Here is a 56,999-nt window from a genome sequence, read left to right as displayed (position 1 = left end):
GTGGATGGGAGTAAAGGGTATCTGGGAGAACCAGACCAGGAGGTGCTTCTTCAAGCTCCAGCCCCTGAGAGGGAGGGGGAGGTCAGGGCTGCTGAGGAGAAGGAGAGACCCAAGCCCAGCTTCCTCTGTAGTGCCTACCAGGTGGATCCTCTACCTGAGTACCCCCGGAAGAGTGAGTCTTACATTCCTACCAGGGGGACCAACAGTACTACGGTCACAGAATATCTACAGTCACATCACACAGTACAGGACCTACTGTATTAGTCACATCACACAACCTACTGTATTAGTCACATCACACAGGACAGGACCTACTGTATTAGTCACATCACACAACGTACTGTATTAGTCACATCACACAGCACAGGACCTACTGTATTAGTCACATCACACAGCATCCCACAGGACCTACTGTATTAGTCACATCACACAGCACAGGACGTACTGCATTAGTCACATCACACAGGACAGGACCTACTGTATTAGTCACATCACACAGCCTACTGTATTAGTCACATCACACATCCTACTGTATTAGTCACATCACACAGCCTACTGTATTAGTCACATCACACAGCCTACTGTATTAGTCACATCACACAACCTACTGCGTTAGTCACATCACACAACCTACTGCATTCGTCACATCACACAACCTACTGTATTAGTCACATCACACAGCACAGGACCTACTGCATTAGTCACATCACACAGCACAGGACCTACTGCATTAGTCACATCACACAGCACAGGACCTACTGTATTAGTCACATTACACAGCACAGGACCTACTGCATTAGTCACATCACACAGCACAGGACCTACTGTATAAGTCACATCACACAGTACAGGACCTACTGCATTAGTCACATCACACAACCTACTGTATTAGTCACATCACACAACCTACTGCATTAGTCACATCACACAACCTACTGTATTAGTCACATCACACAGTCTACTGTATTAGTCACATCACACAACCTACTGCATTAGTCACATCACACAACCTAGTGTATTAGTCACATCACACAGCACAGGACCTACTGCATTAGTCACATCACACAGCATCCCACAGGACATACTGTATTAGTCACATCACTTAGCATAGGACCTACTGCATTAGTCACATCACACAACCTACTGTATTAGTCACATGACACAGCATCCCACAGGACCTACTGCATTAGTCACATCATACAACCTACTGTATTAGTCACATCACACAGCACAGGACCTACTGCATTAGTCATATCACACAACCTACTGTATTAGTCAAATCACACAGCACAGGACCTACTGCATTAGTCATATCACACAACCTACTGTATTAGTCACATCACACAGCACAGGACCTACTGCATTAGTCACATCACACAGCACAGGACCTACTGTATTAGTCACATTACACAGCACAGGACCTACTGCATTAGTCACATCACACAGCACAGGACCTACTGCATTAGTCACATCACACAGCACAGGACCTACTGTATTAGTCACATTACACAGCACAGGACCTACTGCATTAGTCACATCACACAGCACAGGACCTACTGTATAAGTCACATCACACAGTACAGGACCTACTGCATTAGTCACATCACACAACCTACTGTATTAGTCACATCACACAGTCTACTGTATTAGTCACATCACACAACCTACTGCATTAGTCACATCACACAACCTAGTGTATTAGTCACATCACACAGCACAGGACCTACTGCATTAGTCACATCACACAGCATCCCACAGGACATACTGTATTAGTCACATCACTTAGCATAGGACCTACTGCATTAGTCACATCACACAACCTACTGTATTAGTCACATCACACAGCATCCCACAGGACCTACTGCATTAGTCACATCATACAACCTACTGTATTAGTCACATCACACAGCACAGGACCTACTGCATTAGTCATATCACACAACCTACTGTATTAGTCAAATCACACAGCACAGGACCTACTGCATTAGTCATATCACACAACCTACTGTATTAGTCACATCACACAGCACAGGACCTACTGCATTAGTCACATCACACAGCACAGGACCTACTGTATTAGTCACATTACACAGCACAGGACCTACTGCATTAGTCACATCACACAGCACAGGACCTACTGCAGTCACCACCCTTTCTTCTCTGCTCTCCATTTCCAATGAATACAAGTGTGATATTTGTTTAATTCAAGCATGCTAACTTATTATATTAAAGTTTATGAGGTTATTGGCATCTTTTCTATTCCAGGGAGCTTCAACTCGAGCATCAATCTGCTGTTGTTCACTGAGCACAACCTGGGTGAGTGAGGTGTGTGTGTTTGTCTTCCCGGGCATTGGGTTGCTGTGGCTCTGTACCCTTCATCACTCTACTCATGTCATCTTCATCTTCACTCTCTCTCTGAAAGGCCTGCTCGCCCCACAGACTCAACCTACCTTACTCTCTGAAAGGCCTGCTCTGCCCACAGATTCAACCTACCTTTCTCTCTGAAAGGCCTGCTCTGCCCACAGATTCAACCTACCTTTCTCTCTGAAAGGCCTGCTCTGCCCACAGATTCAACCTACCTTACTCTCACTTCAGTCTTCAAACTAGGGGAAGACAATGCAGGGTTAAATACACAGGCGGGATCAGCCTCATTGTTAGCTGGTTACTTTTTCCACTTCATTCGTTAACTTCTCTAGGGTAGGGGGTAGCATTGGAAATTTTGGATGAAAAGCGTGCCCAAATTAAACGGCCTGCTACCCAGCCATAAAAGCTAGAATATGCATATAATTAGTGGATTTGGATAGAAAACACTCTGAAGTTACTAAAACAGTTTGAATGATGTCTGTGAGTATAACAGAACTCATATGGCAGGCAAAAACCTGAGGAAAAATCCAACCAGGAAGTGGTAAATCTGAGGTTTGTAGTTTTTCAAGTCATTGCCCATCGAATATACAGTGTCTATGGGGTCAAATTGCATTTCCCAAGGCTTCCACTAGATGTCAACAGTCTTTAGAATCTTATTTGAGGATTCTACTGTGAAGTGGGGTCGAATGAGAGGGGATTGAGTCCCAGGTCTGCCAGAGTGGCATGAGCTGGCCACGTGCGTTCACGTGCATTTGCATTTCTACAGACATAGGAATTCTCCGGTTGGAACATTATTGAAGATTTATGATAAAAACATCCTAAAGATTGATTCTATACCTCGTTTGACATGTTTCTATGAACTCTAATATGACTTTTCATCTGAACTTTCGCCTGGACCTACCTGCGCGTCGTGAGATTGGATTGTGTACTAAACGCGCAAACAGAAAGGACGTATTTGGACATAAATGATGGACTTTATCGAACAAATCAAACATTTATTGTGGAACTGGGATTCCTGGGAGTGCATTCTGATGAAGATCATCAAAGGTAAGTGAATATTTATAATAGTATTTCTGACTTCCACAACATGGCGGATATCTGTATGGCTTGTTTTTGTTGTCTGAGCGCCGTACTCAGATTATTGCAAGGTGTTTTTTTCCCATAAAGTTTTTAAAAAATCTGACACAGCGGTTGCATTAAGGAGAAGTGGATCTAAACTTCCATGCATAACAGTTGTATCTTATAGCAATGCTTATTATGAGTATTTCTGCAAATGGTTGTTTTAGAACTACTGAACATAACGCAACAATGTTTACTCTTTTGGATATAAATATGAACTATATCGAACAAAACATACATGTATAATATATGTGTAACATGACGTTCTATGAGTGTCATCTGATGAAGATCATCAAAGGTTAGTGATGAATTTTATCTCTATTTCTGCTTTTTTGTGACTCCTCTCTTTGGCTGGAAAAATGGCTGTGTTTTTCTATGACTTGGCTCTGATCTAACATAATCGTTTGGTTTGCTTTCGTCGTAAAGCCTTTTGGAAATCAGACACTGTGGCTGGATTTACAACAAGTGTATCTTTAAAATGGTGTAAAATACTTGTATGTTTGAGGAATTTTAATTATGGGATTTCTGTTGTTTTGAATTTGACGCCCCGGAAATTCCTCGTCAACTGGCTGGCGTCCCACATACCCTAGTGAAGTTAACTAGGCATATTTTCAGTCAGTAAAGTCTGTATAGCCTTCTCCCACTAGAAGAACTAAATGTATTTTCTGGTGATCTACTGATAGGACAGACGCCAGTCAGTCACAAAGTGGTGATGACAGGGACACCGCTGGTTGGTCAGTCTGCTGTCTGTCCCGCCTCTCAGTAGCTGAGTTTGTGTTTGTTCTTGTTGGCTGCAGTCTAATTTATTTTCACGGAGGAGGGAGAGCATGATGAGGGAATTTCTACTAGCCATGTAACATAAGTGGTAATGATGAGTTGAGTCCTCAATCACACCTGCAGGTCTATTCATAGGCACTTGCCTTTGTTTAAGATTGGGGGATGCACAATCTGATGGGGGCTCTGAAAGTGTTTTTTCTGCAATTCTACATTGTTTCTCAACATGTAATCTATATTTACTTGACAAAACACAACATTTTCTCTTAGGTCTTTGCCAAAATAAATGATATTGAAAGAGTAGACTTTTCTGACTGGATTACTAATCTATTCCCTCAAAGTCCCACCCACAGTGATTGATTGACAGGCCAAAGTGTTAAAGGAATAGTTCACCCAAATTACAAAATGAAACCCTGGTTTCCTTACAGAAAGTGTCCAGAGCAGCAGAACCAATAAAATACATAATTTGAAGAACAAACATCATTGTGGCCATTTTTGTCTTGCAGTAAAACTGTTAATATGATTTTAATCTCAAGAGAAGGCTTAATGTTAACAAAGGTCATCTTACTTAGGAAAAAGTCCTGATCATATTGTAGTTGATTTGGATATCATCTAACAACACAATGAATTCAGTCATTCAGTCATTTGAAATGTATTTTTATTCAAGTGGACACCTCCAGCCCGAAAACTCCTTGTCTGGCTGCTTCCTCTATTTTTCTGGCTCCATGAACTTACTGAAAACAATGTAATGACACTGAGAATAAGATTAAAAGGTAACAACAAGTTACCATGTTTATGTTGGTACCAAGTATTCGGACAAAAAACAAGCAGCTCTAAGGAGATAATTCATGACACAGGATTTGATGAGATTTAATTACGTGCTGAACATTGTTGTTATGGGATGGATCAGATATGAAATAATCTCATTTTCTTTTATTGGCCTTCTTTTCTATATATACACACACAAAACCAGGGGCCAAGAAAAGAAAAGTTACTAGTATGTATATATATATATATATATATATATATATATATATATATATATATATATATATATACATACTGCTAACTTTTCTTTTCTTATATACAGTGCCTTGCGAAAGTATTCGGCCCCCTTGAACTTTGCGAACTTTTGCCACATTTCAGGCTTCAAACATAAAGCCACTCAGATAAAGCCATTCAGAGATCCTCACTGAACTTCTGGAGAGAGTTTGCTGCACTGAAAGTAAAGGGGCTGAATAATTTTGCACGCCCAATTTTTCCGTTTTTGATTTGTTAAAAAAGTTTGAAATATCCAATAAATGTCGTTCCACTTCATGATTGTGTCCCACTTGTTGTTGATTCTTCACAAAAAATACAGTTTTATATCTTTATATTTGAAGCCTGAAATGTGGCAAAAGGTCGCAAAGTTCAAGGGGGCCGAATACTTTCGCAAGGCACTGTATATAGCACCAGTCAAAAGTTTGGACACAGTTTATATATGAACCCCTGTTCTTTTATTGGCCTTCTTTTCTCTATATATATATAGTTAACAGTTTGGACACAGTTTGGACACATCTACTCACTCAAGGGGCGACAGGTATCCTAGTGGTCAGAACATTGGACTAGTGACCAAAAGGTTGCAAGATCGAATCTACAAGCTGACAAGGTACAAAAAGGTGCTGCCCCTGAACAAGACAGTTAACCCACTGTTCCCAGGCCGTCATTGAAAATAAGAATTTGTTCTTAACGGACTTGCCTAGTAAAATAAAAAAAAGGGAGTTTCTTTATTTGGACTATTTTCTACTTTGTAGAATAATAGTGAACACATCAAAACTGTAAAATGGTCTCGGGGTCAGCCGGAGTCGCAGTGAGGCTATGCAGACGTGAGAGTGCAACAGGCTTCACATTCTTGGACCCCAGGTTGTAGGAGAGAGTGACATTGAAACGGCTGAATAACAGGGCCCAACGAGCCTGCCTAAGTGCTTGGCGGTGTGGAGATATTCCAGGTTGTTATGGTCAGTCCATACTAAGAATGGGTGTTCCGCCCCCTCCAGCCAGTGCTTCCACTCCTCCAACGCCATCTTGACAGCGAGGAGTTCTCGATTTCCCACATCATAGTTCCTCTCAGCAGGGGTAAGACGATGGGAGAGAAGCGCAGGAGCTTTTGGTCCTGGGCAGAAAGCTGGGACAGGACGACCCCACTCCAACATCTGAGGCATCGACCTCCACCTCAAACTGACGGGTCGGTTCCGGATGGATTAAGATGGGATCTGTAATGAATCGATGTTTGAGTTCCGAGGACACCCGGTCAGATGCTGGAGACCACGTGAATGGAAACTTGGAAGAGGTGAGTGCTGAGTGGGGGGAAGCCAGGGGGCTGTAACCCTGGATGAAGCGGCAGTAGAAGTGAACAAATCTCAGGAAACGTTGCAGCTGCACTCTGTATGTGGGTTGATGTCAATCCACCACCACTTTCACCTTGTCTGGATCCATCTGTATATGTCCTGCAGTGATGACGTATCTGAGGAAGGAGAGGGTGGAGCGATGACGTATCTGAGGAAGGAGAGGGTGGAGCGATGACGTATCTGAGGAAGGAGAGGGTGGAGCGATGACATATCTGAGGAAGGAGAGGGTGGAGCGATGACGTATCTGAGGAAGGAGAGGGTGGAGCGATGACGTATCTGAGGAAGGAGAGGGTGGAGCGATGACGTATCTGAGGAAGGAGAGGGTGGAGCGATGACGTATCTGAGGAAGGAGAGGGTGGAGCGATGACGTATCTGAGGAAGGAGAGGGTGGAGCGATGACGTATCTGAGGAAGGAGAGGGTGGAGCGATGGAATTTACACTTCTCTGCTTTGGTGGAAAGCTGGTTCTCCAGGAGACACTAAAGGAGGACGTGCAGGACGTGGAGGACGTGGAAGACGTGGAAGACATGGAAGACGTGCTCTTGAGCTGAATGGGAAAAGAAAAGGATGTCATTGACAAACACAAACAGGTTCATCGTGTCCCAGAGCACATCGTTGACCAGGACCTGGAACAGGAGCTTTGGTCAGTACGAAAGGCATAGCCAAGTACTCATAGTGCCCACTAGCTGTGTTAAAGGCTGTCTTCCACTTGTCTCCTTCCCGTATCCGAACCAGTTGGTAGGCGTTCCGAAGGAAGAGGTTGATAGCCAAGTAGATGAGCGGTAGACGGTTTTTTAATCCCTGTACGACCCACCAGAGTACTCGTACCTACTGGTGACCCTGGTCTCTTAAATGGACAAGTGGAAATATAATGTCCTGTTGTCCCATAATAGAGACAGCTCCTGGTGTTCAGTCTTCGTAAACATTCTTCCAGACACAATCTAGCCCTTCACAGTAGCTTAGGCTCTGGAGGAGGCGACTCGCCCGCTCTCTGTGATTCCCATGGGCACTCGGGTGACATCTGATTCTCTCGGTAAGGTGGACGTCGGGAACTACCTGTGTTCCTCTGTGTCGAGGTGCGAGCAGTGGGCGAGCGAGTGTGATGGGGGAACACCTCTTCTCCCTCCTACATTGCCGTAGCCGCCCATCAATTGTAAGGTCAAGGGGATGAGGGTGTTGAGGAGAGCTCGTCTTTAACTTCCTCCGATAATCTATTAAGGAACGTGTCGAAAAGAGATTCTGGGTTCAAGGCACTCTCATCGGTCAACGTGTGAAAATCTATCGCATAGTCTGCCACACTACAGGAGTTTTGACGCAGTTGGAGTAGCTTCTGAGCAGCCTCTCTCCCGGATAATGGAGAATTGAACACCTTCCTATCTCTTCCAGAATGAGGCAAACGGTGGATTGTTGCTTCCACACTGCTGTCGCCCTGGCAAGAGCCCTCCATAACATCAGCATTATAAGATATGCTACCTTCGAGTGAAACAAAGATGGCTTCAGCTCGAAGATGAGGTAGAACTGGGAGAGAATTACTCAACAGGTTCCTGGATCTCCAGCATAGCACTCCGGAGGAGGTAAGTGGGGTTCTCGGGAAGCTGGGATAGGCTGGGGAGAAGCACCGCCGGTAGCGGGGTTACTGAGGGTCTGGGAGGTTACCGTAGAGGCTTGCTGCCTAGTAGATAGTACGAACTGGCCCTGACTGTTTATCACGACTCAGGATATGACCCAGATGCAGACAAAGGAGACGGAAGGTTCAATAGTAGTCGTTTATTATACCACAGGAGACAGGCAAAGGACAGGTCGAGGACAGGCAGAGGACAGGTTGAGGACAGGTAAAGGACAGGTCGAGGACAGGCAAAGGACAGGTTGAGGACAGGTAGAGGACAGGTTGAGGACAGGCAGAGGACAGGTTGAGGACAGGCAAAGGACAGGCAAAGGACAGGCAAAGGACAGGTCGGGGACAGGCAAAGGACAGGTCGAGGACAGGCAAAGGACAGGTTGAGGACAGGCAGAGGACAGGTCGAGGACAGGCAGAGGACAGGTCGAGGACAGGCAAAGGACAGGTCGAGGACAGGCAAAGGACAGGCCGAGGACAGGCAAAGGACAGGTCGAGGACAGGCAAAGGACAGGTCGAGGACAGGCAAAGGACAGGTCGAGGACAGGCAAAGGACAGGTCGAGGACAGGCAAAGGACAGGTCGAGGACAGGCAAAGGACAGGTTGAGGACAGGCAGAGGACAGGTCGAGGACAGGCAGAGGTTCATAACCAGGTTAGAGTCAGATAGGTAGAGGACGGCAGGCAGTCTCTTGGCAGAAAAGTTCGGAACCGGGATGACTAGAAAACAGGGACAAGAGAAACAGGAGTCCAAAAAAACACACTGGTAGGCTTTGACGAGACGAACTGGCAACAGACAAACAGAAAACGCAGGTCTAAATACACAGAGGATAATGGGGGAAGATGGGTGACACCTGGTGGGGGGTGGAGACAAGCACAAAGACAGGTGAAACAGATCAAGGCGTGACACTACCTCAATTACCTTGTACCCCTACCCATCGACTTTGAACAGGTATATAGCAAAGTTATGGTTAATCAATGCATATTTATTATTATGATATTTGTTATTATTATGATATTTATTATTATGATATTTGTTATTATTATGATATTTATTATTATGATATTTGTTATTATGATATTTGTTATTATTACGTGTACTTTCTGTTATTTCTCTATTTGCTCTCTGCTTTGTTGAAAAGGAACCGGTCACTAAGCATGTCACTGTTAGTCTACACCTGTGGTTTAAAAAGCATGTGACAAATGAAATGTCATTTGAGTTTGAACCTACCCATTAAACTGGTGGTGTTGATTGGAAGGGCCCGTGACGGGGCGACAGCCAACTGGAAAGGACAAAGCTTTTTTCCTAATGCACTTTACAAACACAATGACTCTACTTGTTGCTTGGCTGGGGAATTAGCCTACTAGTTTATCAAGTATTATTCAATACATCTTTTCACATAACACCCTGTCGTTGTTGATGAAGCCATCTGTGTTATCAGTATAGTGACTCAGGTCACTATCAGAGGCCTCGTGTCGGTGTGTCCTTTTCATAGGAGTCAAGGGAGACTAACACACTTTCGTTCTGAGCTATTGCCTGACATGCTTATGAAAATAGCAAGTGAACAGTGAATTAAATTATATTTTTGGAGGACCATTGCGATCACATTTCTGAACATGTTGTGATACCTAACTCTGCTTCTTCTGGTAGGTCCCAGTGCCCATGACCAGGGGGATCAGTCTGGCACACAACTGTACACTTTGTCTAACAGAAAAACAGGGTCAACGATTGTCATCATCCCTCAGTTATAAACATAGCCTGAGAAATAACGTAATCTGGTTTGGAAGCTAATTCTATGCTTTCCAGATGTAGACTGATTGGCTCCAGATTGGATTAGAGTCAGGCCGGTGATGCCGTTACCCTATTGTTGCTGCTAGTTAGTACACTGTTGTAGTCAGACATGACATAGCTAGTACCACAGCTGCATCAGATATTTATTTGTGCCCTGGACATGCATTGACCCTCGGAGGCAAACGTGACTGTTTCGTCTAGATGACACTAATTTAGAGTGGCAAATACGATGACATCGCTAAAGTTGGCAAATCATTAGTAGGAAACAGCTTTGCCATATAATGATGTCGGTAAATTTAATTTGAGAGAGATGGCAATGTTGCCATTACTGTTAATAGCAAAGTTAGTAAAAAAATATCTAGCAATGCGAATGTTCCTCAGCTAAAATACGGTGGTCGGTGGTCCACTCAATCTTAGTTAAGTTATATTGTATCTAAAGTCGTCTAGCGACATCACAATCAATTAATTGCCTTAAAAAATTGGGATATTGTTTACAAGGCCGTCATTGTAAATAAGAATTTGTTCTTAAACTGACTTGCATATCTACATAATATATATATATGCCAAATCTGAGTTTTACTGAGGTAGACTAACGTTAGCCAGCTAGCTAGTTTGTAGCTAGCTATCTAATGTGTCGTCAGCTGTGCAAGCGATGCTAGTGATAATGAAGATTAAAATATAACCAGCAGCCTATAGTCTAGCTACCGGAATACTCACCACCAATAAACTTCAGCCACCTATTCCACATGATACGGCCCTTCCAAACCAGTTGGCTGTGCATCCTGCTGGAAGCATACATAGCATGGCCAATCCGTATTGGGATTTCAGTGTAAAATGGATGTGATCCTTTGAATGGGTTGGGGGCGATCATAGAGATAGATGCCTTCTGTGCCATTATAGGGGCTTTGACAGCACGGTCAGCACTATTGAGAAAATCTCAATTATGATGTCGTCAATTTTGACTCCATGACTCAAACAGGGTCACAATGAAGTTGGGTGTCCCACCCAGTTGACTACATTGAAATGGTGGAAGTCCTCAGTGACGCTGCCCCATGCTCAAACGGCTTTTTGGCCACTGTCCTTCACTATGGTGGCGATGGCACAACAGAGCCCCATTCAATGAAGAGAAGCAAAGTCCACGTCGGGGAGATTTGCACTTGGAGTTTGGCAAAATTGGGGCATGATTTGTAATCCAAACCCAACTTTCAGTTACTCGTTGTGACGCACTGAGGTGCCAAACTCAGTTTTAGACAAGACTGACTTCATGACCAAAATGATCCTATTTCCAGTTTGTACTCAATTTTGCCACTAGAATAAATGTTTCTGACTCATATCGATGCCTCAAAGGGAGTAGTTTGTTTTATTTAGGGGCAGTTGCTCTTTAATTCAACCCATCAGATGTCTTTCCAAGTATATTAAAATTGTGCTGTTTCCTTTTGCATCTGTCTTACGAGGGACATGAACTTCTCTATTTGGACCCTTTATACAAATAAAACCTAAGAGTAGAATCACATTTCCCAAGGACTGACCGTGGTTTTTCAGACCTTCTAACAGGACTGTTTGTAGGTTCATCTGAACGCAGACATTATGACTCAACAATCACCCTTGGACTCCAAAAGCAAGCCACCTAAAGACAGTATGAAAAGACTAAATCTTATGATTTATATTAGTCATTTTAATCCAGGCTTTTGATTGGCGGCAGACCAACTAATTCATTCCTTTCTCTTTTGAGTAAATCTTCTGTTATTTATATTCTCTACATTGGAGTTTAGCCATATTATTTTCTGTAATATATGCTCTGACTCTTCTGGAGGACGAAGTTGGAAATGTAACCAACTCTGCACGGCTTCATTAAGAAAGGAGGCTACTTTAAACAGGGTTCCATTGTCAATCCCCTGCCGGAAATGATTTCAGTAGGTGTTGAAACATGTTCCCGGTTCTTGTTCCCTTTCTCTTTCCTTACGTACATCCTGTATGTGTGTGTATCTGCCCCTTGAAAGGAACACAGTAAAAACTCATTTCACCCCTGTGTGTCCTGACTGAGTATTATTCTCCTTCTTGAGGATGATGTTTATCTCTCCATTACTAGTGGTTATCCCACTGGCTGGTGGAAAACGGATCCGTCCAGCTTGAGGCTCGATGCCACCATCTCCCTCACCCCTCCCTCAGCATGCCTCAGCATGCCTCAGCCCAGACATTCCTTTCTGGCTGTCTTCCTCTGTGTCTAAGGGCTGGCACAGGGCTAAGGCAGGGCTGGCACAGGGCTGAGCCAGGGCTGTCACAGGGCTTAGGCAGGTCTGGCATAGGGCTGAGGCAGGACTGGCACAGGGCTGAGGCAGGGCTGGCATAGGGCTGAGGCAGGGCTGGCACAGGGCTGAGGCAGGAATGGCATAGGGCTGAGGCAAGGTCAGGGCTGAGGCAGGGTCAGGGCTGAGGCAAGGTCAGGGCTGAGACAGGGCTGAGGCAGAGTCAGGGCTGAGGCAGGGTCAGGGTTAAGACAGGGCTGAGGCAGGGTCAGGTCTGAGGCAGGGTCAGGGCCAGGGCTGAGACAGGGCTGAGGCAGGGTCAGGGCTGAGGCAGGGCAGAGGCAGGGTCAGGGCTGAGGCAGGGTCAGGGCTGAGACAGGGCTGAGGCAGGGTCAGGGCTGAGACAGGGCTGAGGCAAGGTCAGGGCTGAGGCAGGGCTGAGGCAAGGTCAGGGCTGAGGCAGGGTCAGGGCTGAGGCAGGGCTGAGGCAGGGTCAGGGCTGAGACAGGGTCAGAGCTGAGGCAGGGTCAGGGCTGAGGCAGGGCTGAGGCAAGGTCAGGGTTGAGTCAGAGGCAGGGCTGAGGCAGGGCTGAGGCAGGGTCAGGGCTGAGGCAGGGTCAGGGCTAAGACAAGGTCAGGGCTGAGGCAAGGTCAGGGCTGAGGCAGAGTCAGGGCTGAGGCAGGGTCAGGGCTGAGACTGATTATTAGAAAGCAAATTACGGACTCCTCTTTAAATCTGCGTATTCCTTCAAAGCTCAGTTGTCCTGAGTCTGCACAACTCTGCCAGGACCTAGGATCAAGAGAGACGCTCAATTGTTTTAGCACTTTTTCTCTTGACACAATGATGAAAATAATCATGGCCTCTAAACCTTCAACCTGCATACTGGACCCTATTCCAACTAAACTACTGAAAGAGCTGTTTCCTGTGCTTGGCCCTCCTATGTTGAACATAATAAACGGCTCTCTATCCACCGGATGTGTACCAAACTCACTAAAAGTGGCAGTAATAAAGCCTCTCTTGAAAAAGCCAAACCTTGACCCAGAAAATATAAAAAACTATCGGCCTATATCGAATCTTCCATTCCTCTCAACATTTTTAGAAAAGGCTGTTGCGCAGCAACTCACTGCATTCCTGAAGACAAACAATGTATATGAAATGCTTCAGTCTGGTTTTAGACCCCATCATAGCACTGAGACTGCACTTGTGAAGGTGGTAAATGACCTTTTAATGGCATCAGACTGAGGCTCTGCATCTGTCCTCGTGCTCCTAGACCTTAGTGCTGCTTTTGATAACATCGATCACCACATTCTTTTGGAAACCCAAATTGGTCTACACGGACAAGTTCTGACCTGGTTTAGATCTTATCTGTCGGAAAGATATCAGTTTGTCTCTGTGAATGGTTTGTCCTCTGACAAATCAACTGTACATTTCGGTGTTCCTCAAGGTTCCGTTTTAGGACCACTATTGTTTTCACTATATATTTTACCTCTTGGGGATGTCATTCGAAAACATAATGTTAACTTTCACTGCTATGCGGATGACACACAGCTGTACATTTCAATGAAACATGGTGAAGCCCCAAAATTGCCCTCGCTAGAAGCATGTGTTTCAGACATAAGAAAGTGGATGGCTGCAAAATTTCTACTTTTAAACTCGGACAAAACAGAGATGCTTGTTCTAGGTCCCAAGAAACAAAGAGATCTTCTGTTGAATCTGACAATTAATCTTAATGGTTGTACAGTCGTCTCAAATAAAACTGTGAAGGACCTCGGCGTTACTCTGGACCCTGATCTCTCTTTTGAAGAACATATCAAGACCATTTCAAGGACAGCTTTTTTCCAACTAAGTAACATTGCAAAAATCAGAAACTTTCTGTCCAAAAATGATGCAGAAAAATTAATCCATGCTTTTGTCACTTCTAGGTTAGACTACTGCAATGCTCTACTTTCCGGCTACCCGGATAAAGCACTAAATAAACTTCAGTTAGTGCTAAATACGGCTGCTAGAATCCTGACTAGAACCCAAAAATTTTATCATATTACTCCAGTGCTAGCCTCCCTACACTGGCTTCCTGTCAAGGCAAGGGCTGATTTCAAGGTTTTACTGCTAACCTACAAAGCATTACATGGGCTTGCTCCTACCTATCTCTCTGATTTGGTCATGCCGTACATACCTACACGTACGGTCACAAGACGCAGGCCTCCTAATTGTCCCTAGAATTTCTAAACAAACAGCTCAGCCCTGACCCTGCCTCAGCCCTGCCTTAGCCCTGCCTCAGCCCTGACCCTGTCTCAGCTCTGTCTCTGCCTCAGCCATGACCGGGCCTCAGCCCTGCCTCAGCCCTGACCTTGCCTCAGCCCTGTCTCAGCCCTGACCCTGCCTCAGCCCTGCCTCAGCCCTGACCTTGCCTCAGCCCTGCCCCTGCCTCAGCACTGACCCTGCCTCAACCCTGACCCTTCCTCAGCCCTGACCCTGCCTCAGCCCTGTCTCAAATCAAATCAAATCAAATGTATTTATATAGCCCTTCATACATCAGCTGATATCTCAAAGTGCTGTACAGAAACCCAGCCTAAAACCCCAAACAGCAAGCAATGCAGGTGTAGAAGCACGGTGGCTAGGAAAAACTCCCTAGAAAGGCCAAAACCTAGGAAGAAACCTAGAGAGGAACCAGGCTATGTGGGGTGGCCAGTCCTCTTCTGGCTGTGCCGGGTGGAGATTATAACAGAACATGGCCAAGATGTTCAAATGTTCATAAATGACCAGCATGGTCCAATAATAATAAGGCAGAACAGTTGAAACTGGAGCAGCAGCACGGCCAGGTGGACTGGGGACAGCAAGGAGTCATCATGTCAGGTAGTCCTGAGGCATGGTCCTAGGGCTCAAGTCCTCCGAGAGAGAGAAAGAAAGAGAGAAGGAGAGAATTAGAGAACGCACACTTAGATTCACACAGGACACCGAATAGGACAGGAGAAGTACTCCAGATCTAACAAACTGACCCTAGCCCCCCGACACATAAACTACTGCAGCATAAATACTGGAGGCTGAGACAGGAGGGGTCAGGAGACACTGGCCCCATCCGAGGACACCCCCAGACAGGGGCCAAACAGGAAGGATATGGTGTTGGTTAAAGCCATTGTCTGATGATTTAAACATGTTTTGTAATTCTATGAATCTTACCCAGTTGATTAAATCACCTACTCTCCCAAATCTTAAATGCCCAGATAAATCTAACCTGATTGATTTGATATTGGCAAATGTTCCACATAAATATTCTGCGGTTGGTGTTTTTTGCAATGATTTAACTGACCATTGTGCTGTTGTTGCTGTTAGAAATACTAAGGTTCCTAAAACAAACCCACGTTTTATTCGTAAGAGAAATTTGAAGTGTTTTAATGAGCAGGCTTTCTTTCATGATTTGTTTTATTTTGACTGGAGCAGATTGAGTTTATCCCTGATGTGGAAACTGGAGCAGATTGAGTTTATCCCTGATGTGGAAACTGGAGCAGATTGAGTTTATCCCTGATGTGTAAACTGGAGCAGATTGAGTTTATCCCTGATGTGGAAACTGGAGCAGATTGAGTTTATCCCTGATGTGGAAACTGGAGCAGATTGAGTTTATCCCTGATGTGGAAACTGGAGCAGATTGAGTTTATCCCTGATGTGGAAACTGGAGCAGATTGAGTTTATCCCTGATGTGGAAACTGGAGCAGATTGAGTTTATCCCTGATGTGGAAACTGGAGCAGATTGAGTTTATCCCTGATGTGGAAACTGGAGCAGATTGAGTTTATCCGTGATGTGGAAACTGGAGCAGATTGAGTTTATCCCTGATGTGGAAACTGCCTGGAAATTCTTTCATGATGGTTTTTCCCAAATAGTAAACAAACATGCCCCATTCCACAGGTTCAGAGTTAAAGGGCGGGTTAATCCATGGTTTTCCTCTGAGCTGTCTTGTATTATTCACGACGGTATTCTAGCCTGGGCTAAAGCAAGGAAATCATGTTCTGATGCTGATTGGCTTATTTTTAGGCAGTTACGAAACAAGTGTTCTTTTCTTCTCAGGAAGGCCAAGTCCGAATATTTTATGTCTGTTACCACTGATAACCTGAATGACCCTAGAAAGTTTTGGAAAACTATTAAGTCTGTCTGGTAACAGCAAAGTTAATGAATTACCGGCATGTGTATTGAAGTGTTGCTGTATATGACAAAACTGAAATGCTGAATTGTATCGTCTGGTAGGCTGTTTGATTCAGTGTCCTTTGTCTCTGTACAACTCTGTGTGGATGAACCAGTGAGAGCTGGTCAAACTTTGAGCTTTTTGCCATTCTCAGTGCAGGTGGTACATAAAGCCCTGATATCCTTAGATCAGAGAAAGCCTGCAGGTCCTGATCTTTTGGATCCCTGCTTTTTAAATCTGACAGCTGATTTCATAGCTGAACCACTTACATATCTGTTCAATCTATCCTTGGAATGTAGGACGCTCTTGAAAAAGAGATGTTAAATCTCAATGAGCCCTTCCTGGTTAAATAAAGGTTAAATAAAATAAATGTTTAAAAAAACTGGATCAAAAAACGCTCAAAACTGTAAGCGCAAACCACCACATTTAACCACGGCCTCCAGACAATCACTGATTTTAAAGGGAAAGCCAGCTAATTCACGGAAATCCGACGCATCACTGTTGGACAATTTAAAAACCATCTTGGCCTGCTTTGAGGAAAACAACACCAAGCCATCGACGTGGGCCCCCGCCGCTCATGAGGACTGTGTGCTCTCTATCTCCATGGCTGTTGTAAGACATGTAAGCGAGTTAGCCCTCGTAAATCTGCCAGCCCAGACGGCCTCCCAAGCCGCGTCCTCTGAGCATGTACATACCAGCTGGCTCAAGTGTTTACAGACATATTCAATGTCTCTCTATCCCAGTCTGTCCCCACTTGCTTCAAGATGTCCACCATTATTCCTGTACCCAAGAAAGCGAAGGTAACTCAACTAAATGACTATCTCCCGATTACCTGACACCCTAGACCCACTATAATTTGCATACCGCCCCAACAGATCGACAATCGCCATTACACTGCACACTGCCCTATCCCATCTAGGGCTGTTAACTCGCACTAGACTAAATTCTTCCTAGTTATTTATCATCCCATCGGATAGTACCTGTCTTCATCAAACTGAGAGAAGCTAGCTAACGAGGCTAATTAAGGCTAGACATTAATGTTACTGCACTTCTCACCATCTTACAGTTAGCTACACATGACAACAACTGCATTTAGTAGAAATCCTAAATAAGAGCCTACCTGTTGGCTTTTTGTCAAAGCAGCCTTTCTTTCTCATTTCACTATTAATTATGTCATTTTAAATCCATCTTCCACTGATTAGATATCTCCTAACTTGCCACACAAGTGGAGCAGCAATGCAGTTGTGTCTCTTGTGCAAGGATCAGAGCACATGCCTTTCTTTGTGACTTTTTCAAATTCATCAATATACGACCCCCCCGGTCTGAACCCCTCCCTGTGCATCTGGGTCCTTGACTTCCTGAAAGGCAGATCCAAGGGGGTGAAGGTAGGCCACAACACCTGTGTCCCGCTGATACTTAACATGGGGGCCCCACAGGGGCGCGTGCTCAGCTCTCTCCTGTGGGCCCTGTTCACCCATGACTGCGTGGCTACGCATGTCTCCAACTCTATCGTCAAGTTTGCAGTGGGGGTTGGCCCGTTAGAGTTTACCAACAACGACGAGACAGGGAAGAGATGTGAGCCCTGGTGGAGTGGTGCCAGGAAAATATTCTCTCCCTCAATTGTTAAGGCCACAGTCTTGTTTCCCAGTCTTGTTTCCCAGACTTATTGTACAGTGTTGTTTCCCAGACTTATTTTACAGCTTTGTTTCCCAGCCTTGTTTCCCAGACTCGTTTCCCAGCCTTGTTTCCCAGACTCGTTTCCCAGACTTATTTTACAGCTTTGTTTCCCAGACTCGTTTTACAGCTTTGTTTCCCAGACTCGTTTTACAGCTTTGTTTCCCAGCCTGGTTTCCCAGTCTTATTTCCCAGCCTTGCTCCCAGCCTGGTTTCCCAGCCATGTTTCCCAGCCTTGTTTCCCAGCATTAATCATTCCAGCTTGTTGTAAAAAGGGAAAGGCATTTTGCAGCGATCTGTTATGGGAATGTTAGAATGTCAGCTTTCTGTGGGAAAGAACCCAATTTGTGTCACAGAACAATCTCTTTTTCCTAAATGGCACCCTCGTTCCCTACATAGTGTGTTACTTTTGACCAGAGCCAATAGCAATCCGCAGGGATCCATTTGGAACACAATCTGTCATCAGCCAGACAGACAGAGCTCAGCCAGCCAGTGTGTCCTACGGTTACGGCTGCCTGCCAATCACACTCTGAGTCCAGAATAAACTAGCAAATTGGGAACGGAGCATTATGCTATGATAAGGATTATGATAAGTGACAACCGGGGGACTAGCATTAGCTAAATCGAGTTAAGGTGGAAACTGACGTCTTTGCAGGCTGAATGGAGAATATTTTATGTACCAACCAGTCCACAGGGGATGTGAGTTTATAAGCTAGCCGGCTGCTTAGATTCCCTTTGGATGGTAAGATGAAATGACTCTACCGGCCTTTGGGCTTGGTATGACCATATAGCTGACAACGTCTTACCTTTAGCTAATTCTATCTGCCGGCCTTTGGGCTTGGTATGACCATATAGCTGACAACGTCTTACCTTTAGCTAATTCTATCTGCCGGCCTTTGGGCTTGGTATGACCATATAGCTGACAACGTCTTACCTTTAGCTAATTCTATCTGCCGGCCTTTGGGCTTGGTATGACCATATAGCTGACAACGTCTTACCTTTAGCTAATTCTATCTGCCGGCCTTTGGGCTTGGTATGACCATATAGCTGACAACGTCTTACCTTTAGCTAATTCTATCTGCCGGCCTTTGGGCTTGGTATGACCATATAGCTGACAACGTCTTACCTTTAGCTAATTCTATCTGCCGGCCTTTGGGCTTGGTATGACCATATAGCTGACAACGTCTTACCTTTAGCTAATTCTATCTGCCGGCCTTTGGGCTTGGTATGACCATATAGCTGACAACGTCTTACCTTTAGCTAATTCTATCTGCCGGCCTTTGGGCTTGGTATGACCATATAGCTGACAACGTCTTACCTTTAGCTAATTCTATCTGCCGGCCTTTGGGCTTGGTATGACCATATAGCTGACAACGTCTTACCTTTAGCTAATTCTATCTGCCGGCCTTTGGGCTTGGTATGACCATATAGCTGACAACGTCTTACCTTTAGCTAATTCTATCTGCCGGCCTTTGGGCTTGGTATGACCATATAGCTGACAACGTCTTACCTTTAGCTAATTCTATCTGCCGGCCTTTGGGCTTGGTATGACCATATAGCTGACAACGTCTTACCTTTAGCTAATTCTATCTGCCGGCCTTTGGGCTTGGTATGACCATATAGCTGACAACGTCTTACCTTTAGCTAATTCTATCTGCCGGCCTTTGGGCTTGGTATGACCATATAGCTGACAACGTCTTACCTTTAGCTAATTCTATCTGCCGGCCTTTGGGCTTGGTATGACCATATAGCTGACAACGTCTTACCTTTAGCTAATTCATACACATTATTACAGGAACATAAACTCACAACAAGATCATTATTTACAAGTTGATGGCGAGTTAATTACAGAAAATAGTTTACAGTTGTGAGTGTGATGAAATAAAAGCGGGGCATTCTCCCGGATAATTTTTTTACTTGGACACTGTCTCGTTGGCCTAACGTTAAATCCTAATTTGACTTTGGTGCAAGTCATGTTGTTCTTCACATGACCTTCTCTTGTAAACACACACTATATCAAATAAATCAACATTTATTTGGTACATGAACAGGATACAGAATAAACGATAAAGTGAAATGGTTCTCTTGCAGATTGAGTCTTTTGTTCAGACATGTAGCTAGCTAGCTAAATAATGAACCATAATCCCAACTCATAACGTTACTATACTGCACCTACAAGTAGCTAAAGCTAACCACCAACTAGGTTCAATGTTAGCTAGCCAGCTAACATTAGGCTATAACTAGCAAAGAAAATGGCTCTGACATATCAATAATACTACAACACAGATCATACACATTAGCTAGAGAGCCAGCTAGCTAACAGTACGCTTTAACTTGCAATGAAAATGACTTTCATACACAATTAGAAATGTATAATATCTGAAAATGTAGCTAGCTAGATTTTTCTACCCGTATACATGCTCCCCACTCTCTGTCACAGATGCCATGGTTGCCCTTAGTTTGAAGATGTAATCCAGAGACAGCAGTTTTGTACAACAGCCTTCTATTTTCTCTTTTTGACTCTCTCCGCATTTGCAATCAAATGCCTGAATTTACTCCATCTCCTTAGCTATCATACTCTGCTTCTATTTAAAAACTCTGTTCTCCAGAAAGTGTAGAGTCTTAGCAACACTTCTGCAGTTCTTCATGATAAAAAAGAGACGGATTACCTAAAAGATGATGACAATGCCCCCATCCACAAGGCACGAGTGGTCACTGAATGGTTTGATGAGTATGAAAACGATGTCAACCATATGCCATGGCCATCTCACTCACCAGATCTCAACCCAATTGAATACATATGGGAGATTCTGAAACGGTGCCTGAGACAGTGTTTTCCTTCACCATCAACAAAACACCAAATTGTGGAATTTATTTTGTGGAAGAACGGTGTCGCATCCCTCCAATAGAGTTCCACATACATGTAGAATCTATGCCAAGATGCATTCTGGCTCGTGGTGGCCCTGCTTCTTATGAAGATACTTGGGGAATGTTGGTGTTTCCTTTGTTTTGGCAGTTACCTGTAGTACACACTAGCTAGCTGGCTAGTACACAAACAGCGGTAAGAAAAGGTACGAACCCTTTGGAATGACCTGGATTTCTGCATACGTTGATCATAAAATGTGATCTGAACTTCATCTAGGTCACAACAATAGACCAACACAGTCTGCTTAAACTAACAACGCACAAACAATTATACGTTTTCATGTCTTTATTGAACACACCACGTACACATTCAGAGTGCAGTGCTAGAAAAGTATGTGAAACCTTGGATTTTATAACTGGTTGACCCTCCTTTGGCAGCAATAACCTCAACCAAACGTTTTCTGTAGTTGCGGATCAGACCTGCACAACGGTCAGGAAGAATTTTGGACCGTTCCTCTTTACAAAACTGTTTCAGTTCAGCAATATTCTTGGGATGTCTGGTGTGAACCGCTCTCTTGTGGTCATGCCACAGCATCTCAATCGGGTTGAGGTCAGGACTCTGACTGGGCCACTCCAGAAGGTTTATTTTCTTCAGTTGAAGCCATTCTGTTGTTGATTTACTTCTGTGTTTTGGGTCGTTGTCCTGTTGCATCACCCAACTTCTGTTGAGCTTCAAGTGGAGGACTGATTGCCTAACATTCTCCTGCAAAATGTCTTGATAAACTTGGGATTTCATTTTCCCATTGATGATAGCAAGCTGTCCAGGCTCTGAGGCAGCAAAGCAGCCCCAAACCATGGAGCTCCCTTCACCATACTTTATAGTTGGGATGCGGTTTTGATGTTGGTGTGCTGTGCCTTTTTTCTCCACACATAGCATTGTGTGTTCCTTCCAAACAACTCAACTGTAGTTTCATCTGTCCAGAATGTTTTTCCAGTAGAGCTGTGGAACATCCAGGTGCACTTTTGCAAACTTCAGATGTGCAGCATTGTGGCTTCTTCCCTGGTGTCCTCCCATGAACACCATTCTTGTTTAGTGTTTTATGTATCGTAGACTCGTCAACAGAGATGTTAGCATGTTCCAGAGATTTCTGTATGTCTTCAGCTGACAATCTAGGATTCTTCTTAACCTCATTGAGCATGCTGTGCTGTGCTCTTGCGGTCACCTTTGCAGGACGGCCAATCAGGGAGAGTAGCAACAGTGCTGAACTTTCTCCATTTAAAGACAATTTGTCTTACTGTGGAATTATGAACATCAAGGCTTTTAGAGATACTTGTGTAACCCTTTCCAGCTTTATGCAAGTCAACAATTCTTAATCTTAGGTCTTCTGAGATCTCTTTTGTTCGAGGCATGGTTCACATCAGAAAATGCTTCTTGTGAATAGCAAACTCAAATTTTGTGAGTGTTTTTTATAAGGCAGGGCTGCTCTAACCAACATCTCCAATCTCGTCTCCTTGAAGTCATTAGCCTAGGGGTTCACATGCTTTTTCCAACCTATACAGTGAACGTTTAATTATGTATTCAATATAGACAGGAAAAATACAATAATTTGTGTGTTATTAGTTTAACCACACTATGTTTGTGTATTGTTGTAATTTAGATGAAGATCAGATCAAATACCACTTCATGCAGAAATCCAGGTAAATCCAAAGGGTTCACATACTTTTTCTTGCCACTGTATTGACTGGAGCCAGACCCTATTGAACCCAACTCTTTCTTGGCACTACTTGGGACACCTCACACACATCCTACAGTCTAGGGTCAGCAGATAGACCATACTCACTGGCTGGGCTGTGGGACAGTGAACGTGCATTGATAAAATCGAATGGAATTGTTAACAGGCATTACCCAGAGAATGTGAGGATTGTGGTGAACAACTCCCTTCTACCAGCCAATGAGCATCCAGGATCCAAACAACCCATTTATTACTGGGGATAATCACCTTAGAGCAGAGCGATTTAGAGAGTTGTTTTTTAAATATGTTAATGGAGCATTAAAACGGCTACCATATCATTTAGTTTCATGTAAACACATTATAATGCAGAAACCTCAATGCCCCAACTTTCTAAATGTTTGTCTCTGTCCTAGAGAGAACATAACCAGATAGAGTTAACCTCTAGAGAGAGAAGGGAAACACTTTACTCAAAATGCACAGAGAGATTATTATTGAAGATGAACACGTCGCTCTGCAGCAGACGAGCATTATCCATTAAATCCAAGAATGACACAGCATTATCCATTAGATCCAAGAATGACACAGCATTATCCATTAGATCCAAGAATGACACAGCATTATCCATTAGATCCAAGAATGACACAGCATTATCCATTAGATCCAAGAATGACACAGCGTTAGGGTTCATTAGATCCAAGAATGACACAGCGTTAGGGTTCATTAGATCCAAGAATGACACAGCATTAGGGTTCATTAGATCCAAGAATGACAGCGTTAGGGTTCATTAGATCCAAGAATGACACAGCGTTCGGGTTCATTAGATTAAAGAATGACAGAGATAGGGTTCATTAGATCCAAGAATGACACAGCGTTCGGGTTCATTAGATCCAAGAATGAAAGAGTTAGGGTTCATTAGATCCAAGAATGACACAGAGTCAGAGTTGGTAGGATGTTAGTGTTCATGACTGATGTTGTCCTGTTGTTGATGTGGTAGGATGTTAGGGTTCATGATTGATGTTGTCCTGTTGTTGATGTGGTAGGATGTTAGGGTTCATGACTGATGTTGTCATGTTGTTGATGTGGTAGGATGTTATGGTTCATGACTGATGTTGTCCTGTTGTTTCTAGAGAAAAGGAGGGGACTCTTTCTATTTCAGATCTCTCTAAGCCAGCACCCCATTATTAGTGATATGTGATACAGGGCAGGGTAAGTTTGGTTTCCCATACGTGATTTCATAGGGACAAAATCATTCCCCCTGCTTCCTTCTGTAGGCTTGGATCCAAACTAAATGTTTCACAAAGACACTAAATTAATTAATTAATTAATCAGTTTACATCCAAGCTATCTTTCTAAATCATGTAGTGCGTATCGTCAAGATCGCAGATTTGAGAGAAACAACAAATGTCGGTACATATAAGTGTCTTATATCTGCTGAAAGCTTAAATTATTGTTAATATAACTGCACTGTCCAAATTACAGTAGCCATTACTGCAAAAGAAATGCCATGCTATTGTTTGAGGAGAGCTCCTATCAACAAAACATTTCTTTCTTCATGATAGGTTTGATACATTCACCTCTGAAGGTAAAATGTGTACTTACATTCTGATATCTTGCTCTGATCTATCATCCAAAGGGTCCCGGAGATAACATGAAGTGTCGTTTTATTAGATAAAATCTTTCATATCCTAAAAAGACCCATATAGCATGCACGATCGACTTTGTATTTCCACTCGTTCAATTTGCAAAGGAAGGAATCTGTAAAAATCTCACCCTAAACGTTGTTTCAACGAGTCAAATCACGTTCATATCTATTCCTCAGAGATCTTAGAAGGTAACCAGACTTCACAATATCATTAGGGGTGTAGTATATCCTATAGCACACCATATTTGGTCAGAGAGTGATGCCTTCATGGCACACCGACGATGTGGGCGGTCTTCACTTGAACCAATCGGGGTCAAACAAAGCTAGCTAGATAGCCAATGAGCTGGGATTTACGGGAGTACCCGGAAACCATGTATCTGTCGTAAAATGTAGCTACTAACCTTGTACGACAGCAGGCCTTTTCATTTTGAACAAACATTATAAGGATATTCAGAGTTATGAAGTTATGAAAATGTTGAACTTATAATATGGCTAATAATACTTGGAAAGCTAAATCAAAGTCCAAGTACACAGATTTGACGATATTCTTGCAGAAAAAAATTGAATATGAATGCAAACGTGCTTCAACACCTGCATTGCTTGCTGTTTGGGGTTGTAGGCTGGGTTTCTGTACAGCACTTTGAGATATCAGCTGATGTATGAAGGGCTATATAAATACATTTGATTTGAAATGTCTCCTTCACGATTTGCCCAAATGTAGTTGGGGACTTCACACTTAATGTCATGTAGTTTGCTCATATTTCAAGTTATCGATCTGAAACTTTGCACATACACTGATGCCATCTTGTGGACACTCTCGGAATTACAACCAGAGTGATGCCTTTAACTGTGACCTTTCTCTTGTATTTCAAAGATGGTGGTAGAAAAAGACTGGTAGGTATTTTCTTCCACCAGATCTATTGTGTTATATTCTCCTACATTCAATTCACATTTCCACAAACTTCAAAGTGTTTCCTTTCAAATGGTATCAAGAATATGCATATCCTTGCTTCAGGTCCTGAGCTACAGGCAGTTAGATTTGGGTATGTCATTTAGGTGAAAATTTAAAAATGGTGGCTATCCCTAAAAAGTTTTCATAACATGTCTCCCTGTTTCTCTCTGTAGATGACTGGAGCAACGCGGACGCCAGTTGCCATGAGTTACTGAGAGCAGAACTGCGACTGCTTCCTCTCAGTACCAAGATGGAGGGCTCTATCTACCAAAGGGTAATGCCCATAGCGATAAATAAAGGACTAGATGGATATAACCCATTTTAGCATTTTAGCATTTAGGTCTTCAACCATTTTAAAGTATACAACTGGGTGGGGATCCAGAGCATTGTCTTCTTCTTCTTCATGTTGGGTTGCCTGTGGCTGATTTAAGCTATATCACCGCCATCTAGTGGCCACAATATATTAATGAGACAAGATTTGGTTCAGTACTCCAGCACTACAGGTGGTGTTAAATCACCAAAATTTAGATTGACGCTTTTTTCAAACACAAAAGAAGTGTTTGAAGAAGAACAATAACAACTTTAAAATGAAGCTAGCCTCAATGTTACTATCTGTGTTGTCACGGACACCACAAGGGTACAGAGACAAAGGTGAGTCCTATATCTATTTATATGGTCCCTACACTTCATCTGGTCTATTTTTCAAGACCACAGTCATATGGCCTGGATTTTTAACACTACCTAACCAGGCCAAGCTGTGTGGTTACTGATCAACTACTGAACCAGGCCAAGTTGTACTGGTCTGGCCTGATTACTGATCAACTACCTATCTAACCAGGCCAAGCTGTACTGGTCTGGCCTGGTTACTGATCAACTACTGAACCAAGCCAAGCTGTACTGGTCTGGCCTGGTTACTGATCAACTACCTAACCAGGCCAAGCTGTACTGGTCTGGCCTGGTTACTGATCAACTACCTAACCAGGCCAAGCTGTACTGGTCTGGCCTGGTTACTGATCAACTACCTAACCAGGCCAAGCTGTACTGGTCTGGCCTGGTTACTGATCCACTACTGAACCAAGCCAAGCTGTACTGGTCTGGCCTGGTTACTGATCAACTACCTAACCAGGCCAAGCTGTACTGGTCTGGCCTGGTTACTGATCAACTACCTAACCAGGCCAAGCTGTACTGGTCTGGCCTGGTTACTGATCAACTACCTAACCAGGCCAAGCTGTACTGGTCTGGCCTGGTTACTGATCCACTACTGAACCAAGCCAAGCTGTACTGGTCTGGCTTGGTTACTGATCCATTACTGAACCAAGCCAAGCTGTACTGGTCTGGCCTGGTTACTGATCAACTACTGAATCAGGCCAAACTGTACTGGTCTGGCCTGGTTACTGATCCACTGCTGAACCAAGCCAAGCTGTCCTGGTCTGGCCTGGTTACTGATCCACTACTGAACCAAACAAGCTGTTCTCTCTAATTCTCTCTCTCGGAGGACCTGAGCCCTAGGACCATGCCCCAGGACTACCTGACATGATGACTCCTTGCTGTCCCCAGTCCACCTGACTGTGCTGCTGCTCCAGTTTCAACTGTTCTGCCTCATTATTATTCGACCATGCTGGTCATTTATGAACATTTTAACATCTTGGCCATGTTCTGTTATAATCTCCACCCGGCACAGCCAGAAGAGGACTGGCCACCCCACATAGCCTTGTTCCTCTCTAGGTTTCGTCCTAGGTTTTGGCCTTTCTAGGGAGTTTTTCCTAGCCACCGTGCTTCTACACCTGCACTGCTTGCTGTTTGGGGTTTTAGGCTGGGTTTCTGTACAGCACTTTGAGATATCAGCTGATGTACGAAGGGCTATATAAATACATTTGATTTGATTTACTGGGCTGGCCTGGTTACAAATCCACTACTGACCCAAACCAAGCTGTACTGGGCTGGCCTGGTTACTGATCCACTACTGAACCAAACCAAGCTGTACTGGGCTGGCCTGGTTACTGATCCACTACTGAACCAAACCAAGCTGTACTGTGCTGGCCTGGTTACTGATCCACTACTGAACCAAACCAAGCTGTACTGGGCTGGCCTGGTTACTCGTCAACTACTGAACCAAACCAAGCTGTGCTGGGCTGGTCTGGTTACTCGTCAACTACTGAACCAAACCAAGCTGTGCTGGGCTGGTCTGGTTACTGGTCCAACATTGTTCCTGCAACTGTCCTGTGAAAACGTCAGCATAGTCTGGTGTGGGTCAGCCCTGCAGCGTCTCAGCTGTTTTCTACCAATGGATGCGATCAATTGTAGAAAACCCATAGTTGCTCCCGTCCCTATCTTGAATGGTCATTTGACCTTTATGCGTAATCAATCACAAGCTTTGGAACATTTCCTGTAAACAACCACTGCCTTAATTTTACGGCTTTGGGGTTCCGCGAGTGGAACGTTTCGACAACAGCCGGTGAAATGACAGAGCGCGAAATTCAATTATTTTTTATAGAAATATTTTACTTTCATACATTCACAAGTGCAACACATCAAATTAAAGCTTAACTTCTTGTTAATCTAGCCATCATGTCAGATTTCAAAAAGGCTTTACGGCGAAAGCACACCATGCGATTATGTTAGGTCAGTGCCAAGTCACAAAAAACATACAGCCATTTTCTAGCCAAAGAGAGGAGTCACAAAAAGCAGAAATAGAGATAAAATAAATCACTAACCTTTGATGATCTTCATCAGATGGCACTCAAAGGATTTCATGTTACACAATACATGTATGTTTTGTTCGATAAAGTTCATATTTATATCCAGAAATCTCTGTTTACATTTTCGCGTTATTTTCAGTAATGTTTTGCCTCCAAAACATCCGGTGAAATTGCAGAGAGCCACATCAATTTACAGAAATACTCATCATAAACTTAGATGAAAGATACAAGTGTTATACATAGGATTAAAGATAAACTTCCGCTGTGTCAGATTTTCAAAAAAGCTTTATGGCGAAAGCACACCATGCGATCATCTGAGTACAGCGCTCAGACAACAAAACAAGCCAAACAGATATCTGCCATGTTGTGGAGTCAACAGAAGTCAGAAATAGTATGATTAATATTCACTTACCTTTGATGATCTTCATCGGGAATGCACTCCCAGGAATCCCAGTTCCACAATAAATGTTTGTTTTGTTCGATAAAGTCACTCATTTATGTCCAAGTTCCTCCTTGTTGTTTGCACGTTTAGTTCACTAATTCAAATGCACAAAGTATGGGCAATAAGTCCAGACAAAAGTACAAAAAAGTTCAATTAAAGTTCATAGAAAACGATGTATATAATGAATCTTTAGGATGTTTTTGGATAAATCTTCAATAATATTCCATTGTCATTAGAAAGGAAAGGGAACGGATCTCGCTCTCGCGCTCACGGCCATCCGCGATAAACAACTCATGGCTTTCAACTGAGCCACTTACTCTGAGTGCTCTTATTCTCTCCCCTTTCACAGCAGAAGCCTGAAACAACTTTCTAAAGACTGTTGACATCTAGTGGAAGCCTTAGGAAGTGCAATCTGACCCCATTTACACTGGATATTGGATAGACAATCACTTGCAAAACTACAAACCTCAGATTTCCCACCTGCTGGTTGTATTTTTCTCAGGTTTTTGCCTGCCATATGAGTTCTGTTATACTCACAGACATCATTCAAACAGTTTTAGAAACTTCAGAGTGTTTTCTATCCAATACTAATAATAATATGCATATATTTTCTATCCAAATCTACTAAACATGCATACCTTAGCTTCTGGACCTGAGAAGCAGGTAGTTTACTCTGGGCACGCTTTTCATCCGGATGTGAAAATATTGCCGCCCAAATAAGTTTTAATAAGCTAACTTTTCTTAGTAGTTCAGTCTGCAGAGCAACATTTCTCCTTGATCCAATTTAGGTAGGTTATTTAGCTAGGTTATTCAGCTAGGTTATTTAACTAGGTTATTTAACTAGGTTATTTAACAAGGTTATTTAACTAGGTTATTTAGCTAGGTTATTTAGTTAGGTTATTTAGCTAGGTTATTTAGCTAGGTTATTTAGCTAGGTTATTTAGCTAGGTTATTTAGCTAGGTTATTTAGCTAGGTTATTTAGCTAGGTTATTTAGCTAGGTTATTTAGTTAGGTTATTTAGCTAGGTTATTTAACTAGGTTATTTAGCTAGGTTATTTAACTAGGTTATTTGGCTAGGTTATTTAGCTAGGTTATTTAACTAGGTTATTTGGCTAGGTTTATTTAGCTAGGTTATTTAGTTAGGTTATTTAACTAGGTTATTTAGCTAGGTTAGTTTAGCTAGGCTATTTAGCTCAATTATGAATGAAGAAAGTAAGAGATGAAAATTGATTTGATTCCTTTCGTTTTTGAGATGATGATGAATATAGAGGTTTCTCTTTGTTGAGTTAAGTTAATTCACCAAAATAATGTGCTTGTTTTATGCTCCTGTGTGTCTCAGTTGGTACGAGGGTACGAGGTTATCTAAGACCATGGGTTCGAAGTTTGCAGGGACAACATAGTGTCCTGATTACCCACCCTTCTTTCCAAGTGCACTTGGATTTATCAATGGTGGAATCTGCCTCCAGCGAATTTTTACACCAATCCAATGCTTTAAAATCCAAGACAGGGAATATGCAAGTGTACTCTTTGTGTTTCCTGTTTGGACAGAGTGGTGTATGTATGTCATATGTCTGGTCGTCCATTTACTGTAGAAACCTGGAGCAGCTTGTTCCTGCAGTCTGGGCGGGGCCAATGCTGTGACCGTTCCTAGAAGCCACACCTTCCACTCCTTATCCAATCAGAGCCCTGACCACGCCCAGGAGGAGGAAGGGTCACCGCGGCAACGGCGCATCACAGTTGGTGAGGTCTCCAATCGTAAAACTGGTTTATTGTTGTGTTATTGATACTGTCAATACAACTAGTACTATTACTCCGATTTAATACCGATACTACTACTACTACAGATAATGTTGACCTCTTCATATCCTCTTATAACACGTTTGATGTTCTTTATGCACACTACATTATGTGTTACAGCGACTGATATCATCAATACATTTCCCTGTCTATCAATCAGAAGGTTTAGCACAATAAATATAAGACCTTCCTTTGATTCATCTTCCTTGGAAGTACAGAACATGAGCATTTCTGTCCTGTTACATGAGTTGAAAATTAACAGAGCTCACTTCTCCTTTCCTCCCCTCTCTTTCCTCCCCTCTCTTTCCCACTCTCTCTTTCCTCTCCTCTTTCCCACTCTCTCTTTCCCACTCCCTCTTTCCTCTTTCTTTCCCACTCTCTCTTTCCTCTCCTCTTTCCCACTCTCTTTCCCACTCTCTCTTTCCTCTCCTCTTTCCCACTCTCTCTTTCCCACTCTCTCTTTCCTCTCCTCTTTCCGACTCTCTCTTTCCCACTCTCTCTTTCCCATTCTCTCTTTCCCACTCTCTCTTTCTCACTCCCTCTTTCCCCTCTCTTTCCCCTCTCTCTTCCCTCTCTCTCTTTCCCTCTCTCTTCCCTTTCTCTCATTCCTCCCCTCCCTTTCCCTCTCTCTTTCCCCCTCTCTATTTCCCCTCTCTCTCTTTCCCCCTCCATCTTGTCCCCTCTCTCTTTCCCCTCTCTCTTTCCCCCTCTCTCATTCCCCCTCCATCTTTTCTCCTCTCTCTTTCCCCCTCCCTCTTTCCCCTCCTTCTTTCCCCCTCCCTCTTTCCCTCTCTCTCGTTCCTCCCCTCTCTTTCCCTCTCTCTTTCCTCCCCTCCATTTCCCTCTCTCTCTTTTCCCTCTCTCTCTTTCCCCTCTCTCTCTTCCCCCTCCATCTTGTCCCCTCTCTCTTTCCCCCTCCCTCTTTCCCCCTCTATCTCTTTCCCTCTCTATTTCCTCCCCTCCCTCTTTCCCTATCTCTCGTTCCTCCCTTCTCTTTCCCCTCTCTCTTTCCCCCTCTCTCTTTCCCCCTCTCTTTCCCCCTCTCTTTCCCCCTCCATCTTTTCCCCTCTCTTTCCCCCTCCATCTTTTCCCCTCTCTCTTTCCCCCTCCCTCTTTCCCCCTCTCTCTTTCCCCCTCCCTCTTTCCCCCTCTATCTCTTTCCCTCTCTATTTCCTCCCCTCCCTCTTTCCCTATCTCTCGTTCCTCCCTTCTCTTTCCCTCTCTCTTTCCTCCCCTCCCTTTCCGTCTCTCTTTCCCCCTCTCTCTTTCCCCCTCTCTCTTTCCCACTCTCTCTTTCACCTCTCTCTTTCCCTCTCTCTCTTTCCCCTCTCACAGCATCATTCATGCCACAGCCTAATGACCAGAATGGAAGCTTCCCAGAGAAGGTACAGTAACACAGTCAATCCCCATAAAAAGCAAGACCTTCAGGGTGGCAACGGCACGGAAACAGAAAGCTGCCCCAAATATAACTATAAAACACAATGCGTCTGAACTTCAGAAATACAACCCAAACTACTCAAAGCAATGACTCAGCGAATATTCTCAGGATCGTGGTCACAGTGCCCAGGTTTTGCCAAAATGGGATTGCATAGAACAGTCCTGTTGACCAGAGCCGGTACACTCTGTAGGGAGTAGAGTGCAATTTGGGATGTATCCCTGGTGACCATAGAGAAACATCTGGTACATAGTATGTAGAAGTAAGAAGTGAAAAGTATATTTCCTGTGTTAGCAACAAAGGAATAGAAATGGATAAATTACAGTTATGCTCGAGCCTTGCATTCACAATGATCTATACATCCCTGACTACCGTAGTGTCTGTAATACATCCTCACATTAACAACTGCCCCATTCACAATGATCTATACATCCCTGACTACCGTAGTGTCTGTAATACATCCTCACATTAACAACTGCCCCATTCACAATGATCTATACATCCCTGACTACTGTAGTGTCTGTAATACATCCTCACATTAACAACTGCCCCATTCACAATGATCTATACATCCCTGACTACCGTAGTGTCTGTAATACACCCTCACAGGACAGACTCACAGCGGCCACACACTGCTATACAGGACAGACTAAGCACGGCCACACACTGCTATACAGGACAGACTAAGCACTGTCACACACTGCTATACAGGACAGACTCACTGTGGTGGAATTCCCTTCCATCTCCTATTACTCAGCAAACAGCAAAACATCTCATGGAACGGAAGGGAACTGTGAGGGGAAACAGAAACACACACACACAGAGACACACACTCACACACACACACAGAAACACACACACAGAGAAACACACTCACTCACACACACACACAGAAACACACACACAGAGAAACACACTCACACACACACACACACACACACAGAAACACACACACAGAGAAACACACACACACACAGAAACACACACACAGAGAAACACACACACACACACACAGAAACACACACACAGAGAAACACACACACACACACACACACAGAAACACACACACAGAGAAACACACACACACACACACACACACACAGACATACTCCAATACACACACACACAGAAACACACACAGACAGAGAAACACACACACAGAGAAACACACACACACAGAAACACACACACAGAGAAACACACACACACACACACACACACACACACACAGAAACACACACACACACACAGACATACTCCAACACACACACACACAGAAACACACACAGAATCACAGAAACACACACACACACAGAAACACACACACACACACACAGACACACTCTAAGACACACATAAAGCACTGAAATCTAACAGTACAACTCCCACAACCTTCTTATTGTCAATTTATTTCAGCCAATCATCAGTTATTTTTCTCAGTACAGTACATGTTGACTCGATAGGTATGCTGAGAGGTCAAACACAATTCTTTCCCAAAAGTTTGCTAAGAGCCGGCAGTGGACTGATTTGGTCAGCTGTTAGAACAAGCAAAGTAGACACTTTACCATTCTTGTGTAATGACTTTCAGCTTCCCTCCAGGTTCTGAGGGGGGGGGGGGGGGCAGATTACAGATATGAGAAACAGGAGTGGCAACATTTTCTCCATCTATGTTGTTAACACCAAGCCTCATTATTGATTTCCAGCAATAATCTTTTCCACATCGCTTCTCTATCATAATTCTGTATTTTATAAATCATGAATATTATGGCTCACAGTTTGTTGTTGACATTTCATTCCTGAGTTTGTCCACTCCCTGGAGACCAAAAATTCTCTCAGCCTCATTGTAAAATGTGTAGAATAACATTATATTAGCTATAAAACTGCACACTTCTCTCTCTGCTCCATGGAACTATGTTTAGATTTGCAGGGAATTATCTTAAAAAAAGCTAAATTCTCTCAGCCTCATGGCCAAATATGTAGAATAGCATGAGCTCTAAAACTGTGATTTTTTTTTCTCTTTCCACTAGTTCAGTCTTTCTTTTTCCTTCTGTCTTTCTGCCTAAATATCCTTGTCACTGTTTAGAATGTTCGGTGTGACGTTGTAAATTGCAAATTAACAAGTAAGAAGTCTGCAAAGTTTGAAGAAAACCTCAGGAATGCTACCCCTGTCCCGCTCCATTTGTTTTTATTGAACTGTAATTGACATTTTAACTCTCTCTGTGTGTGTGTGTGTGTGTGTGTGTGTGTGTGTGTGTGTGTGGGTGGGTGGTATAGGATTTCGACAGACAAGGGGGAAAACCTCTAGGAGAGTTGAACACAGAAGAAGTCTGCCAGTGGTTCAGCAGTATTGGCCTTCAGAAAAGCCTCCAGTTCATCAGAGGTAACACCGTTTCATCATGTCCCTCCTCACTCCCTCTTCAGAACTCATTTATGTCTCTTCCCATTACATTCCCATGCTGACGTTGCCAATTAACTCACCTTTAAACACCTTTATTTGAACCGCTGAGCTGATGTTGCCAATTAACTCACCTTTAAACACCTTTATTTGAACCGCTGAGCTGACGTTGCCAATTAACTCACCTTTAAACACCTTTATTTGAACCGCTGAGCTGACGTTGCCAATAAACTCACCTTTAAACACCTTTATTTGAACCGCTGAGCTGACGTTGCCAATTAACTCACCTTTAAACACCTTTATTTGAACCGCTGAGCTGACGTTGCCAATAAACTCACCTTTAAACACCTTTATTTGAACCGCTGAGCTGACGTTGCCAATTAACTCACCTTTAAACACCTTTATTTGAACCGCTGAGCTGACGTTGCCAATTAACTCACCTTTAAACACCTTTATTTGAACCGCTGAGCTGACGTTGCCAATAAACTCACCTTTAAACACCTTTATTTGAACCGCTGAGCTGACGTTGCCAATTAACTCACCTTTAAACACCTTTATTTGAACCGCTGAGCTGACGTTGCCAATAAACTCACCTTTAAACACCTTTATTTGAACCGCTGAGCTGACGTTGCCAATTAACTCACCTTTAAACACCTTTATTTGAACCGCTGAGCTGACGTTGCCAATTAACTCACCTTTAAACACCTTTATTTGAACCGCTGAGCTGACGTTGCCAATAAACTCACCTTTAAACACCTTTATTTGAACCGCTGAGCTGACGTTGCCAATTAACTCACCTTTAAACACCTTTATTTGAACCGCTGAGCTGACGTTGCCAATTAACTCACCTTTAAACACCTTTATTTGAACCGCTGAGCTGACGTTGCCAATAAACTCACATTTAAACACCTTTATTTGAATCGCTGAGCTGACGTTGCCAATTAACTCACCTTTAAACACCTTTATTTGAACCGCTGAGCTGACGTTGCCAATAAACTCACCTTTAAACACCTTTATTTGAACCGCTGATCAAAACATTTCGGCCAGTATTTACATCTCAGTAGGAAATCGATGCTGAATTAATGAGTACACATGTCTGATCTTTTTTAAATCTCATAAAATGACAAACCCAAAACGAACTGCCTGTAGCTCAGGACCTGAAGCATGGATATGCATATTCTTGGTACCATTTGAAAGGAAACACTGAAGTTTATGGAAATGTGAAGGGAATGTAGGAGAATATAACACATTAGATCTGGTAAAAGATAATACAAAGAAAAAACCAACCATTCTTTTGTATTTTTTGTGTACCATCATCTTTGAAATGCAAGAGAAAGGCCATAATGTATTATTCCAGCCCAGGTGCAATTTAGATATTGGCCACTAGATGGGAGCAGTGTATGTGCCAAGTTTTAGATTAATCCAATGAACCATTGCATTTATGTTCAAAATTTTGTATCAAGACTGATCAAATGTGCCATAATTTGTTTATTATTAATACATTTCCATGTTCCAAATTGTGCACTCTCCTCAAACAATAGCATGGTATTATTTCACTGTAATAGCTACTGTAATTTCAAGATTGCAGTTAGCTTAAATTATTGTTAATCTTTCTGCCCATATCAGATATGTCTATGTCCTGGGAAATGTTCTTGTTACTCACAACCTCATGTTAATCACATTAGCCTACGTTAGCTCAACCGTCCCGTGGAAGGGACACCGATCCCGAAGAAGTGTTAACATGATCAATCTTTTGTCTGAGAAAATGTTCCTGCCCATCAGGAAATTAAAATGTGCCTCGTGATTTATACTGAACAAAAATATAAACGCAACATGTAAAGTCTTGGTCTTGTGTTTCATGAGCTGAAATATCAAATCAAATGTATTTATAAAGCCCTTCTTACATCAGCTGATATATCAAAGTGCTGTACAGAAACCCAGCCTAAACCCCCAAACAGCAAGCAATGCAGGTGTAGAAGCACGTGCACCTTGTACAGGTGCACCTTGTGCTGGGGACAATAAAAGGCCACTCTAAAATTTTTGTCAAACAATGCAATGCCACAGATGTCTCAAGTTTTGAGAGCTCGTGCAATTGGCATACTGACTGCAGGAATGTACACCAGAGCTTGGAATGTTCATTTCTCTACTATAAGCTGCATCCAACGTTGTTGTAGAGTGCAGTACGTTCAAACAGCCTCACAATCGCAGACCTCGTGTAACCACGACAACCCAGGACCTCCACATCTGGCTACTTCACCTGAAGGATTGTCTGAGACTAGCCACCCAGACAGCTGATGAAACTGAGGAGTATTTCTGTCTGTAATAAATCCCTTTTGTGGGAAAAAAATCATTCTGATTGGCTGTGCCTGGCTCCCCAGAGGTTGGGCCTGGCTCCCAAGTAAGGGGGCCGATGCCCTCCCAGGCCCAGCCATAGCTGCGCCCTGCCCAGTCATTTGAAATCCATATATTATGGCCTAATGAATTGACTTAAATTGACTGATTTCCTTATATGAACTCAGTAAAATCGTTGAAATTGTTGCATGTTGATTTTGTATATATATTTTTTAGTATAGCTACATTGACTGAAAACCGGTATTTCTCTTCTCTCCATGCAGCGTTAGGATATCCAGTCGAGTCATTAGGATCTCCCTCTCTCGCTCACTCAAACACACCAGACAGAATATTACTGCTCTATACAGTGGGGAGAACAAGTATTTGATACACTGCCTATTTTGCAGGTTTTCCTACTTACAAAGCATGTAGAGGTCTGTAATGTTTTATCATACGTACACTTCAACTGTGAGAGGCGGAATCTAAAACAAACATCCAGAAAATCACATTGTATGATTTTAAGTAATTAATTTGCATTTTATTGCATGACATAAATATTTGATACATCAGAAAAGCAGAACTTAATATTTGGTGTATCCATTTCTACTGTATCCATACGTCTCTACTGTATCCATAAGTCTCTACTGTATCCATACGTCTCTACTGTATCCAAAAGTTTCTACTGTATCCATAAGTCTCTACTGTATCCATAAGTCTCTACTGTATCCATATGTTTCTACTGTATGCATACGTTTTTTAAAGGTATTTTTCAATGCAGATGCCCGGATATTTGTAGGCGGTTAGGGATCGATGGGAGAACCAACCAAATATATAGTCAATTGCAGCGCTACCTTAGCCTGGTATTGAAGTCAATGTACCCAGAGGAGGACGGAAGCCGGCTGTCCTCCGGCTACACCATGGTGCTACCCTACAGAGTGCTGCTGAGGCTACTGTAGACCTTCATTGCAAAACAGTGTTTTAATCAATTATTTGGTGACGTGAATATATTTAGTTAGGATAACTTTTTTTTTTTTAAGAAAAAAAGAATTTCACTAAGTAGGATGGTCCTCCCCTTTCTCCTCTAAGGAGCCTCCACTGGTGTCCTAAAGCCAGACTGGTGAGCATTCAAATTAAATGTTCTATCGAAAAAGGACAGCAGCTGAGAAATGACCAAGAGTTCAAACATTTTTTGCTAAACATTAACGTATTAATTATTAAGATCGCAGAGATCGCCACCTTTTGTGGAGCGGGAGAACAAGGGCCGCCTTTCTACACCTTAGGAATAATACCCAAGAAAATGGATCAATTTAAAATATGAGTCAAGGGCTCCACAATTAGAGGTGCAGCAAACCATAGAAGACACGGGTCAAGCATATGTGGACGTTTAAACATCAATAACAATCAGAGCATCCAGAAGTTCCCTAGTAGTGACTTGACGAAGACAGAACAGTGGGACAGAACATTTCTCCTGTAAGATAAATGGCCTACAGCCATAACATTTTGATTAAAGCATCAGTAATTTCAGTCTGATAGTCAGATAAATGGCCTACAGCCATAACATTTCAGTCTGATAGTCAGATAAATGGCCTACAGCCATAACATTTCAGTCTGATAGTCAGATAAATGGCCTACAGCCATAACATTTCAGTCTGATAGTCAGATAAATGGCCTACAGCCATAACATTTCAGTCTGATATACAGTCGTGGCCAAAGGTTTTGAGAATGAAACAAATATTAATTTTCACAAAGTTTACTGCTTCAGTGTCTTTAGATATTTTACAAGCATTACATAAGTGTCAAAGGCTTTTATTGACTTACATGAATTACATGAAGTTGATGCAAAGAGTCAATATTTGCAGTGTTGACCCTTCTTTTTCAAGACCTCTGCAATCCGCCCTGGCATGCTGTCAATTAACTTCTGGGCCACATGGTGGCAGCCCATTCTTGCACAATCAATGCTTGGAGTTTGTCAGAATTTGTGGGTTTTTGATTGTCCACCCGCCTCTTGAGGATTGAACACAAGTTCTCAATGGGATTAAGGTCTGGGGAGTTTCCTGACCATGGACCCAAATATCGATGTTTTGTTCCTCGAGCCACTTAGTTAACACTTTTGCCTTACGGCAAGGTGCTCCACCATGCTGAAAAAGGCATTGTTCGTCACCAAACTGTTCCTGGATGGTTGGGAGAAGTTGCTCTCGGAGGATGTGTTGGTACCATTCTTTATTCATGGCTGTGTTCTTAGGCAAAATTGTGAGTGAGCCCACTCCCTTGGCTGAGAAGCAACCCCACACATGAATGGTCTCAGGATGCTTTACTGTTGGCATAACACAGGACTGATGCTAACTCTCACCTTGTCTTCTCCAGACAAGCTTTTTTCCGGATGCCCCAAACAATCAGAAAGGGTATTCATCAGAGAAAATTACTTCACCCCAGTCCTCAGCCGTCCAATCCCTGTACCTTTAGTAGAATATCAGTCTGTCCCTGATGTTTTGCCTGGAACATCAGGGACAGACTTTAGCCCAGCAGTCCAATCCCTGTACCTTTAGTAGAATATCAGTCTGTCCCTGATGTTTTTCCTGGAACATCAGGGACAGACTTTAGCCCAGCAGTCCAATCCCTGTACCTTTAGTAGAATATCAGTCTGTCCCTGATGTTTTTCCTGGAGAGAAGTGTCTTCTTTGCTGCCCTTCTTGACACCAGGCCATCCTCCAAATGTTTTCGCCTCACTGTGCGTGCAGATGCACTCACACCTGCCTGCTGCCATTACTGAGCCAGCTCTGTACTGTACTGAATCACTTTAGGAGATGGTCCTGGTGCTTGCTGGACTTTCTTGGGCGCCCTGAAGCCTTCTTCACAACAATTTAACCGCTCTCCTTGAAGTTCTTGATGATCCGATAAATGGTTGATTTAGGTGCAATCTTACTGGCAGCAATCTTACTGGCATCAATCTTACTGGCATCTTACTCCTTGCTTGTGAAGCCTTTTTTGTGCAAAGCAATGATGACGGCACGTGTTTCCTTGCAGGTAACCATGTTTGACAGAGGAAGAACAATGATTCAAAGCACCACCCTCCTTTGAAGCTTCCAGTCTGTTATTCAAACTCAATCAGCATGACAGAGTGATCTCCAGCCTTGTCCTTATCAACACTCACACCTGTGTTAATGAGAGAATTACTGACATGATGTCAGCTGGCCCTTTTGTGGCAGGGCTGAAATGCAGTGGAAATATTTTGGGGGAATCAGTTCATTTGCAAGGCAAAGAGGGACTTTGCAATTAATTGCAATTCATCTGATCACTCTTCATAACATTCTGGAGTATATGCAAATTGCCATCATACAAACTGAGGCAGCAGACTTTGTGAAAATTAATATTTGTGTCATTCTCAAAACTATTGGCCACGACTGTAGTATTGTAGTTCAGTAGAACCTCTTTGGGCAGAGAGATGTCTGCTTCTTTTCAGTGATTTATAAACCCTCCATAATGTTAAATAAATACAAATCCTCATCAATCTACCCACAATACCCCATAATGTTAAATAAATACAAATCCTCATCAATCTACCCACAATACCCCATAACGACTGTAGTATTGTAGTTCAGTAGAACCTCTTTGGGCAGAGAGATGTCTGCTTCTTTTCAGTGATTTATAAACCCTCCATAATGTTAAATAAATACAAATCCTCATCAATCCACCCACAATACCCCATAATGATTAAGCAAAACATTTTTTTTTGTAAATGTATTATCAATAAGAAACTGACCTACCTCATGTACCTCATGTACCTCATGTACCTCATGTACATAAGTATTCAGACCCTTTGCTATGAGACTCAAAATTGAGCTCAGGTGCATCCTGTTTCCATTGATCATCCTTTAGATGTTTCTACAACTTGATTGGAGTCTACCTGTGGTCAATTAAATTGATTGAACATGATTTGGAAAGGCACACACCCATATATATAAGGTCCCACAGTTGACAGCCGATGTCAGAACAAAAACCAAGCCATGAGGTTGAAGGAATTGTCCATAGAGCTCCGAGACAGGATGGTGTCGAGGCACAGATCTGGGGAAGGAGACCAACACATGTCTGCAGCATTGAAGAAGTTTGGAAAGACTCCCTAGTTTGAAAAGACTTCCTAGTGCTGGCCACCCGGCAAAACTAAGCTATCGGGGGAGGGCCTTGGTCAGGGAGGTGACCAATAACCTGATAGTAACACTGACAGAACTACTGTACTTTCAGTTTGATGCTGACATATGAAGTCATCCTTGTTGTGGATTGAAAGCCTGTATTGTGTGGCTTTTAATATTTAATGAAATCATTAGACTATTTGTTTTACTTCTTGAAAACATTGAAATAAATGAACTTGTGTGCCTAATGTAGGCTATAAGCTTGTTATATTAAATTGAAAAAATAAGATCCGATGATGGAACTCCAAGGGCAAATTTATATTCCAGGCTTAAGTCCACTGAAGTTTTTACTGACCTTTGACCCTGACAGAGGCAGAGCTGCGTGGGGCTGATATAGCCTCCATAGACCTCACCACCCTCGATGTCCTTCACATCTCCAGCCTGCAGGAGAGAGAGCAGCTTTTGTCAGCCGTCTACAGAGAACTGCACCCACCATCCACGACCTCACAGAGACTGGACTTACTACTGGGTATGATACATTCATCAGCTGATTAGTTGATTAGTCGGTCAATTGGTTAATCGATTATACGATGTCAGCCGTCTACAGAGAACTGCACCCACCATCCACAACCTCACAGAGACTGGACTTACTACTGGGTATGATACATTAATCAGCTGATTAGTTGATTAGTCGGTCAATTGGTTAATCAGCTGATTAGTTGATCAGTCGGTCGATCAATTGGTTAATCGATTATACGATGTCAGCCGTCTACAGAGAACTGCACCCACCATCCACGACCTCACAGAGACTGGACTTACTACTGGGTATGATACATTAATCAGTTGATTAGTTGATTAGTCGGTCAATTGGTTAATCGATTATACGATGTCAGCCGTCTACAGAGAACTGCACCCACCAACCACGACCTCACAGAGACTGGACTTACTACTGGGTATGATACATTAATCAGCTGATTAGTTGATTAGTCGGTCAATCGATCTATCGATCAATTGGTTAATCGATTATACGATGTCAGCCGTCTACAGAGAACTGCACCCACCAACCACGACCTCACAGAGACTGGACTTACTACTGGGTATGATACATTAATCAGCTGATTAGTTGATTAGTCGGTCAATCGATCTATCGATCAATTGGTTAATCGATTATACGATGTCAGCCGTCTACAGAGAACTGCACCCACCATTTAATCGATTGTACGATCAATCGAACAATGATTGATTTTTATTGTTGACTGTGTTGTCTCAAATACCATGTCATTCATCAGTAATACAAATAATGATTCCAGATTATCAAAGCGTTTTTAATGTTACTCTGCCAATCCTCCGTCGAGTACTTCACACTGGATAACAGCCATTTCCCTCATTAGCAGTGTATTTTTCTTCCCTGTAGAAACCTTGGATCCTAATGACGTAGAGAAATTCATAGCAGCATTAGTGAATATGAGCAAATCAAAGTCCTCTCTGCAAATAAGCTGCCTCAACATGAATCCAATGAATTCCTTCAAGTTCAGGTATGTATGTCTACCAATTATCAGGACTAACCCATAATTCTATTCTATATTGTAAATATATATTTCCTTTTTTCTTTTGGTTGCTTCCTGTAATGGATGCCAAAGCCCTAACCCGATGGTCCAGAGGAACTCTCAGCTGATGGAGATCACCATAAATGGTACTAGCTGCATTTGTTGGTTTGTCAATCATCATTTAACATCATACTGTACACTAGAGCAGATCACAGAGAGAGAATGATTTGTGATGTCCTCTCTACTGTATCAATCTACTGTATATTGATGTCCTCTCTCCTGTATCAATCTACTGTATATTGATGTCCTCTCTACTGTATATTGATGTCCTCTCTACTGTATCAATCTACTGTATATTGATGTCCTCTCTACTGTATCAATCTACTGTATATTGATGTCCTCTCTACTGTATATTGATGTCCTCTCTACTGTATCAATCTACTGTATATTGATGTCCTCTCTCCTGTATCAATCTACTGTATATTGATGTCCTCTCTACTGTATATTGATGTCCTCTCAACCGTATCAATCTACTGTATATTGATGTCCTCTCTCCTGTATCAATCTACTGTATATTGATGTCCTCTCTCCTGTATCAATCTACTGTATATTGATGTCCTCTCTACTGTATATTGATGTCCTCTCAACCGTATCAATCTACTGTATATTGATGTCCTCTCTCCTGTATCAATCTACTGTATATTGATGTCCTCTCTACTGTATATTGATGTCCTCTCAACCGTATCAATCTACTGTATATTGATGTCCTCTCTCCTGTATCAATCTACTGTATATTGATGTCCTCTCTACTGTATATTGATGTCCTCTCAACCGTATCAATCTACTGTATATTGATGTCCTCTCTCCTGTATCAATCTACTGTATATTGATGTCCTCTCTACTGTATATTGATGTCCTCTCAACCGTATCAATCTACTGTATATTGATGTCCTCTCTCCTGTATCAATCTACGGTATATTGATGTCCTCTCTACTGTATATTGATGTCCTCTCAACCGTATCAATCTACTGTATATTGATGTCCTCGCTACTGTATCAATCTACTGTATATTGATGTCCTCTCTACTGTTTGTTGATGTCCTCTCTACTGTATCAATCTACGGTATATTGATGTCCTCTCTACTGTATCAATCTACGGTATATTGATGTCCTCTCTGCTGTTTGTTGATGTCCTCTCTACTGTATATTGATGTCCTCTCTACTGTATGTTGATGTCCTCTACTGTATATTGATGTCCTGTCTACTGTATCAATCTACTGTATATTGATGTCCTCTCTACCACTTTACCTCACTCTACTTTACTCTACTTAACTCTACTCAACTTTATGCTACTCTACTTTACTGCACTCTACTTTGTTCTACTCTACTCTATTTTACTGTATTCTGCTTTATTCTACTCTACTTTATTATACTTTACTGCATTCGACTTTACTGTACTCTACTTTATTCTACTTTACTGTACTCTACTTTATTCTACTTTACTGTACTCTACTTTACGGTACTCTACTTTGTTCTACTCTATTGTACTATACTTTATTGTACTCTACTTTACTATAATCCACTTTACCACACTCTACTTTACTCTACTCTACTTTATTCTACTCTACTTTACTGTAATCCACTTTACCTCACTCTACTTTGCTCTACTCTACTTTGTTCTACTCTACTCTATTTTACTGTATTCTGCTTTATTCTACTCTACTCTACTTTATTATACTTTACTGTACTCTACTTTACTGTAATCTACTTTACTTTATTCTACTCTACTTTACTGTACTCCACTTTATTGCACTCTACTTCGTTCTACTCTACTGTACTCTATTTTACCTTATTCAATTTTACTCTACTCTAATTTACTCAACTTGACTTGACTTGGTCCCAGATCTGTTTGTACTGTATTCTCAACACTTCTTTTCATTGTTACACGCCAAACATAGGCAATGACTATAGGAGTTGGCAAGACCGCACAGATCTTGGACCAGGTTAGGGCTATGCCATATTTTATTATTGGATGTAGAATTGATATGTGACAATAAATCATGTTTGTCTGTGCTTTGAAGGTTCTTCAGAGGAGCTGATACCAGACCAACATGTATCTGATCTGGTGATCTCCGAGAACCAACAACTAGAGCTGCAGCTGTGCCAAAAAGTAAACACTGAACCCAATAACATTGTTGCATAGAATGTACAATCTGGCTTTCACACACAATAGCTTGTTCTTGTGCCAGACATCACTGCAATACTCACAATCATGTCCACTTACAAGTTACAGTATTGGCTCTGTAGTCTACTCCCAGCTTCAATACATCAAAGAGAAGATGCGACTATACAAGTGACAAGTTGTGTCTTATATCAAGAAACTAATGATGAACCATCAAGCCTTCAACTGACAAGGTTGTTCTCCAGGGTTTTCTGTGGGTTGTTGAACTAATTGTCTCTGTGCTCTTTAAACTCTGTCCTTCCAACAGGCGAAGTCTAAAAGTGTAAGCAAGGCCCCAACCCCCGGTGTTAATGGTTACCATGACAACGGACATGTCAGTCAGAACCGCCAGATACAGCCGATACAGGTGGTCAGCCTGCCAGGTAAAGAGGAAAAGATCCGGGAGCTCAACCAACAGGTGGACTCTCTACAAAACGTTATCCTACAGGTGAGATGGTGACGACCCGCCACTAACTCTTGATCTTATTCTTCTCATGTTGCCTGGTAGCCTTCTGATAGCATAGCATAGCATAACTAATCATAGCATAGCATAGCTAAGCATAGCATAGCATAACTAAGCATAGCATAGCATAGCATAGCATAACTAATCAAAAATCTAATCAAATCAAATCAAATTTTATTTGTCACATACACATGGTTAGCAGATGTTAATGCGAGTGTAGCGAAATGCTTGTGCTTCTAGTTCCGACAATGCAGTAATAACCATCGTTAGCTAGATGCTAACAAATCCAAAACTACTACCTTATACACACAAGTGTAAAGGGATAAAGAATATGTACATAAAGATCATAGCATAGCATAGCTAAGCATAGCATAGCATAACTAAGCATAGCATAACATAGCTTAACTAAGCATAGCATAGCATATCTAAGCATAGCATAACATAACTAAGCATAGCATAACTAAGCATAGCATAGCATAACTAAGCATAGCATAACATAACTTACCTAAGCATAGCATAGCATCTAGGGGTATTTTCATTCATTGTTGACTCCTCTTTCTGACACCTCAGGTGCAGGAGATCCACCACGGCCTGGTAGCATTCTGTTCGGAGCTGAAGAGCATGGGTGTAGAGGTGGACACGTCAGGGCTGAGCTTCCCTGAGCTGGAGCAGCGCCTGGGGCTGGCTATGAGACTGCTCAGGGACAAGAGACACATTCTACAGAGCCTCAGAGAGACCATGAGAGATGCAGGCGCTCACAGGAACAAGTAGGTGGCTGCTATGTGTTGACAACAAAGCCTACTGTTCCCATAATGCAATGCAGTACAGACAATGCATTGTTGTTGTTAGAACGCCTTTAAGATATACAATAGCTGGTGTAATATCAGTCTTTCAGATATACGGTTGGTGGTGTAATATCAGTCTTTCAGATATACGGTTGGTGGTGTAATATCAGTCTTTCAGATATACAGTAGGTGGTGTAATATCAGTCTTTCAGATATACAGTAGGTGGTGTAATATCAGTCTTTCAGATATACAGTAGGTGGTGTAATATCAGTCTTTCAGATATACAGTAGGTGGTGTAATATCAGTCTTTCAGATATACAGTAGGTGGTGTAATATCAGTCTTTCAGATATACAGTAGGTGGTGTAATATCAGTCTTTCAGATATACAGTAGGTGGTGCAATATCAGTCTTTCAGATATACAGTAGGTGGTGTAATATCAGTCTTTCAGATATACAGTAGGTGGTGTAATATCAGTCTTTCAGATATACAGTAGGTGGTGTCATATCAGTCTTTCAGATATACAGTAGGTGGTGTCATATCAGTCTTTCAGATATACAGTAGGTGGTGTCATATCAGTCTTTCAGATATACAGTAGGTGGTGTAATATCAGTCTTTCAGATATACAGTAGGTGGTGTCATATCAGTCTTTCAGATATACAGTAGGTGGTGTAATATCAGTCTTTCAGATATACAGTAGGTGGTGTCATATCAGTCTTTCAGATATACAGTAGGTGGTGTCATATCAGTCTTTCAGATATACAGTAGGTGGTGTCATATCAGTCTTTCAGATATACAGTAGGTGGTGTCATATCAGTCTTTCAGATATACAGTAGGTGGTGTCATATCAGTCTTTCAGATATACAGTAGGTGGTGTCATATCAGTCTTTCAGATATACACTAGGTGGTGTCATATCAGTCTTTCAGATATACAGTAGGTGGTGTCATATCAGTCTTTCAGATATACAGTAGGTGGTGTCATATCAGTCTTACAGATATACAGTAGGTGGTGTCATATCAGTCTTTCAGATATACAGTAGGTGGTGTCATATCAGTCTTTCAGATATACAGTAGGTGGTGTCATATCAGTCTTTCAGATATACAGTAGGTGGTGTCATATCAGTCTTTCAGATATACAGTAGGTGGTGTCATATCAGTCTTTCAGATATACAGTAGGTGGTGTAATATCAGTCTTTCAGATATACAGTAGGTGGTGTCATATCAGTCTTTCAGATATACAGTAGGTGGTGTCATATCAGTCTTTCATATAAGGGTATCCATCCTCTATATGGTCACGTTCACACGGAGGGAAAAGTTCTTCTGGTGGTCAACCAAGGAAAGCAGTGAAAAGAAGAAGCTCCTCACAACTTTCTCATAGTTCAAATCGACTCTCACTCAGTTACTGATTCAGTCTCTCGCTCGCACAATAACTCACTAGTAACATAATAAAATGTAAATGATTATATGCTATTTATTTATGCAATTCATCCTTTACAGTTGGACTCGTGCTTTTGTTTAGGAATACAGCAAATCATTTCACCAACCTGGCTGGTTATATTATTATTATATATTTCGTTTCTACTTTGCCAAAAGAAGCTATGAATGGACGTTATGCATTACTAGAACTCTATTACTAATCAAATCTACAAATAAACTGGATCAAATTGATGCCTTTGTAATGTTTTTATTTTAAGGGAAACAAAAAGGCAATGTCAATGTTTTTTTTCTAGGACTTTGTAGAATTATACTTTGTTATTTTAAAAATATATATATGTTTCTTCATGCAATTTATCTTATAATATAGTTTATGCAGTATTTATCAAGTGTTGGCACTCATGTTTGCTGCATCTGATGCATATGCTAAAGAAGAAGCAACTCTGGTGGGTACTGATAGGCTGAACGACCAGGTGGTTGTTGTGTTAATAGGTGGAAAGGTCAGGTGGTCGTTGTGTTAATGAGTACTGATAGGCTGAACGACCAGGTGGTTGTTGTGTTAATAGGTTGAAAGGTCAGGTGGTCGTTGTGTTAATGAGTACTGATAGGCTGAAAGGTCAGGTGGTTGTTGTGTTAATGAGTACTGATAGGCTGAACTACCAGGTGGTTGTTGTATTAATGTGTACTGATAGGCTGAAAGGTCAGGTGGTTGTTGTGTTATTGAGTACTGATAGGCTGAACCACCAGGTGGTTGTTGTGTTAATGAGTACTGATAGGCTGAAAGGTCAGGTGGCTGTTGTGTTAATGAGTACTGATAGGCTGAACGACCAGGTGGTTGTTGTGTTAATGATACTGATAGGCTGAACGACCAGGTGGTTGTAGTGTTAATGAGTAGGCTGAACGACCAGGTGGTTGTAGTGTTAATGAGTACTGATAGGCTGAACGACCAGGTGGTTGTAGTGTTAATGAGTACTGATAGGCTGAACGACCAGGTGGTTGTTGTGTTAAAGAGTACTGATAGGCTGAACGACCAGGTGGTTGTAGTGTTAATGAGTAGGCTGAACGACCAGGTGGTTGTAGTGTTAATGAGTACTGATAGGCTGAACGACCAGGTGGTTGTAGTGTTAATGAGTACTGATAGGCTGAAAGGTCAGGTGGTTGTTGTGTTAATGAGTACTGATAGGCTGAACGACCAGGTGGTTGTTGTGTTAATAGGCTGAAAGGCCAGAAGGTTGTTGTGTTAGTGAGTACTGATAGTCTCATCGTAACAACTCCCGTACGGGCTTGGGAGAGACGAACGTTGAAATTCATGCATCCTCCGATACACAACGCAACTGCTTCTTCACACAGCGTGCATCCAGCCAATGTGTCGGCGGAAACACTGTGCACCTGGCAACCTTGGTTAGGGTACACTGCGCCCGGCCCGCCACAGGAGTCGCTGGTGCGCGAAGAGACAAGGACATCCCTACCGGCCAAACCCTCCGTAACCCGGACGACGCTATGCCAATTGTGCATCGTCCCACAGACCTCCCGATCGCGGCCAGGTTACGACAGAGCCTGGGCGCGAACCCAGGGTCTCTGGTGGCACAGCTGGCGCTGCAGTACAGCGCCCTTAACCACTGCACCACCCAGAAGGCCCAGGCGGTTGTAGTGTCAATTAGCTCAGGAAACACACCTGTGTGGAAGCTCATGCTTTCAATATACTTTGTATCCTTCATTTATTCGTGTTTCCATTATTACGGCAGCTCCCTGTATGTCCTCATTGTAAGGTTTATAACATATCTTTATCTGTGTCATGTGACCTTACAGGCCATCAGAGGTTTGTCTTCTGGATAAGATGAAGTTGAACTGTCAGGTGTTTAAAGAAGAGATCTCCCTGGTTTACATCAACAGACAGGTGTCACGTCTACAGACAGCACTACAAGACAGTCTAGAAAAGGTAAACTTTGCCCCTGACCCTAACCCTGGTGCAGCTCAACAGACAAGTGGCTCACCTACAAACTGCACTGCAGGACAGGGTACCCTAACCCTAACCTACGGACTGCACTGCAGGACAGGCAGGACAGAGTACCCTAACCCCTAACCACTAACCCCTAACCCCTAACCCACAGATTGCACTGTTGGCAGGACAGGGTACCCTAACCCCTAACCACTAACCCCTAACCCACAGACTGCACTGTTGGCAGGACAGGGTACCCTAACCCCTAACATTTAATAATGTGTTTTATTTAGTAATGTTAAGCTTCTATGTTAACCCTGAAACCCTACATCAACTACTCACCTTAACCCTGTCTTGTTTTTCTCCTGTAGGCTTGTGGAGGTGAATGGGGTACCGGTGAACGATGATGGGGTACAGTGAAGAGGAGCTGAGCCCCCTACTCCGCCAGGGACCAAGTGCTCAGATAATCATCTTGAGGAGACCTCCTCCTCCTCCTCCTCCTCCCAGACCCCCCCCCCCCCCCTTTGAAGCAAAATCCTCCATTAGGATACACCTAGTACCACCAGGCTGATCCCATCTACTATGAGATTGACACCCCATAGACACCAGGCTGATCCCATCTATCTTTAAGCATGACAGTGTAGTCCAGAACAGCACTGCCGCCCCCCGGCTCCATGAGGTCTAAGTCCATCAACCCTGTCAACCAACAAGCTGAGACCCACAACCTGGTAAACCCTGAGCCCCTCTCTACTCTACCACCACAATGAGCATCAGGAATCTGGGGTCTCCACTGAATCTCTCTACTCTACCACCACAATGAGCATCAGGAACCTGGGGTCTCCACTGAGCCCCTCTCTACTCTGCCACCACAATGAGCATCAGGAACCTGGGGTCTCCACTGAGCCTCTCTACTCTACCACCACAATGAGCATCAGGAACCTGGGGTCTCCACTGAGCCCCTCTCTACTCTACCACCACAATGAGCATCAGGAACCTGGGGTCTCCACTGAGTCCCTCTCTACTCTACCACCACAATGAGCATCAGGAACCTGAGGTCTCTACTGAGCCCCTCTCTACTCTGGAGACTGATGTCTCTACTGAGCCCCTCTCTACTCTGGAGACTGAGGTCTTTACTGAGCCCCTCTCTACTCTGGAGATGGAGGTCTCTGGTCCATAGTAAAGTACGCCTGTTCCATTTGTTAGTCCCTGTATGGTCCATAGTAAAAAAAAATACACCTGTAGATCTGCTCGTAACAAGAAGGACTCTGAATCCACTAGAGAACACAGTGTTAATGTTTGTGAACTGTTTGCCCTGCTGAACGTACCGCAGATATGTTGTAAAGTAGTAGATGGCAGATGTTTTAGTTTAGATCGGATGTTTCTGTTTCATGTCAGTGTTATTCGTCCCTGATTCTGATCAGAAGTACATCCTTGTCTTTTGTTTTATTGATCCTTCATTTAACCAGGAGGTCAGAAGATCTCTTCAAGGGGACCCAAGGGAGAACTTCCTGTCAACTGTCAACTTCATTATGGGTTTGTCTTAATGATATGTTCCCATTGAAACCCACATGGATAGGACTCAACGTTTGGTTAACACACACACACACAATCCTAATGTCTTATCCATATCGTCCATTGGATGGGTGGATCACTCAGAAACAAAAATATGTATAAAAATCATATGTCATGGGAAAAAGAGAGAGTTTATGTCCATTCAACCATGTCGGTGAGGTAAACATGAATAAATCTACGTTTAAACTATAAGCCTTTTGTCCTGGTTTCACATGATGTCAGCATCTCATATGGCACCCTATTCCCTATGTCTATAAGCCTTTTGTCCTGGTTTCACATGATGTCAGCATCTCAGATGGCACCCTATTCCCTATGTCTATAAGCCTTTTGTCCTGGTTTCACATGATGTCAGCATCTCAGATGGCACCCTATTCCCTATGTCTATAAGCCTTTTGTCCTGGTTTCACATGATGTCAGCATCTCAGATGGCACCCTATTCCCTATGTCTATAAGCCTTTTGTCCTGGTTTCACATGATGTCAGCATCTCAGATGGCACCCTATTCCCTATGTCTATAAGCCTTTTGTCCTGGTTTCACATGATGTCAGCATCTCAGATGGCACCCTATTCCCTATGTCTATAAGCCTTTTGTCCTGGTTTCACATGATGTCAGCATCTCAGATGGCACCCTATTCCCTATGTCTATAAGCCTTTTGTCCTGGTTTCACATGATGTCAGCATCTCAGATGGCACCCTATTCCCTATGTCTATAAGCCTTTTGTCCTGGTTTCACATGATGTCAGCATCTCAGATGGCACCCTATTCCCTATGTCTATAAGCCTTTTGTCCTGGTTTCACATGATGTCAGCATCTCAGACGGCACCCTATTCCCTATGTCTATAAGCCTTTTGTCCTGGTTTCACATGATGTCAGCATCTCAGATGGCACCCTATTCCCTATGTCTATAAGCCTTTTGTCCTGGTTTCACATGATGTCAGCATCTCAGATGGCACCCTATTCCCTATGTAGTGCACTACTGTAGACCAGAGCCATATGGCACCCTATTCCCTATGTCTATAAGCCTTTTGTCCTGGTTTCACATGATGTCAGCATCTCAGATGGCACCCTATTCCCTATGTCTATAAGCCTTTTGTCCTGGTTTCACATGATGTCAGCATCTCAGATGGCACCCTATTCCCTATTATAGTGCACTACTATAGACCAGAGCCATATGGCACCCTATTCCCTATATAGTGCACTACTATAGACCAGAGCCATATGGCACCCTATTCCCTATATAGTGCACTACTATAGACCAGAGCCATATGGCACCCTATTCCCTATATAGTGCACTACTATTGACCAGAGCCATATGGCACCCTATTCCCTATGTAGTGCACTACTGTAGACCAGAGCCATATGGCACCCTATTCCCTATGTAGTGCACTACTGTAGACCAGAGCCATATGGCACCCTATTCCCTATGTAGTGCACTACTATAGACCAGAGCCATATGGCACCCTATTCCCTATATAGTGCACTACTATAGACCAGAGCCATATGGCACCCTATTCCCTATATAGTGCACTACTATAGACCAGAGCCATATGGCACCCTATTCCCAATGGAGTGCACTACTATAGACCAGAGCCATATGGCACCCTATTCCCTATATAGTGCACTACTATAGACCAGAGCCATATGGCACCCTATTCCCAATTGGAGTGCACTACTATAGACCAGAGCCATATGGCACCCTATTCCCAATTGGAGTGCACTACTATAGACCAGAGCCATATGGCACCCTATTCCCTATATAGTGCACTACTATAGACCAGAGCCATATGGCACCCTATTCCCTATATAGTGCACTACTATAGACCAGAGCCATATGGCACCCTATTCCCTATATAGTGCACTACTATAGACCAGAGCCATATGGCACCCTATTCCCTATATAGTGCACTACTATAGACCAGAGCCATATGGCACCATATTCCCTATATAGTGCACTACTATAGACCAGAGCCATATGGCACCCTATTCCCTATATAGTGCACTACTATAGACCAGAGCCATATGGCACCCTATTCCCTATATAGTGCACTACTATAGACCAGAGCCATATGGCACCCTATTCCCAATTGTAGTGCACTACTATAGACCAGAGCCATATGGCACCCTATCCCAATTGGAGTGCACTACTATAGACCAGAGCCATATGTCACCCTATTCCCTATATAGTGCACTACTATAGACCAGAGCCACATGGCACCCTATTCCCTATATAGTGCACTACTATAGACCAGAGCCATATGGCACCCTATTCCCTATATAGTGCACTACTATAGACCAGAGCCATATGGCACCCTATTCCCTATATAGTGCACTACTATAGACCAGAGCCATATGGCACCCTATTCCCAATGGGGTGCACTACTATAGACCAGAGCCATATGGCACCCTATTCCCTATATAGTGCACTACTATAGACCAGAGCCATATGGCACCCTATTCCCTATATAGTGCACTACTATAGACCAGAGCCATATGGCACCCTATTCCCAATGGGGTGCACTACTATAGACCAGAGCCATATGGCACCCTATTCCCTATATAGTGCACTACTATAGACCAGAGCCATATGGCACCCTATTCCCTATATAGTGCACTACTATAGACCAGAGCCATATGGCACCCTATTCCCTATATAGTGCACTACTATAGACCAGAGCCATATGGCACCCTATTCCCAATGGAGTGCACTACTGTAGACCAGAGCCATATGGCACCCTATTCCCTATATAGTGCACTACTATAGACCAGAGCCATATGGCACCCTATTCCCAATTGGAGTGCACTACTATAGACCAGAGCCATATGGCACCCTATTCCCAATTGGAGTGCACTACTATAGACCAGAGCCCTATGGCACCCTATTCCCTATATAGTGCACTACTATAGACCAGAGCCATATGGCACCCTATTCCCTATATAGTGCACTACTATAGACCAGAGCCATATGGCACCCTATTCCCAATGGAGTGCACTACTATAGACCAGAGCCATATGGCACCCTATTCCCAATGGAGTGCACTACTATAGACCAGAGCCATATGGCACCCTATTCCCTATATAGTGCACTACTATAGACCAGAGCCATATGGCACCCTATTCCCTATATAGTGCACTACTATAGACCATAGCCATATGGCACCCTATTCCCTATATAGTGCACTACTATAGACCAGAGCCATATGGCACCCTATTCCCAATGGAGTGCACTACTATAGACCAGAGCCATATGGCACCCTATTCCCTATATAGTGCACTACTATAGACCAGAGCCATATGGCACCCTATTCCCTATATAGTGCACTACTATAGACCAGAGCCATATGGCACCCTATTCCCTATATAGTGCACTACTTTAGACCAGAGCCATATGGCACCCTATTCCCTATATAGTGCACTACTATAGACCAGAGCCATATGGCAACATATTCCCAATGGAGTGCACTACTTTAGACCAGGGCCCTATATAGAGCCTGTTGTGACACAGTAAGTTGAATTCATTAGGGGGGGTACTTAGAGGGTAGAGTTGAGATCATTATGAGGGTAGAATTGAGATCAATATGAGAGGTATTTAGAGGATAGAGTTGAGATCATTAGGAGGGTGGAATTGAGATCATTAGGAGAGGTATTTAGAGGGTAGAGATGAGATCATTAGGAGAGTTATTTAGAGGGTAGAGTTGAGATCATTAGGAGAGTTATTTAGAGGGTAGAGTTGAGATCATTAGGAGGGTAGAGTTGAGATCATTAGGAGGGGTATTTAGAGGGTAGAGTTGAGATCATTAGGAGAGTTATTTAGAGGGTAGAGTTGAGATCATTAGGAGTGTAGAGTTGAGATCATTAGGAGGGTAGAGTTGAGATCATTAGGAAGGGTATTTAGAGGGTAGAGTTGAGATCATTAGGAGGGTAGAGTTGAGATCATTAGGAGGGGTATTTAGAGGGTAGAGTTGAGATCATTAGGAGAGTTATTTAGAGGGTAGAGTTGAGATCATTAGGAGGGTAGAGTTGAGATCATTAGGAGGGGTTATTTAGATGGTAGAGTTGAGATCATTAGGAGGGTAGAGATGAGATCATTAGGAGGGTAGAGTTGAGATCATTATGAGGGGTTATTTAGATGGTAGAGTTGAGATCATTAGGAGGGTAGAGATGAGATCATTAGGAGGGTAGAGTTGAGATCATTAGGAAGGGTATTTAGAGGGTAGAGTTGAGATCATTAGGAGGGGTATTTAGAGGGTAGAGTTGAGATCATTAGGAGAGTTATTTAGATGGTAGAGTTGAGATCATTAGGAGGGTAGAGATGAGATCATTAGGAGGGTAGAGTTGAGATCATTAGGAAGGGTATTTAGAGGGTAGAGTTGAGATCATTAGGAGAGGTTATTTAGATGGTAGAGTTGAGATCATTAGGAGGGTAGAGTTGAGATCATTAGGAGGGTAGAGTTGAGATAATTAGGGGTGTAGAGTTGAGATCATTAGGAGGGGTTATTTACAGGGTAGAGTTGAGATCATTAGGGTGGTAGAGTTGAGATCATTAGGAGGGGTTATTTACAGGGTAGAGTTGAGATCATTAGGGGTGTTATTTAGAGGGTAGAGTTGAGATTATTAGGAGGGGTTATTTACAGGGTAGAGTTGAGATCATAAGGGGGGGTATTTAGAGGGCGAAGTTGCACATGGTCCTATTCATCCTAAGGTTCAACAGGGTTGTGTTCAGTAGACATGAGACAGAAGAAAACTGTCTAAAACAGTCAATCTGTAATGTAAAAAAAATTATGCTGATCCAAAATGGGAGAGCATTGCAATAACATGTATCAGATCTTCTGAGGTCCCACAATGAGACAGAGCGAGAGAGAGGCCAAACCACAAGACTAACAAACATCCCTGATTATTTGGATAACCCTTGGGGCCTGAGGTTATCTTCCTTTGACCTAAAGAATTGGAACCCAGACTTCATTTAAAAAAATGAAATGCAGACATTGTCATCCTAGAAGAGAAATGGTATAGAGAAGACAGACACACTGGTTGCCCTCAAGGTTACAGAGAGCCAGTACCATCCACCATCCACAAAACTACCAGGTGTGAAACAGGGAAGAGACTCAGGGGATATGCTAATTTGTTATAGAGCAGACCTAACCCACTCTATTAAATTAGTAAAAACAGAAGCATTTTACATTTGGCTATACATTCAAAAGGAAATGATTTCAACAGAGTAAAATGTCCTCCTGTGTGCTACCTAAATCCCCCCACTAGAATCCCCATACAAACCCAAATCGAACAGTCTGTAACTCAGGCCCTGAAGCAGGGATATGCACTATCTCTATGGTGAATCACTAAAACAATACAGAAATACACCTCGGAAAAAGAAGGAAGAGCACATCAGAAATTAGCTCAATGTCACTAAAGAATCCATAGACTCTAACCACTTTTGGGAAAATTGGAAAACACAAAACAAACAACAACAACACACAGCTGTATGAAATGACACACAGGTGTACATTTCAATGAAACATGGTGAAGCCCCAAAATTGCCCTCGCTAGAAGCATGTGTGGGGCTTAAGCTGCATCCCTGTCTCACCCCACGATCCTGTGGAAAGAAATGTGTGTCTTTTTTGGCAATTTTAACCTCATATTAGTTGTTTGTGTACATTTTTTTTAATGACATATGTTTTTACCCCAACATCACTTTCCATCAATTTGTATAGCACACCATCATGCCAAATTGAGTCAAAAGCTTTTTTGAAACCAACAAATCATCATCATTTTGTCCTGTAGTTCATTCAAGGTAATTGGATAATCCAGTGGGTTCTGGTCGTCTTTAATAGTTGATTGTAAGATTTGTATTTGATCATGTATATGTTTTTGCTGTTTGTTCTTTGTTATAGAGCCAAAAACATTGTAGAAGTGGTTTCCCTATACATCTCCATTTTGGATAGATGAATCTTCGTGTTCAAATCAAATTTATTTATATAGCCCTTCGTACATCAGCTGATATCTCAAAGTGCTGTAAAGAAACCCAGCCTAAAACCCCAAACAGCAAGCAATGCAGGTGTAGAAGCACGATGGCTAGGAAAAACTCCATAGAAAGGCCAAAACCTAGGAAAGAACCTAGAGAGGAACCAGGCTATGTGGGGTGGCCAGTCCTCTTCTGGCTGTGCCGGGTGGAGATTATAACAGAACATGGCCAAGATGTTCAAATGTTCATAAATGACCAGCATGGTCAAATAATAATAATCACAGGCAGAACAGTTGAAACTGGAGCAGCAGCACGGCCAGGTGGACTGGGGACATCAAGGAGTCATCCTGTCAGGTAGTCCTGAGGCAAGGTCCTAGGGCTCAGGTCCTCCGAGAGAGAGAAAGAAAGAGAGAATTAGAGAGAACATACTTAAATTCACACAGGACACCGGATAAGACAGGATAAGTACTCCAGATATAACAAACTGACCCTAGCCCCCCGACACATAAACTACTGCAG

The 56,999-nt window shown here is 42.9% G+C and overlaps 1 protein-coding gene across 2 annotated transcripts; it reads left to right on the top strand.

Moving 5' to 3' along the window:
- The first annotated feature begins 25,514 nt into the window (after positions 1-25,514).
- Positions 25,515-50,714, top strand: LOC116357420 (uncharacterized). Of its 2 annotated transcripts, none has more exons than XM_031804564.1 (12): positions 25,515-25,610; positions 30,071-30,218; positions 31,611-31,660; positions 33,985-34,090; positions 40,934-41,092; positions 41,978-42,098; positions 42,204-42,256; positions 44,191-44,279; positions 44,599-44,778; positions 45,364-45,560; positions 48,821-48,950; positions 49,322-50,708. In XM_031804564.1, the coding sequence occupies exons 1-12, from the start codon at positions 25,587-25,589 to the stop codon at positions 49,355-49,357; spliced, it is 1,293 nt and encodes a 430-aa protein (XP_031660424.1). In that variant the 5' UTR covers positions 25,515-25,586; the 3' UTR covers positions 49,358-50,708. The 2 variants fall into 2 exon arrangements, with proteins under 2 accessions (XP_031660424.1, XP_031660425.1); XM_031804565.1 differs by lacking the exon at positions 25,515-25,610 and adding an exon at positions 25,895-25,987 and having other exon boundaries at positions 49,322-50,714.
- Positions 50,715-56,999: the final 6,285 nt, after the last annotated feature.

Source organism: Oncorhynchus kisutch, linkage group LG25, assembly GCF_002021735.2.
Source record: "Oncorhynchus kisutch isolate 150728-3 linkage group LG25, Okis_V2, whole genome shotgun sequence".
Lineage (NCBI taxonomy): Eukaryota > Metazoa > Chordata > Actinopteri > Salmoniformes > Salmonidae > Oncorhynchus > Oncorhynchus kisutch.
Note: the sequence above shows the minus strand (reverse complement) of the source record. Positions and strands in the feature narration are given on the sequence as shown.

Excerpts from the sequence above, each read along its gene's own strand:
- LOC116357420 (XM_031804564.1), top strand. The coding sequence starts at position 25,587 with ATGGAGGGCTCTATCTACCAAAGG. Across the intron at positions 42,257-44,190 it reads GATGGAGATCACCATAAATG|GTTCTTCAGAGGAGCTGATA; the intron begins GTACTAGCTGCA and ends TGTGCTTTGAAG. Across the intron at positions 45,561-48,820 it reads GCAGGCGCTCACAGGAACAA|GCCATCAGAGGTTTGTCTTC; the intron begins GTAGGTGGCTGC and ends GTGACCTTACAG.